Source organism: Zea mays, chromosome 7, assembly GCF_902167145.1.
Source record: "Zea mays cultivar B73 chromosome 7, Zm-B73-REFERENCE-NAM-5.0, whole genome shotgun sequence".
Taxonomy (NCBI): domain Eukaryota; kingdom Viridiplantae; phylum Streptophyta; class Magnoliopsida; order Poales; family Poaceae; genus Zea; species Zea mays.
In genome coordinates, this window is record NC_050102.1 from 7,783,043 (window position 1) to 7,854,186 (window position 71,144).

Genomic DNA, 71,144 nt, shown 5'->3' on the forward strand with positions numbered 1-71,144 from the left:
ACAAGGTGAGACAGGTTCAAGATAAGGTAAGTTGGAATGAATCAGAGTAAGATAAGTAGATAAGGGTTTTGTCCATTTCTATCTAGGTTTCGTCCTACAGTCAACATTTCCTCTGATACCACTTCTGTCACACCCGGATTTAAGGGACAAAGCCGGGTGCATCTCATACATGCGCCAAAGAAGACAACATATATAATAACAGAGTGTATAGAGATAAATGTCATAATATAATCAGAGTACTTTATTACATAGCAGAAGTCTTACAAAATAAGAGATAAATATCGCAGGATCTAAAATCTATCCTTGGCGCCAGAAAGCTGACTGGGAGACGCCACCTAGATCAAGTCGAAAGCCTCAGAGTTAGGCGGCTCCTCTTCGATCACCTGTTCTTCTCCTGTGGGGGGGTGAGACAACAAGAGTGAGCTCACATACGTTCATAGCTCAACAAGTCGTGGGGAATAATGTGCATGAACTCGCCAAAGGTGGGAGTTCATGAAGTGTAAGGCCGATCAATGAAATAGAGGCTGAAGCTGAGCATTGCTTTTATAAGTTGGTCAAAATTTTATTAGCAATTACTAAGTGTAAGTAAATACCAAACCTTAATAATAATAAAGAAAGTAATAGTAAAATAATCCCAAATGCGATGCAAATGTCAAATTAAATTTAAGTTCCATAAATTAATCATGTGAGGGTCCGAGCTGCTCATGACCGTGAGCACGGCTAGTATACCAGTTTTACACTCTGCAGAGGTTGCACATCTTTACCCACAAGTCATGTTACCCATCTGCCAAGAGATGGTCAATCCCATACACCTCTACCGAGGAGGCGAGGCAGGGTAACACTAAGAGGCCTTTACAAAGTTCCACTAGCTTCAGAAAACCCGCTACAGTTTATAGGAAGCTCCAATGCAGGGTTCTTGCCTGACCGCCATCGCAGCAAAATCAACCAAGGACCTCCCTACACTGACCACTCCCCTACTGCCCTTGCCCCTTTCGGGTAAGGAAGACCTCCACTAGCTTTCCTAGTTAATCAGCCAAGGGCGTCCCATTATACCCTTGTGGTAGCACTGTTTTCCCGGGTGGTCGCTCCATGTTCCCATTAACATAATGATCTTAACATGAACAGTAATAATAAAAGAGAATAAAAGAGTAATTATGAATAAAGTATCTTCATACCCAAATCCACATAAAACAATAGCAGGTACTACCCAAAGAAATATTTCAGTGGTAAACAAGGTATAAAGATATCCAAAACTAGGGTAACCTATTGGGTCCCATCAAAATTATCCTATGCAGATCATTATAATTAATAAGAACATGGCTGGGAAAAAGTAAGTGATCAAGGGCACAACTTGCCTTCAATGAGCTCCTGCTCAGCTACTTCTACTTGCTGAACCTCAGATTCCACAGTGGCTTGCTCGTCTACTCGCATCAACACAATACAAACATAGTATAGCATAAATTAACATCACATCAAACATGCAAATAAAATATACAGTAAAAATCTAAAGATTAAAATGAGATCATAGGAACTGGAATTAATAATTTTGGAGTTATAGATTTTAAATTATGAATTTCCTAAGGTTTAATGTGATTAAAATAGGATTAAATGAGAAATTAATTTTCTTACTGGTTTCATGTCAAAACAGAGACACTAATGTATAGACAATAATATTACAAAAATTTAGGAACTGGAATGGACCAATTTGGAGTTCATATGCATTTTCTATGATTTATACAAATTCTAGGGTTTATTTTCATATTAAAATCCAATTTCCAATTCATTTAATCAATTTAACTCTGTACTGGACTGGGCCTCAATTCCTGGAAAGTCCAGGGGTCTCGGGGTAACATTTCATATGACTCAGGCACTACAGAGGTGGACGGCGGGTTTATTATTAAATTGTCCAGGGACTCTTATGCAAAGTGCGCAAGCGAAGGGGTATAGTTAGATCTCGGCCGCTGGATTAGCAGCAGGCGGTACATATTAGATCGTATATCCGGTGAATCGGTACGCGATCCCGTCCCCAGGATCTGGAATCGACGGCACATATTTTATTTACCCCAAAGTCACTTGATCCGCCCGATCGGATCTGAACGGATCAGATTTCTTGACCTAAGCGTTACACCCCAGGGTTCCATCGTAGCCGATCAGAGGGCATCCAACGGTTCTAAACACCCTTCTCCCATCATCGCACCAGGGCCGTCTATTAAGGGATCTACGGTCCTGGCACGCCATCGTCCTCGAGCTCCCGCGTTACGGCCGCGCACCTAGAGCCACGACGGCGCTCACTACCGGCGGACATCAACCCCGCGCTCCCGCTCCCCCATTTCCCAATTTGTCGCCGCTACACAATGCGCGATGCACAACGAGGACAAGGATGGGCTTGTTACCGGTGATTGATGCCACGGCGACGCTGGCCGCGACGAAGAGCGGACCGCGGCGGAGAATCGAAGTTCGATGAGCAATTGCGCCTTGCTCGGCGACCGATCTCACCCGCGGACGACACGCCACCCGCCCAGAAGGCCCACGGACGCTCCTAGACTAATTCCTGGGGTCCCAACGCCGGTGACCACTTGATTTGGATGTGGCGGCAGGCTTAGTCCTCACGGCAGAGAGGAATTCTCGGCGGCGAGGAGGCACTAGTGGATTGGATGGCGGGGCATGGTCAAAGGGTCTCGAGTAGTCGGGTTATATACCCAGGGCGAGGTGGAGGAGGTCGTCGGCTTGAGCCCAGGTGTGCCGCCGCGCATTCCGTGCGGTTTGTTACAACGGTGGGCGTCGGGATGACAAGTGGGGCCCTAATGACAGCGAGAAGACTGGGTCGTTACGTGGGCGCGAGTAGCGGCGCTGAGCTGGTCCCACAAGTCGGTGTAAGATAAGGAGCAAGCAGGCGTGCGTGTGACCGACGAGCGGGGCCCACATGTCGGCGCAGAGGTCAGCTGGGCCGTGCGCGCGATGGCGAAATGGCGAGATGGGCCGAAATCCCCGCCGCCGGCCCACCAGCGACCCCTTCTCTTTTCCTTTTCTTTTTCTGATTTTCTTTCTCTCTCCTCTATTTAAATTTTGAATTCAAATTTAAATTCAAGCTTGTGCTACATTAATCCCTTTCACTTCTGTGAAATTAAAAATACCAGTTTTTTAAATATATAATTATATTATTTATATTTTTATATCCTTTCTCTTCTTCTCATTTTCAAAACCCTAATTTTAATTTTAGGTTTTAATTCAACTTCTAGTCATTATTATATTATTATCATTAACATTATTATTTTATTTAATGCACAAACATATAAACTCCAGCATGATGCATTTTTTTATCATTTGTTTGACTTAATCTCTAAATTGTGTGTGTGCTCTTTTCTTATGATGCAAATGAGGCACATAAAATGAGGAGATATAATATATCCTTTGTATATAAATTTGAGTATTACAAGAAGCAAAGGTTCCTCATGGCTAGAAGAAATTAACCGGCCCCACACAGACAGCATCTGCCTTTGTATCAATAAGCAAGATATACTTTGCCACCTTTCGGGCCATGCATGCACCATGTCTCTCCTCCCTATAAAGTGAGTTTAGTGACGGAGACGACGAAGACGAACAGACAGCTCACTCCACCAGGAATCCCATGTCCCTTGGCCATATATATGGGCATATGTGTGAAACGACGAATGAGGCTCTAGAGAGACTCTAGTGCTAGAAACGCGGTGCAAAAATCTAGTCACTATAGTAGCTAGAAACGGCAGAAATCTAGTCAGAAAGCCGCGGGCAAAAAAGTGGACCGGCGATTCCACCATCGCCGGCCGCCCGCCCCATGGATCAGGTGGTGGGCACTTGCTCCTCACGTACGTGCCCAGCACATGACTGGCCGGCGGTCGAACCAGTCTTTATAAGCTCCGATGACTTGCGCGGTGAACCACAACCACTGTCCATTGCTGGAGAGTCACTGCCTGCCAGGCTGTTTTTCTGCCTATTCCTTCCTTTCTGGACATGCATGAGGACGAAGACGAAGGACAGCTGAGAGTCGATCAGGATCCCCATGTCCTCCCTTCCCTTTGGCATGCATGTGTGTAACTGTCAATCAAAGTGAAACGATTACGAACGATAAGGGCATAAGGCTCTACTACGTATAGAACGCCGGCGGATGGCTGAGACTGAAGACTGGTTAGAAATGCCGCGTGCATGGCAGAAAGCGCCGCGAGAAAGAGCCGCAAAAGTTGGAGAGAGAGAGAGGACTTCCCGCCATCCTCCTGGCTCTCTCCTCCTCTTTCCGGCGGTGCAGCTGTGGGACCCAGCAGGATTCCATGGATAGAAAGAGGAAAAAAGAAAGCTTGCTCTTTTTTTATATATATACACACACGCAAAGGTGTGAAGATACATGTCATCAGGGTTCATGGGAGCACATGACATTTGATCGCCTCATGGCTAGCTAGTGCTCACCAAACAAAAAAATATTGCAACCGGCCTTATTACCGATAGCCATAGGCGACAAGCTACTGAACCAGGCAGACTAGCTCCATTAATTACGAGCTGCCATCGATCTTAGCAGATGACCATGCATAGTGCTACTATTGCACAACAGCACAAGTATGCCGCTATCTACCAAATTCTCACACCGACCAGTCAAGCAGATCGAGAGCATATAGAAGCACTAGGCTACAGCCCCAAAGTGAGATCATGTCCGATCGAAGCTAAAAATGTTGGGTACCTGGGTGCAGACGCACCACACAGTTTTTATGACCTCTGCTTGGAACAACCAAAGACATTTTGGCGCCAAAAAAAAAAAAAGAAGCATTGGCTCAAGTTAAACTGTTAAGCCAAAGCCGGGGGGTGGTGATCTCACATGGCCTGTACAATCTTCTGTTACAACTAAACGAGACCACTCACTGCGAAAGCAGCAGCAACAGCAGCAAAGGGTGTTTGTTTATTGTTCAGCTCAAGGAACCTATGGCGAACAGAACCAACTGTACACTCGAATGTACAACGAGCCAGTGTCAAATGGGAGGGTGAGCCTAAAGGGGGTTGTTGTGCCATCAGTCACTCTCCGCCAAGGCCGCCACCGCCGCCGCCGCCAGTGCTACTAGACCTGCGGCTTGACGATCCTCACGCTGCTGTAGAAGCGCCTGAAGTCCTTCATAGCCTGCTCCTCGATCTGGATGGAGCGGATGGAGGACGGGGCGTCGGTCTCCGGCCTGAACCACCGGTTGGGCACGTTGTCCTTCACGCCGCCACCGCCAGCGGCCTCTGGCGCTCCGCCGTGGGGCGGTATACAGAAGCCCGATGTCTGGGTTTTCGGGCTGTGGGAGACGCCGCCATGGTGCCTCTTCTCATGCAAAAATAAAAAGAAAAAGAAAAATGCTAGTTAGAATTTTCGTCAGAGGACAAAAATCTTAACCGGTCCTGGGTGGGGTGGAAGTGGAAGTGAGAACGATACCTGCTGCATCTGTTGTATGTCCCTGAGCGAAGGCTGCGACACGTTGGGCGAGGTGGCAGAGGACGACCACGGCGGCGTGCTCCTGTCACCTTCGGAAGAAGGCGCCGCCGCTGCGCGAGCAGGCGCCACGACGGCTACTGGGCTGGAACGCGCGTCGGGGATGAACGAGGAGAGCCTTGTCGCGCGGCCGGCGCTGTCCGGCGAGTTCTCGTGGCGGTCCTTCGCCTTGGCCGACGCGGGCTCGTTTGTTCTGCTCTGCTCGGTCTGGATGTCTCGAAGCGAAGCGGGTCCCTTGGTTATCTTCACGCCGCCCCAGGCGGGTCCTTCGGGCTTCGGTGTGGCAGGCACAGCGGGGGCAGGGAGGCTTGGTTTTGGGGTGTCGTCGAGAGCGCCGCTCAGGAACAGCGACAGGCCGCCTTTTCTGTTCTTCTTCTTTGATGGAGTTGGTTGGGAAGGTTTCTTCTCCGGTGGAGAAGCGGTGTCCTTTGTGTTGCTGAACGCGGCAGCCTCCATAGGTTTAATTGGATCAGCGGCATACGCCTCCTGCTTCAATGTAGACACAGTTTTATCAGCACTTGTGCTTTCTGAAGATAGCCAAATGAATGAATCCAAGTAGTAGCAGAACAGAAACTCAAAGCATCGTGGACGAATGCAAAATGTAGTGTAAGTAAAGCGAAAAGTGTACAAGATTCTGCTTAGGGAGAAAATACTTGGCCTTTCACGCAAGTAAAGCACAACAGGTGCTAAAAGAATATAGTATGGGACACCCTCTCAACTTTACGTCTTACTACTGGTACGACTACAAAACAGAATAGCCACAGGGAAAACAGGGATCCAAAACAATAGTAAATCAAGAGTACAAACTAATACTTTGAATTTGCTAGCTCCTACAACACAACCATCTGGGATGATAATAATAAGCATGTCTGCACAAAGAAAGAGGGGGGGGGGGACTACAAAAGGCAGAGACTATATAGAATCACTGGATGAGTGCAAACACGACATAATCTAACCTTTTCAGCAGAGACATTGACTTGTAGAACTTGAAGTTCCGTAATGGGGATTTGTTGCCCAGGCTCATTTTTCACTGACGGGGTCTGTGTTGACTGCTTGTTCTTTCTCTTCTGTTTCTTAGAAACCTCAGGTTTTCTGTTTGTCCTACCTTCTGCTGGACAAGCAGAGGAAGTTGAGTATATCTCTGAGGGAATGCCAAGTTCAGCAAGTTCACCTTCAAGGGCAGCCCTAGACTCGAGCTTCGCTACCTGCTGACTGTCAAGCTGATGACCTGCAAGTTGTTTAGCCTCGAGAATCTCAATCTGTTGCAGCTTCTTGCGAAGTGCTCTGATCTGCTTAGAGACGGCTTGTTCAGCGGTGCAGTCTTTCTGAAGGAAGCTGTCATCACTAGACATCGCAGATGGCCTTGATGCAGATTTCCCACATTTACGGGTCTTGGGGAATTCTCTTGCTTCATCTTCCTCTACATCACTGTCAATGACAGCAGGATAGGTAGCTGTCATTGTGGGAAGACGGTGCTGACTCCAAGGCTCTGAGGATTTCTCATCTAGCAATTTCTCTAAGTTCACAAGAATTTCAGAAGAAGCATTCATAATTGAAGAAGCTCCCACTGTGAAAATGTAATCGAGGTTGCGAATAGCTAAATCCTGCAGGATATTCAACGACTGAGTCTCAGCAACAACTATACCTATATGGAATTTCACAAGCAACGGTTGCATTGAAGAAAGATAAACACAAAACACATATTAACAGAAGGATTAGTGCTTGTAAGCTGCAGCGCACCAGTGCATTATAAATTTATGCCCATTACCTCACAATGCTTCTTGAGCTCCTTAGCTTCCAAGGAATCAGCAATTTCAAGAAGCTGTATTGAGTTTTTTGGCTCCAATAAATACTCAACTGCAACCTTCTCACAGAGGCTTTTCAAGCTAGGCACACCTTTGCTCATTTCACCACTGCTTCCTGATAAACCACTGTTGGGCTGAACATCATCAAACAGGATATCTTCACCCAGCTCTTCTGTTCCACCGTTCCATTCTAACATGGATTTTAAGCCTTGGCTTTTAGGCTTGGGTGGATACTCAGGATGGTATATACTTGAGAGCACAAGCATGTGCGTTTCACCAACACAAACAAATGTTGCTCGCTTAACACCATGCACCCGAGTGAAAATTGGCGTTTCGTCCTTACGTTTCTTTGCATCCCACATGAAAACATCACCAGTTGATGTAGCCACAGCGGTCCAGTACTTTCCAGCCGAGATGTTCACAATATTCCTTCCACACATTGAAAATATCTGTACAGAGATGATGTTATGCAAACATGAACAAATTACTGCTATACCAATTAAGACCTTAGCAGGTAAGAAACCAAACCTGCTGGCATTTTAGATCAGGATCTGATGAAACCCAGTAGAAAAGAGCACCATCAGCTGTTAAAGCAGTATTGTGCGTTGTTCCAGCAGCCACTGAAATCACTTGAAGTCGTTCCATACGATGAAACTTCAGATTTGTATTTCCACCCTTCTTAAGGCATCGAGCTACTACGACACGCCGTGGGGTGACAAGGCGATGGCCCCAAGTGAACACCTTAAAAAAAGGATTAAATCAATAGATGTGTTCAATTCTCATAATGCAAGAACAATGTGTAAAAATCAAGATTCAAAGAATACCTCTCCATCAGCTCCTAACACTATTGTATGATACTTTGCTGCAGAAACACCTCTAAGTACTTTTCCTTTCAAGTACTCCACCATTCTTGGGATACAGTTTGATGCTGAGTTTGAAGTGCCATATCCTAGTTGGCCCTCCTTATTGCAACCCCAGGTGAATACTTCGCCAGTATCAGCAACTGCAGCGGAGTGCTTGTTTGCAGCAGCTACTGAAATTATCCTTTGCTTGAGCGAACCAACACGCCTTGGTGTTGGTTGGGTATCAACAGAAGGGTACCCAAGCTGACCCTCTGCATCATTCAGAGGATTTTGTTATAGACCATAAAAGTGCAGACCCAGTGCCAGAGCTCCCACATGAGTGGGGTCTGGCCGTCTGGGGAAGGAATAAACCGAGGCAAGCATCCCCCCACAAATGTGAAGAGGCTGCTTCTAAGGAGAAAATAATATTAGTAAGGACAAAAAGGGCATGAAATGTGTGCCCAAGGTTCATGTTGCCTAAAAATACATTTAAAATGCATCACACGTACCTCTATTTGATCCCCAGGTAAACAATTCCCCCAGCTCTGTAGCAATCACAGTATGATGTTTGGCTGCAGCCACAGCATTAACTCGTTTACGGCCTAATCCTACTGTCACCTGGCGAGGGGTAATCACAGCAGTTGTCTGTCCACTGTAACAGAATGATAGGTTTCATAAACTTACTCAACAATGAAGAAAATTTTACAAGAAAATAGACATTACTGCTCAATTACTTTGGCTTACAATTAAGCCAATTTAGTTTTCATTAGTAGTCATCACATTTGATTTTGAACAGCTTCAAATATTTGATGCATTTGTTTGACCACTATTTTTTCTAGAGTATATTCTTTAAATTTATGAAAATTTGCAAGTATTTTTCGATGCAACTCTACACATACAACATGTTTTCAAAGTAAACAATTTAAAAGATATTACTGTTTGTAGTTTTTAGGGTTTGACCAAATCTTATCCTAAGCAACATGTTTCTGTGGCCGGAAGGGGTAGCTAATCCGTAGGTACTAACAAAAGCATTGAGGAAACAATTTTCTGATCTAGAAACAAACTCATTTTAACATCATGCAATCGCTAACCTGTGAATATCTGGATGACCAAGACGACCACCTCGACCAAATCCCCATGTGTATAGTTCACCATTAGAACTAACTGCTACACTGTGAAACTTTGATGCAGCAACTGTTTTGATATATGATCCATGCAAAGCTTCTACTTTGCATGGTAGTTTTTGTATGTGGGCGTTGCCAGTTCCCAGCTGATAATTTGTCCCACTTCCCCAACTGAAGACTTCCGTTGCAACTAAAATGAAAAAAAAAACTTCCATAAAGCAAGCCAAATTGCCAAGAGCGCAATATAAGAGAACCGTTTCCTGGGGCAGAAGAAAGCTACCTGCATCTGGAAAATCTCCATTGGCCTGTGATACTGGACAGGAGATAAGGTCAACAGGTGTACGGCCCTTAGTGTCCTCCAAAGCGAGGGAAGCACCAAACTGTAAAAGAACACCAGCAATACATAGGTGACCAAAATGAAGTGCTCTATGCAGGCTACTCCAGCCAGATTCTCCATCCTGCAACAGTGAAAATTTTAGTGAGAATTTACACACAACTGAAAGGTCAATAAGCAAAATCAAGCAGCACCAAACTAAAGAAAATTTTGATAATCAAAATGAGTTTATCTGCATGATATTCTGTACAAAACCACATTTTAGTTTTTTGTTGTTGTTGTTACTGTAGTGGTTCGATACAGCTGAGGCTGTTACTGCCTTACTGGGATTATAGCTAAAAGAAAATAATTTTCAAAGCAAAGATAACCAGAGGAAGCATCCTAAAAGAAATAGTGCATACCCTTGCATCTGGATCAGCGCCAGCATCTAGGAGTCGCCTCACAATGGGTAGATGATTTCTCCATGTTGCAAGGTGGAGGGCACTAAGACCAAATGCATTTCTACCATCAATGTTCCCACCACTTTTTTTCAACAAGGCCAAAGCAGATTCTACTTCAGCTATTGACCCTTGTTTGGAAACAAGGCACAGATCCTTAAGAGAGCTTCCAGGAGAAGGTTTGCGGACAGCTGACTGCTTTGATGTGCCTGGTGGAGATATGGAAGTCTCCATGAAGTTTCAGGAACACACACAGTATCTACACAATTATTGAGGCAAATAAGAACTCCATCAAGATAACATTAGAAATCATTCTTTTTCCTAGATGTGAAAGTACCTGAAATAGCAGGCCAACAGATGAACTTCTTCACACTATCTGAACTGTTTCTTACTACTAATGTTACAGCTGATGTTGTTCTTAATTGTAAGTACAGTTCTGGTGTAATTACAATTGTATATCTATCGGGAGAAATGTTTGAGTGAACATCATCTCCATTATCTAAGACAGTTTCAGTATCCTAAGGAACTGTCCAAACAACCTAAGATAGCATGACGCTATAGCTTCATTTTGAGTAAAATTATTCCTATTAGAGAGCCGCGAGCTACGAGGCCATTGCCATGCCAAGACTTGATGCTAAGTAGAGAACCACTATAGAGTATAAATCAACCTGCACGATGGATAAAATAAAATGGATGTAAATGAGTAAACTATATAATGCAAGAAATTACAATAGCATTAAAATAATGAATGCTCTGAATTATATGCCTGATAAACTGGAAAATGAACTAGTTTTTTTTAAATGCACAAACAAACAATCTGCAACATGGAAAAACTATTGGTGAATGACATTTCTGATAAGAGGTCTAACTTAAACAGAAAGTAAACACCTTCACATTCAAGTCTTCAGGTTATGCATCTTATGCAATTATATATTTTCAATCTAAAGTTGGCCTACCACAGCAAACTTATAAATATGCACCCAACTTGGATAGAGAAATAGAACTTGCCCTTGACACCGACATGTAATTGTTTCGGGGAAAAGGAATCATATATAGCACTGATGTAAATGATAAACTAACCCATCCATTATAGTGTCAAGGCCGTGGAACAGCACAGATGGGTAATCGAACGTCACTAGTAACATTCTTAGTCTAAATCATTGAGCATGGGAGTCAAGTCGGTAACAGTGGGGGGGAAAAACAAAAGAAGAAATCACAACAGAAACGAAATACATGCTTGTAAAATGGCCCCAGCCAAACGCTAATTACGTATACACATTTAGTTAACGTACATACATGGCATGGAATTAAAACAAGGAAGAATGTCTAGCAAATACTACTTAGAATTAATAACTTATCATCGTTATCAATTCAGAACTCAACCATCAGATTCCCCACATATATAGACAATAATATGGTACACGCTGCACGATCCTTCTCTGGACGAACTGAACAAATCCGAGCAGACCCCCGGGGGAAAAAATGGGAAACACGCTGCAAAACAAACTGGAAGGCTGGAAGCATCCAACCAGCCAGCCACCCCCCGGAAGAAAGGTTTGGTTTTGACGGAAGATCACCGCGAGACGTCAGGATCAATCAAGATGGGGCTTTCCTTACCAGCAAAAGAAACAAGCCGGATTGCTGGATCTGAAGAGCCTGCAGAGGTTGGGGGGAAAAGAAAAGGAATGGCGGCCTCTGGATTGGACCTCCCCTGCACAGGCTCCTCAAGAACGCATCTTTGCCCCCTTCGCCCCGGCCCTCTCTACCTCTCTCTGTCCCTCCCTCCCTCCCTGACGCTTGCGTCTGTTTATCAGGGGAGGGTCGGGTACGGGATCTCCGGGCGAGGAATATGCCCCGGGGCTCCGGCCGCAGGTCGCAGGAACTGCTTCCAAACTCCAACGCTCCTCTCTCTCTCTCTCTCTCTCTAGTCTCTCTCCTCTGTTGTTGTTTTTTTTCCCTCGTGGTGGTCGTGGGTGTGAGATCTCTGGGTTGTGAGTATTTTGAGGAGAGGGAGATATCCGACGATTATACGCGAACAGAAATTGAGGTTATACACGGCATGTCATCGAAAAAAAAGAGGTGGAGTGGGGGGGGCAGACGAGCTTGTTGGTTGGATTTTTGTGGATTTTTCACGTTATGGCCTCCGGTTTCTTGACAATTGCGGTGGGCCGAGGATATCCACCACAAGGCAAGAATTCCATGCACCGTTTTGATTAGGCTTCGTGTTCGTTAAGCTTGTTACAGTCACTCAGCTTGAGATGTGCATAGCCGTTGACGATCCACTGCGATGAAGCGGCAAACTATCAGCATACAGAGAGAACTGCTAGAGGGGTGCATGTCTTGCACGCAACGCAGCAGGCCAGGACACCAAGGACCAAGTTTTTTTTTTTGCAGGAAAGCGCTCTAGTATCCGCATTTTACGAACGAGGCCCCTGGAACTTTCCTTCCCTTCATAAAGAGACGAGAGTGAGTCCACGCACGCATGGCATGACGCACTGGTTTTCTTTTCTTTTTGGTATTCTTGGATGGAGAAAAAGAGAGAGGAGGAGCAGGACAGGAGGACGGGTCGGTTGGACATGCGCCTACACGCGCTCCACGCGCACCTTGCGTTCTCTTCTTCTTCCTCCTCCTCTGCTGCAGCCATTGCAAAAGCCTGAACGGACCAAACCGATTGTAACTAATGAAGATCAGCATCATGACTTGTGCAGTGACAGTCTTGGCTAAACTATGAATCAGTAGCTAAGCACGATAGTCGATAGATGGCTCTAACTCTTGTGTCTTTTTCTGTAGTTCTGAATCTGAATCTGTGAGATGGGCAAGCTGGCACACATGAGACGGTGAGATGGAGGGGAACAATGATCAGCAGACAGCAGTAGAAGCAACCAGTTCGTCAAAAGTGTGTTAATCACACTATGGTCTTAGTTTTAATGGCCTAAGATGCGTTTGGGCTTAGAGTAGGCATGTGCCTAGTCTCAAGTGGTGAGAACAGAACAGAACAGGTGAAGTAAGGCCAGAATCCAAAGTTTTTTCTCTTGCTTTTCAAGGCATGGCCAGCTAGCTGCTCGTTTAGACCAACTCCAGCAGCACTGGCTATCCCACTCCGTATCCATATTATACACGCTCTAAGTTACTATTTCGCTCTCCAGCAGCCTCCGCATCTGTCTCCGCAAAACACACGCCGTGTACCTGCACTCCCCTTTTCCACGGTTTCTCTCTCCTCTCCGCACAAGACTGCATGCGCCCGCGGCTGCTCGCGGGCCCCAGGTGTCATAGACTGCAAGCGGAGTGCAAATACGGAGTCTGCTGGAAACGGGGACGGATACGGAGTCTCGTTGTATACTGTTGGCCGTGCTAAATACGGATAGGGAGAGGGAGTCTGCTGGAGTTGGTCTTATGAGTATATATACTTCTTGTAGTGGGAGCATCGACCGAGCTTGTATAAAAAAAATACTGACATTTGTAATACAGAATAAATGCCATTAAATTAATCGTTTCTACGTTTTAAATTACGTGTTGTTTTAATTTTTTTCCTAAATATATTCTTTTTGTTATACTCTTCATTTGTGTGAGTACATATTAATGGTGTCAGTGGCCAGTGGGGGAAAACAAGCTCCTATGACGTTCTAGAAAACGTCCAATGAAACCTCTACTCTCTAACAGTAGCTATTTGCTTATATCACTTCCATCATATAAATCCTAGAAACGATGCAACTCTAGGTTTGATCAGATTCAAGCTAGTTTAAATTTGATTGAGTTTATGAGAAAAAAATAGCATAAACATTTCTTTTTCCTGAACTATTAGTAGATGCCAGCAAATTTATATAGAATCAGGCTCCTTTCTCTGCCATGAGAAAGCGTTTATTGGTTATGTTTGACACAGCTTGTGCTTGTTGGAAAAACAGCTTATTTGATGAAAACCAGCTTCTGTTTGTTGGCTGTTTTTAGTTCATTCTGATAAACAACTGAACTGATAAGCTGTTGTAGAAGTTACATATTTAACACAGTTTTTGTTTAAATCTATGAATATGCTGTGACAAACAGGGCGATTAAATATACCGCGTTGTTGATAAATCGACTTTGTTTTCTACAACGTGGAAGCCGCTCTCAAGAAAAAGCGCTTAGCCCTCGACAAAACCCGATCGTTGGATGGAGTGATCAAGTCGCTTTAATTTTGATGTCGCAGCTGCTGCCGTCCGCATATCCCAAAGAGCCAGGAGAACAAAACGCAATTCGTCCCAACAGCCCCAATAAAGCAGAACCACACACACACAACGAACAGCAGCAGTAAAATTCCACACAAAAAAGAAAGTTTAGATATATGCGCGATTCATCGAGAGCCATTAAAAAAGAAAGTTTAGATATATGACACGGCTTCTCATGTCATCATGGGTCCTTCGTCACCTGCCAGCGCACGCTTGGTATGACACGCTGTCCTGTCCTTCCAATGTACGGGTCACTATAGAGACCTCGATGCCCATTAGGTGTGATGTGCGTATATCCGGACGTGGCTTGATGGTGACACGTCTCATCGTAGCTGACGTGGATCAGTAGCGTTGGACTTAGATCTGTGCCTTGCCGGGTTGCTCGACGGAGAATTGGTCGACTAGAGCTGATTGGTAGAGAGTTGGTAGTCAGAGTTGGTCATCATCCAAGAGTTGGTCATCATCCGAGAGTTAGTCACATTCGGTCTATTTCACAGAGTAGGTCAGCGAAGTTGGTCATCAGAGAGTTCATCATCGAAGAGTTGATCATCATCGTAGAGTTAGTCATCATTCGAGAGTTGGTCATCTTGTCCGTCTCGCAGAATTAGTCGGTGGAGTAGCTCATCGGAGAGCTGGTCATCTGGTCTGTCTCGCACAGTTAATCGACGGAGTTGGCCGTTTTTGAAGGGCCTATTTCGGATACCTGGTTCCCGAGTACTCGACACATACTTTATTATTTAATGTACTAATATATTAGATTTTAAGGTTGATTTTATCTAGTGTTAAAAGATATTAAAAATCTATCATTTTTTTACTCTTTCATATTTGATAGAATTTTCTATACCTTTTTTAATATAGGATAAATTAGAACTTTAAATTTAATACATTTGTAGAACAAACGATAAAGTATATCTATATTTTTTTGAGTTTTTTTCATATTTTTTAGTAATTTGATTGCAAGAAATTTTAATTGAATAACAGCTTTTACTACCTATATATCCACGTGTCTTTCTCATGTTGCAATTTACCAACCTGATTTGAGTCTAAACCAAATTAACATGTTTATATACAATTTTCGTCGATGAAGCCTCTCTATGGCACACTAATTTTATCCGTTATCTTATTTATGTGACACTTCAATGCATTCTTACCCTTCCATTCGAAGGGCTTATTTACCATCTCAAATTTAATTTCTTGCCTTTCCATACCAACGCAGATGGTATAGAAGGATAAAATATTTACATGTCATAATGTATTCTATACCACTTCAATATTATTGAAGGGTAAGAAATTACGCAAGTGGCATAAAAAGGACGGAAAATAAGGTACTCACCTAGCTTCTATCAAACTAAAATATTTTACCTTTTAAGGCATATTTTACATTTTAAGACTTTGTTTAGGACTGCTTTAACTTTAAAATATTTGGTGAAATTGGTGAAATAGATCATTAAGATGATCTTCAGTAAATCGTAAAATTGAAGCTGTGAATTTTTAGAAGGCGTTTAAATAAGTTATTTTGTTTATTATTTTAGATTTAAAATAATTTTAAAACTATTTAAAATTATATTATAGACTATAACTTCACGTTGAAGATGAAATTTAGAGTAGTCCCAAACACCCTCCAAATAATATATACTTTTCACATTCCAATAATATTATTTAACTTTATATTATAGACTTCAACTCGTTGAACCTAAAATCTAGAGCAATCCAAAACACCCCTAAATAATATATACTTTCCACATTCAAATAATATTGTTTCTTGGTGAAATGATTATACCAATATATACAATCACACATGATATACTCATGAAACCTAGACTACACATATAGCACAAGTTATATATCTTAGAACATTTTAAAATTTAAAAGATGTTTAGTTGCTTTAGTCACCCTACTAAACTTTAGTCCCTATAAATCATATTTAAAGGAACGATTTTAGTCATCATGTTTGGTATTTTAGAAAAGAGACCAAAATTTAGTCATTAAAATTTAGGAGTGAAACTAGCTAGTGAAATAGCTGGCCATTAGAGACGCCCTTAGAATGAAGTGAGTATTTATTTACATTATTCAATATACCCACTAAGGGCTACACTCACAGGCAAAACCCAACTAAAGTTAGGCACCAGCAAGATATTACACAAGCCGTTTAAAGTTCTCAGCATTATCCAAATAGGCTGAAACCCACATGAGGGGCGGTCGAACCTCTCGACATTGATCGTTCAGTCATTTAAGTGGGGAACGTAGTAGGTTTAGCCGTTTAGCCAATGCAGTAATACAGCAGCCTCATATGTAGAGTTAAAACACAGGTTTTGAAATGTGAGCACTACAAATCGAAACAAAACTGGAAACATGAGCGAGAATGACAACTCAGTCCAAGGATCTTTTCATTGCCAAGTGTGTACAAATTCCTCAAGCAGACCAAAAAGCTGCTTATCCAGAGCAACATCATCAAACAAGCAGACCAAAAACCTAGGATCTGAGCCTGCTCTACATGCGCCATGGCCAACCAGCAACATCTAACATCTGAACCAAGAAACTGAACCGGTTGGTCATCAAACAGCCTGAAAAGGAATTGAAGGATGAAGGTTAAAACAAACACGACCTAAAAACATAAGCAACAGGGCTTTCGGTCTGGATGCAAGAAATGGAATTCTTAGGATAGACATCATTGATGTTTCAACATTGTCAATCTGTTAGAACATGCCATAGATACATCTGACGTGTATAATAACCAGAAAACCCACCTAAAAAGTCAAACCAAAAGGTCGGGTTGCAAGAAAAACAATATGCCATGTCAACAGTACACAGGTAGCAAGCGATAACAAAATTAACAAACCAATCTTAATAAAACAGCTGAGAGCTGAAGTGGTACCTCTGATTCGTCTGTTCTTTATCTACATTTTGATGCTAAAGTAGTCAGAATCAAAATGATGCAACCTTACATATCCATCTTCACCACCACTTGAAAAGCTAATAATAAGATAAAAGAATGAACATGGAGTTAGTAAAAAAACTTCTAAAATTTAAAAATAACTCCAGAACGCAAGAGAAAAGGTATCTACAAAGCATGTTGATAGGGTACAATGGTGCTCTCATGGATATTTTTTTTCAACAGCAGCAATCAGAATAGCGTATATATCAAGAATGACTGGTTGAAATCATTGAGCCATCAGATCCCAGATTACTGGTAAAGCTATTGTGGGCAGAATGCAGCTCTCAGTAAAAATGTTCATCAAACTGAGGTCAGCATAGCGTATATTGCCAATGTAATTGGCTACAATCACTGAGCTACATATAAATGTAGAATACCAAATGAGACATTCAGCCATTTACAAGGTAAAAATAAATAGCTTCAGAAATCAATAAAAACCAGATATGTCGTGGACACACTTAGAAGATACATGATGTTTACAGACAAAAAACTTGTCAATATAGAGATCTATAACACTTAAGCCGATTAAGTCAAAGAAAAGTGAGATAAAATGGCAAATCAAGATTGGTTGCTATGTTGCTCCACAAATGAGATAGAAAAACAATCAGAGGAGGTATATTTGCAAAAGATAAACCAATCAAAATCTAATGAAAATTACACATAGCAACGAAAAATCCTGCTCTCAGAAATGTTGTTGACATCCTTGTGTGGATCAGAATAGCGTATATTACCATGATTTACCATGGCTGAATCATTGAGCATATACAATAAAAACAGCATATATGGGCAATAACCTGGTCAACTGTTAATACTACCAACTATGACTGAAAGAGACAACCACTGTCAGATTAAAAAAATTACCTCCGCCCATCAGGATTAAATGCCAAAGCATTAATTGGCCCAAAATGCCCTTTAACACCACCAATTTCCTCTTGCAAAATCTAAAAGAGCAAGTTTTAATAATAATGGTTCAAATATTGTAAGCATGCAAAGTTAGCAAGATGTAACACAAAAAGAGTAAGGCATTTATATTCTGTGAACTGAAAAATCACCTTGTGGTAGAATTTAGCCTCAAATTTACCAGCACGGCGGTCAGTCATAGTCACATTCATTGCATCCTGACCACCTCCTAGAACCACCTAAAAACAGAAACAAAAATCTTAGGAAAATGGAACACAGATGATGGTACCACTGGGCTCAGCATCATATTTAGACCGTAAAGCGTAACGGTAACCACAAATGCATTTATCAGTGGCGCAAAAAAACAAACATGATAAATAGTGTTCTAGTGTAAATAGGAAAAAGAACATCTAACACAATGCATAAGCCATAGATTAAAAGCTTAAATGCGATAAAATACTTTTCTCCTATTGTACAAAAGATGCAACTGCTGACAGCACAGTTAAATATATATACAAAATCATGACCTATGTTTATATAAAAATGCACTAAATCAGACAAAGAGACACTTAACAATACCAGCTATATAAGCATCCACTATACAAACTATGAAACCCAAGTGTCAAACAAATTAGGTCAGTAGCCTGGGCATTAGGAAAAGAACATGTATAAATATAAACAAGATTGTGAAGAGGAACATACAGTATCATGAGTGGGAGAGATGTCAACAGCATTAACAGGTCTCTCTGTGACATATGTCTTGATCAGGGTCAGCGTTCTTGTATCCCATAGCTATGCATCGAAAATTGAATGTCAGGGAAACCATAAGTATCTTTACGACAGTCAACTTGAACAAATTCTAACCTTGGCAGATTTATCCAAGGAGCCAGTAATAAAATGTGACCAATCTAGGGATTTTGACAATGATGAAATGGTCTTCTGATGTCCGGATTCCTTGTCAGACTCTTTCAGAAGTTGTCCAGTCTGCACACAAATCAAAGAGCATCCCATGAGTGATGTGAAACAACTCTCCATTGTTATGGAAAAACAATTTAACTTTTTTAACAGCACAGGAAAAGACAGAAAGATCGGCATGGAACCATGGATATATAAAAGCACAGCAGGTTTTATTTTGAATCCCACGTCCCTTTTGATTTACGTATTCCCTCCTTGTGGGTAAAAATGTTGCATTAAATAAATTATCATGCCTTGTTGGATAGACTAGAGTAAAACTAGTAGTAGTCAGAAATGATGTGTTATAGTATGAACACAAAATGCATCACCACTGCCCATAGCCCCGTAACAACAAGCAACTGATGGGGCATTCTTAGGGCTAGATAACCAAATTATAGTGGACACCAGTCCTATCTGCAGCCAGCATCCTAACCTCTGAATCCCAAATGCGAACGGTGGCATCCTCTCCGGCAGTGATGATGGTCCTGTTGAGCGGCCCCCAAACGGCCCTGTTGATCCTTCCCTTGATGCCGGTGATGACGAGTGCAGACTCCTCCGTCTCTGCATGTACACAGGATCTCAAGGTCAAGGATGCTGGCTTGCCATTCAAACGAAACAGCGGAGGAGGCATGAACGAAAGCGTTGTTGAGAAGGAAAAAGCACTGACGGTCGTCGATGTCCTCGGCGATGCGCTTGACCTGGACGGTGGGGACGTGGTCCATGAAGTTGTCGGTGGTGACGACGGCGAGCGCGTCCCCGATGGCGAACTCGACGGACCTGGCGGGCGCGTCGAAGCGGAAGCTGAAGAGCTCCTTCCCCGTGCTGACATCCCAGAGCTTGGCGGTCTGGTCGGCGGATCCGGTGATGAGGCGCGCCGAGTCGCGGGAGACGTCGCAGGTCCAGACAGCGCCGTTGTGGCCGCGGTAGGTGCCGAGGCGGTCGCCGTTGTCGGCGTACCAGACCGTGGGGGTGTGGTCCTTGGCGCAGGAGAAGAGGAGGTCCCCGTCGCGGTTGTAGCGCAGGAACGTGAGCGGGCGCTCGTGGCCCTTCATCAAGATCGGCCTCATCGTGTCTCGCTGTTGCTGGTGGTGCTCGCCGCTGAGGAGGAGGAGAGGGTGGTGGCTTGATTTGGGTTTGGATGCGTCGGCGGCGGCGGTGATGGAAAACCCTAGCGCGTCGAGTTATAGATAGGCCTCTTCACTCCTCTACGAAAGAACACTGGCGTCCGTGTTCCTTCCTGGCCCAGCACATGGTGCTTTCCTGGCCCAGAAATCCGTACGGGCCGGGCCGTGCGGTTTGATCCTTCCTCGCTGCTCATGCTAGATTCGGCCATCTACGCTGCACAGATCACGCAACCGCACACTATGCCGGTTTAGTTTGAGTGACTAAAAATTAGTCCATATATTTTAGTCTCATTTAATCGACGATATATCCTATCCAATCATTTATTTGTTGTAAATCTGCAATCAAACTATCCAAAGCATCAAATTATATCCATTGGTTTCATATGGAAGTGATTAAATGTAAAGCAGGCACTAGGTTTCAAATGGAAGGGGATAATGCAAAATAACAATCATCATTAGATCTAGATTGGATGCATCAGATCGTTTAATTGCACACTTGCACCAGTATGAGTGATTGCATAGGATATTTTCCCCATTGAGTCCCTAAATTGCCAAACAGTGGGACTAAAATAAGGATTAAACTGTTGTAATCACTAATCAAAGGGACTAAATCATATTAATTCCATTTTTGTTCCTCCTTTATTTCAGTTGCACTAATAGTAGGAGAATGTTAAGGGATATTTTGGTCCTCTTATGATTCATTTAATGTGTTCTGAATACTTTAGTCTCTAGAAACAAACATGGTAGGGACTAAGGCCGCGTTTGGTTAGAGGGACTATTTTTTAATCTATGGTTTTTAGTCTCGTTTAGTTCCTATTTTGCCAAATGGAAGGACTAAAATAGGGACTAATTGAGTTTAGTCTGAGTCCCTCACATGGGTGCTAAAAGGGACTAAAGGACAACATTTATTTCAATTGCCCTTACCTAGAAAACCAGCCTGAAACAAGAAAAATGTTATTTCGGTCTTTATGTGTTACATTTAGTATATTTAGAATATGTTTAGTCCCTATAACCAAACAAGTTAGAGATTAAAGTTTAGTCTTTGTACTAAACTTCAGTCCAAAGACTAATGGAACCATACGGAACCTAAACTTTAGTTCTTTAACTAAACTTTAGTCTCTTAACTAAAGAAACCAAACATGCCCTGTGACTATTGACTACTCCCAATTTTCTTCAAGCAATCCGTGTGCTATTCCATTGTTGAGTCCCCACTACTACAGGGATCCTCTGTACAGGCGGTCCGGTTAGCCTCTACACAGGTGGTTCCAGGAACCGCTTGTGGTGCACCGCCTGTGATGTAAAACAACATCACAGGCGGTCAATCAAAAACCGCCTGTGATAGACACACATCACAGGCGGTCCGGTTTAAAAGAACCGCCTGTGATAGACACACATCACAGGCGGTCCGGTTTAAAAGAACCGTCTGTGATAGACACACATCACAGGCGGTTTTAATTATAAGCCGCCTGTATTCCAGAAACAGAATTAATAACAGAATTAATAACAGATTCAAACACAGATTCAAACACACATATTCATCATACAAAGATTCCATACACAGATTCAAACAAGTTCTATAGCAGGTTCCATACACAGATTCATCCACATATATATCAAGTTCCATCATACACAGATTTATACACATCAAGTTGCATAACAACTCAACATCTCAAAGTTCCATAGACAACTAAACATCTAAAGTTCCTAACTAAAGACCTAAACACTGTGTGATATTGTGTACAAACTTAGTTCTGGGAATTTTTGCAAATTTCCATTTACATTGTAGAATAGCCCTTGTTGATGAAGAACTTCACGGCGCATAAAGTAAAGCAAGTCTCTTACAACCTTAGCCACGCCGGTGGAAACCATATCTCTTTCTAACCATTCAGCATTGATCTTAGATTTAGGAACCTGCAATGAAAGCAAAAAGCAATCAGTGCTAAGAGTAATGTGATGAGCAACAATATAACATAAAAATTGCAACATAGAGAATGATAGCGAACTTACATCCTCACGATTGACCATGTAATGGAAGGTGACACGACACCATTCGCATACATAATAACCGCACAGGACAGTACCCGGAGGTTGTTTGTCACCATATGGAAATAATGATATTGACAAATTAGGCTTGTCCTCTGGATGTTCGCCGCCAAGATCTTTCCAATAAAAACGGTATGCACTGCATATAAGAATAGCATTGTGAGATTAAGAATACATTTGTTAAATTGTAATAAGTACAAGTGTGCAATAATAATCATACTTCTCTAAAATCTTCAAGAAGTCATTATACGTAGCCTTTTCCATTCTCAGTGAGTCGAAGACCACGACTTTACCATCCTTTGGCCAGATCATGATACAAATGTAGTGGTCACTATATAGACATAGACGAAAACACATGTTAATATCACGATTGCCATAATTTATAGTTCAAAATTAAACCATGTCGATAACTTACTTAAAGTGGTGCAGAGCTATTATTAAGTCCTTGCCATGTTGTACATGATTATACATGGCTCGTCCAATGTATGCCGCCATTACCTTCATTTTCTTTCTCTGATTCTGTTTGACGGCTTTCTCAAATTCAGCATCGTCCAAGTCTTTGTATTCTTCTCCTTGCCTCCGAGCAACTACTTTGTAGCGAGCTTGGGATATCATCAACGGGTCAAGAAACCATGTCTTAAGTTGTTTCTTCTTATCATCCATGTATTGCATCCTACGTGTAATAGTGTTAATCGATAGACTCTCGTTTATGTGTGCGTGTACAAAACTAACAAATATGAAAGTTTAGAGGTACTTACAAGCAAAAGAGGGTTAAGTAGTTGGTTTCCATCCTTTGTCGGTGGTACAATGACCAGAGATCGTCAAAGAATAAATGCCGCACAGGATTTATATGATCATTGCTCCAAAATGCATCTTCTGGCACAACAAATGTGAATTCCTCGAGTTTGTATTTGTTGCTAGCCACCATGTACCACTCATGCATTCTAATCTCCGGAGTCGACAACTTAGAAAGTTGCACCGTCGTTAAGAACGGCCTCCCATTCACAAATTTAGGAGGAACATCCTCCTTCTTGTATACCGAGATATTGGTTTTAAGACGTAATTATTCTCGAGTATGAATCATTCCATCTTCTTCCCATACTTCGAAATTGTCTATTTGGGCCGACCGTGTGCCTACTCCATGAGATGCTGATACTGCTTTTGATTGATTAGTCATAACTCTCTGCAATTTATGCAGGTAGCGTGCCACTGATTCTGACGGTTTCTTGACATCGTCTGTGGCGATTCGCTTATGAATTTTCTTTGAAATAGTTGGCCCTTCAACATTGGTGCCAACCTTTGGTTCCTTTTTGATGTTGACGTCGACATTCTGAGGAACAATTTTGTCTACGTCCCCCTCGTCGAGTTCCTTCGCAAGAGGCGATATGATTGTTTCAACGATTTTTTTGGAGGTCGGTGTCATATCTTCCTGCACCATGGGGTGTGGAATGATCGAACTAGCTTTTTGTTGCATTGGTGTTGAATTCGGCTCATCACCAAACTTGATGTCGCGTCGATGCCAAAGGACCAACTCGTTCATTGCCTCCTGCAAAGTTATGATCCCCTCAACTGGAAAATCTATCTCCCAATCTTCACAACCACTGTCTGTGATTTCTAGAACTTGGACCACATCATAGTGTGGCAGGACAGGATTGTCCTTGTAGTTAACAAGTCCTGGTTTTACCAAACCAGTAGCAGCTTGCTTTGTTTTTGTCCCAGGTCGATTGATTGGAATATGAAGAAAGCAAGGCTTGTCCTCAACAATATCGTCTACAGGGTACTTGGTCAAGTCTTGCACAGATCCAACGCTGCTAGGGACTATAGGTGGACTCATGTGGCTTGGCTTGAGTTCAAATGATATGCATTCTGTTTTCTTCATTTTGTTCATCACGTCATTAATAGCCTTTTGTACCCTTTCATCAATAGTCTCTTCAAGGGTCCTTTTCGACTTCTCGTGTTTCCTATATGACGACGCATACTCTGGAAACGCCTCTCTCCAGGAAATCTTAGAAGAGATTCCCCGAGCCCGTCCAGTGTGTTCAGGATTGCCTAGTGCTGCAGTTAGTATGTCATTCTCCCTCCTAGGCTTAAATTCTCCTTTTTTTCTCTTATCTGCATATTCTTGAATTTTGGTCGAAACTTCACCTACCAATTCTGGATGCAAAAGTTTGTCGTCCTCACTCAAACCTGCCCGACCTAAGATCCAACGAATAGCTCTCTCATCGATATCTTTTAATATTGGGTCCAAAGTGCTGTTAGTTATAGCTTCCTTGATAATCCTTGTTGTCTGCCATTCAAGTTTGGTCGCGTCTTCATCAACTTTGTTAGACGCACCGGTGCAGACCACATCCATACTAGGCTGCTCGTTGTCTGCCATTCAAGCTGGTTCCATCGATAAAGGGATATACTGTTAGTCTGATATACTGGTTCCATCAATAAGGGAACTTGGAGAAAAGGTGATTCAAAAGAAATCGAGCCCAAACCCCCCTACGGGGCAGGATCGGGTCGGGAAGCAAGCTTGCAGATAGAAGGGCACTTTCCAATGCAGTTAGACAGAGAAGGCATGGCTGTGATGTTATAATGCTGAAGGACCCCAAGAAGAGATTATGCCCTATAGTCTACCACCTCTCGTTATTTGTGGGCTTCATCGAGGGCGGAAAACATTTGGTGACATCAAACGACCTTCGGGCTGGGGACGTCTGCGAGCTTGTTAAGGGGCCAGACGATGGTGAGCCGGTGTACTCTGTCCGGATGTGTGGTCACAAAATTTAAAGCCGCCCCGGCTTCATCTGTGCGCTTCTCTTCTCTTATGTCGGCTACTAAGATCACTTAGCACCCCACCTAAGAGAAGAGAAGCACACACATGCAGCCGGGGCAGCTTTTAATTTTGTGACCACACATCCGGACATAGTACACCGGCTCAACATCGTCTGGCCTCTTAACAAGCTCGCAGACGTCTTCAGCCCGAAGGTCGTTTGCTATCACCAAATGTTTCCACCATCGGTGAAGCCCACAAATAACGGGAGGTGGTAGACTACAGGGCTTAATCTCTTCTTGGGGTCCTTCAGCATTATAACATCACAGCCATGCTGAAGGACCCCAAGAAGAGATTAAGCCCTGTAGGACCCCAAGAAGAGATTATGCCCTGTAGTCTACCACCTCCCGTTATTTGTGGGCTTCACCGAGGGCGGGAAACATTTGGTGACATCAAACGACCTTCGGGCTGGGGACGTCTGCGAGCTTGTTAAGGGGCCAGACGATGGTGAGCCGGTGTACTCTGTCCGGATGTGTGGTCATAAAATTTAAAGCCGCCCCGGCTTCATCTGTGCGCTTCTCTTCTCTTATGTCGGCTACTAAGATCACTTAGCACCCCACCTAAGAGAAGAGAAGCACACACATGCAGCCGGGGCAGCTTTAAATTTTGTGACCACACTTTCGGACATAGTACACCGGCTCACCATCGTCTGGCCCCTTAACAAGCTCGCAGACGTCTTCAACCCGAAGGTCGTTTGCTATCACCAAATGTTTCCAGCCATCGGTGAAGCCCACAAATAACGGGAGGTGGTAGACTACAGGACTTAATCTCTTCTTGGGGTCCGCCGATTCAGGCATTCCGCCGATGCCATTCTCCATATAAGTCCCAAACAGAGAATAGGGATGAGGTAGTCAAGATTGTAGGCGCTAGTGCTCAACTACTAGCATCTATAGATATGGACACAAGTCCAAATTTGGTGCTACTCGGCACCATCGATATCACTAGAAAAAAAATACATCAAAGAGATCCACTTCCCAATAGTACTCGAAGATAGTTCATTGACTTGACACTCTCTAAGAGGTTCATACAAAATACATTCTCTCTAAGAGTGAAACCTACGATACTCATATCGTGTTGTTTAGGACTAAACATCAACAACCCCTTGACTGGTCGCTATCATACTCAATTCCAAAATATTTTTCCAATATGTCGGCTTGAGTAAGGAGATCTGGGCTTGGGAGTTCCTCCATCTTCAGCATATTGCAGGGCTTCATCTTGAATAATTTTAGCCCTCTTGGAGTCAGCATACTTTTTGATGGACAGAGCACACTTCTCAAGCATGTCGCATACATCTCCAATTTGAAACAAAGTGGTCTTAAGTGTGTACACTGATTCCGGTTCACTAGTATCCACAACCCCATCAGTCACTAGACTGCGAATGATGTCAACATGTGTCTCGATGACTCGAACTGAGCTCTCAACCATGTCAAGTGGCTCTTTTTCCATCTCTAAAACTGAAAATGGCCAAGTCTCACAATCAAAATTGAGATCGCAACAAAGGCAGGGATCAGAGGGAAAACAAGGATGTGGCTTATAGGGCAAAAAGAGGGGTCCAAATAACATTGTCATGGCTATGAACAAGTCAAAGATGGGAGATAAGAACAAGTCTTATAACATAGGGTTGGGAAGCAAAGATAGGTAGTCAAAAAACTAAGAAGGGAGATAAGAACAAGTCTTATAACATAGGGAGATAATAACATTGCCATGGCTATGTACTTACATGATGTATGTGGCCATAAGCACTAAAAATAGACTTGTTGCCCCAATCACTATGGAGATTTTCTACCAAGAAGGGGTCCTAGTAGTTGCATCAACTATCCATGACAAAATTCTTCATAAGCATAATGACCAACATTTAATCACAAGGGATACAAGCTACTAAAGCAAAAATGGTGACCTTAACAAAATATGTAAGTGAAAACACCAACAATATAAGCATAATGACCAACATTAACAATATAAGATTAACAATAATTAATCTAAGCACTGATAATTAATCTAATGTACACTATCTGCAATGTAGTGCACCATGATCAAGGAGTGCACTGAGGAATCAAGGCATGACTAGCAGAAACAAGTAATCAAGGCATGAATTTGTAACAAGTAATCAAGGCATGATCAAGGAGTGCACCGAGGAATCAAGGCATGACTAGCAAAAACAAGTAATCAAGGCATGAATTTGTAACAAGTAATTAAGGCATGATCAAGGAGTGCACCGAGGGCTCGGAGATGGGCACGGCGGCGCACTCGGCGCTCGGGCTCGGCGGCGCTCGGGCTCGGGGACGGGGACGACGACGCTTGGCCTCGGGGACGGGGACAGAGGCGCTCGGGCTCGGAGATGGAGACGGCGACGCTCGGGCTCGGAGATGGAGACGGCGACGCTCGGGCTCGGAGATGGGGACGGGGACGGCGGAGTTGGGCTCGGGGACGACGGAGTTGGGCTCGGGGACGGCGCGGCCTGGCGGGCGCTCAGCTCGGAGACGGTGGCGCTTGGGCTCGGGCTCGGCGACGGCGTGGCGGGCGCTCACAGCTCGGAGACGGGGACGGGAACGGCGGCGCAGCAGCCTAGCGGCGTAGTATCAGCTCCGGGCGAAACCTAAACCCTAAGCCACCGTACCGAGGCTTTTATATAGTAAACACATCACAGGCGGATTTTTAGAAAACCCGCTTGTGATGTATAACATCACAAGCGCTTTTCTATTTCGACCGCCTGTGATATGTAAACTTCACAGGCGGTCCAAATAGAAAACCGCTTGTGATGTTATACATCACAAGCGGTTTTTCTAAAAATCCGCCTGTGATGTGTATGTAGTATAAAAGGCTCGGTGGTTCCAGCGCAGGAACCCTAACTTCCGGAGCCCGACACGCCGCTAGGCTGCGCACTACTGTAGCGGCGGCGGATTTTTTTGATCTACGGGGAGAAGGTTTTGTTTTTGATTTTCGGGCTTGATTTCAAGAGTTTATGCATATATATGATCTCTGTTTGTTTTCTTTCTCATTTTGATACGATTTTTTGCCTCAATTTTGTAATATAGACCGGAATTGAAGAAAAACTCAGGAATTCCAAGATTTGGACTTGTAGTTGATCTAATTTAAAGATTTTTTTGAAGAGTTGTCTCACCTCAAGGTACCTATATTGCTGCAATCTTGTTTAATTTTCATGCACATTAATTCGTTCATGATTTAGGGATTAAATTCAATTAATTAGGGATATTTTAAAAAATTTTTGTCTCATGTGCTAGGTACATCTCGATATGATCTTGTTTCACTTTCATGAACATTTATTTTTTCATGTTACATCTCGATATTGACGTTAATCAATATAGGGATAGGTAATGGACCGAGGTTGGATGTACAATGTGCCAAGACCACATCCATCGTACATTCGAAATTTGAGAAGCTTTATTGAAGCGACCAACAAGCACGCGAATTTGCGAAAGAGCAAGGAGATATTATGTCCGTGCATCGATTGTGATAATAAGATAGCTTGGAGAGATATAGGAGTAATCCAATCACATCTGCTAAAAAGAGGGTTTAAAAACAATTACACGATATGGTCAGAACATGATGAGTTGGATCCGTGTGAAGTGCCTGGTAATGACGAGAGAGTTGTCGGAATTTTAGATCTTAAAGTTGATGGTAAAGTGGATAATGTGGATGCTAATCAAGATTTTGAAGAATTTGATTGTGAAGAGATGTTGCGCCATATGGAACCAGAAATGTTAAGTTCTGTGGGATCGCAGAAAGGGCTATCTAAAATGGAGGGACTGGAAAGTGCCTCAAAAGAACCTTTATATGATGAATCAAAGGGTTGTGACAAAGAGTTTACTACACTGCGTACAGTTCTAGAACTTCTGAAGTTGAAGGCTAGCGCCGGATGGTCTGATACTAGCTTCACAGATCTTTTGAATTTTCTGTCTCAATTACTACCAAAACCCAACAAACTACCAACAAGCACTTATAAAGCGAAGAAGCTTATATCTCCCATAGCTCTGGGTGTGCAAAAAATTCATGCATGTCCGAACCATTGTATTCTGTATCGTGTTCCTCCCAATTGCGGTAAGAGCCCTCGAAACAGAGCATGTCAAAGTTGTCATCACACGCTTGTGTTACTTTTTCAATGCGGTTTCACAAAAAGTAATAGCTTTAGAAGACTTGGACTATCTAAAGGCATACATCATCGAGACTATGTGCAAGCTTGAAATGTGTTTTCCTCCATCATTTTTTGATATGCAAGTACACCTAATCATACATCTCGTGGATCAGATAAAAATATTAGGGCCACTATATTTACATCATATGTTTCAGTTGGAGCGATACCTGGGAGTATTAAAAGGTTATGTGCGAAATCGCGCTCACCCAGAGGGTTCAATCATGGAGGGATACACTACAGAAGAAGTGATTGAGAGTTGTATAGATTACATCAGTGACGGAACAATGATAGGTGTGCCTGTACCTAAACATGAGGGTAAACTATGTGGGAGAGGGAGAATGGGCAAGAAAACTTTTCGCGTTGAGGATTACAAGCTAGTACATTGTGCTCATGGTAGTGTACTACAACATCTCACGATAGCTGAGCCTTACATAGAGGAACACCTGAATGAGCTTCGTAAAGAAAATCAGAACCACACAGAGGACTGGATCATGAGGGAGCACAAACATCGTTTCAGCGAATGGTTAATGGACAAAAACATCCCATTCAGAGACTCTTCGGATGAGAAAACAATGAAGAATTTGGCTTCTGGGCCATCGTGTTTTGTGACATCATGACAAGCATATGACATCAATGGGTACACATTCTACACTAAATCAAAAGACATGAAAAGTGTTGCACAAAATAGCGGTGTTCGTATCGATGCTTTTGACCTACATGGACAGAAGACCACATATTTTGGATTCATAGAGGAAATATGGGAACTTGATTATGGCCCAAGCATGAAAATACCCTTATTTAAGTGCCAGTGGGTACAACATCCCGTGGGGGTGATAGTGGATAACTACGGACTCACACTGGTAGACTTAAAGAAAGTAGGATATAAAGATGACCCGTGGGTTCTCGCCGAATGTGTTGCACAAGTGTTCTATGTACTCGATCCAGCAGATGAGAAGATGCATGTAGTTATTTCTGGAAAGCAAAAAATTGTTGGAGTTGAGAATGTGGGAGACCAAGATGAGGAATACAATAAGTATGAAGAGATGTTCGTCTTTAACGGTCCAGAGAGAATCAAGCGTGTGGAAAAGAAAATTGATAAGAACTTAAAGCCATACATGCGGAAAAATGATAGTTCATGAAAAATTGTATGAATCAAATTGTATTTGTTATCATGTATGATCGACTATGAATTGTGGTTGCCAATTAATTTAAAATCTCTCTAATTATCTATGTGTGCTATTATAATTCATTTAAATTGTATTTGCATATTATTGTTAAAAATTAAATATTAATTCATTTAAATTGTATTTGCATATTTCTGTTAAAAATTAAAATTATTTTCATATTTAAATTGTATTTTTCATATTTTTACAATCACAGGCGGTTTTGTCTTAGGGTCCGCTTGTGAAAATGATAGAGCACCACAGGCGGTCCTAAAAAAAACCGCTTGTGATACTATTACATCACAGGCGTACTGAACCGCCTGGGACATCACAGGCGGTTTTCTAACCGAACCGCCTGTGATGTAAAAATCCTACCGCTTGTATAGAGCCAAATTGTACTAGTGCCCATTCTCATTTCTCACATTGACTTTTTATGCTTCTCACCCTTCTTGCAGATTGAAATTGGTTAGTTCCTTAGCATAACTAAGTCTGGTCTATCGTCTGAATTCACTTTGATTATTTTATTTTTAAACGTAATGGCAGGAGCTCTGCCTCTCAATTAAAAAGAAAGGAATTGATCCAGTTTTAAGGTAAACCGGACCCAAAACCTACACAGGGCATATAAACAACCCAGACAACAGCAACCCCCCACACAATACACATCCTGAGTCATCGTTGCCGAGCTCAACATAAGTGACGAGCAGCTCCGACTCTCCAAGATAGGCAGCACAAGGCTAAATGAAAAACGACGACAACTACAAACATCGACCCAAGAGGAGGAAGAATGCGGCGCGCCGTCGTTGCCAAGCACGAGACACCCCGCTCGAGACAGCTCCGATTCTTCACCAGCGAGACTTCCAAAACTTTGAACCTCTGTCCTGCTCCCGCCAGCAGTAGCGACGCCTTCAGGAAGAGAGTGACGTCGAGGACGCCACCGTCGCCGGTCCAAAATGGACGGGGCTTTCGCCCATGTAAGACAGTGCTGGGAAGCACGACACCCTCAACAGGGGAAGCGACGCCTAGGGGCGCCGCTGTCGCCAAGGCTTTCACCCAAGAAAACCCTAGCACAATGCCAAGCGAGGCCCCAGAACAAAAGCAAGCTACCTCCGCCGCTCTGACGCACAAACCCCGTAGTCGCCGCTGGGGCCACTGCTGCCCACTTGTTGTTGCCACACACCACCACCGGGGAGCCAGATCTGACGACCGTAGCTCCAAACAAGGCCTCGCCGAACCCACGAGGAGGCCATGGTGGCGGAGTCGCCGCCTGTGTCGCCCGCGGAGAGAGCGACACGTAAGGACGTGAGGGGAGAGGTGGCAAAGAAGAGAGCGCCACCCCACAACACCTGCACAAGCCCCAACCAACTGCCGCCACCGCAACCGCCACCGCAACCGCCACCGCAACCGCACCAACTGCCAGCTGTTGAGGCAGATCCGGTCGACAGGGTCTAGATCTGGCCCCCGAGCACCGGAGTCGACCGCCTGGGCCACGGGCCAGCGACCCCAGCCGCCGTCCCCTGCACCTGCGCGGGCACCAGCTGGCGCCGCCACAGCCGCAGTAGCCATCCAAACAACTCTACGCAGCCGCGCGAGGGATGGCTTGCCGGCCTGCTGCGGAGCGCGCCACCAACGCGAAGAAGAGAGCCTCGCCGCCACCCTCTCTGCCGGCCGGACGGCCATGCCGGCGTCCAGCTCCGGCGGCGGCGTGGCAGAAGAGAGGAAGAGAGGGAAAGCGGCGGCGGGCTTGGGAGCCGTCGTGTCGCCCCGCGCGGGAGCGACGCGAGCGTGGGAGCGACTCTCAATTCACTTTGATTATCGTTAGGCTATAAAAATAGAATAGTGGGCTATGTAAATTGATGGTGTTGTAGTTAGGGCTCGAAAAATAGCTCGTGTGCTGGCTCAGACTTGGTACAAATTATAGTAGCTCGCAAGCTCAGATCGACAGAGCCGAACCCATTTTCTAAACTTATTGTATGGCCGAGGCGAGCCAACTTGATGTGACTCGTGAGCAGATCTCACACTAGCCCAATACAGACAAAAAGGACAAAAGCTCAATAAGCAATCTAAACTATGAATCCTAGGTTTATTTGTGAAGTTTTTTGGTCTAAATTGACCCAACATGATCTAAGATTTTCCTAAAATAAAATCAGGATGCAAAGCCATTTGGCTTGCGAGAGTCGAGTCTCTACCTTGAGCTTGTAGGAAGGCCGAGCAGCTCGGCTCACTCATATACTGGCAACGGAGGTATGACCTTATCGAGACGCCGACAAGCCGACTACACTTTTGAGCTGCAGCAAAACGAACAAATAAAATGGTCTTTCCACTTAGCGTGCAGAGAAAACTACACATCGATGTGTTGGAGCTGTTCATTTTTTATGGATATAAATTTAAAAATAAACTTTGTTATACATATATTTTTTAATATTTCTTGTTTCTCTAACTCATCAGCAGTGCTGCTGAAATTATACAAGAATATACAATTGGTTTACTTTCTTTATATATATAAGCTGGAGCCATTCAAATAAAACATCAACGATCGGAACTTAAGTTTTGATTGTTGTTTCTTAAACTCTAGTTGGAATTTCTTAACTATCGAGCTGCGAGCTTTTGGTCTAGTCCTAAACTACGTTAACCGTTGTAGAAAGAATTGTCACAGTTATTTATTTGTATTGAATTGTGGATAAAGAATAATAACTTAACCTCCAAGAAGCCGGCCACTGTAACAACCGTGTTAACTGTTTTATATGAAGTAGTAATATAGAAACAAATTGGCAGGAAAGCGTCAGCAACCCAACTGCACTGCAAACCTGCAGCTGGGGGCGCGAGACGAATCTTCAGGGGCCGGCCGGAAGAAACAGCTAGCAATATAATGCGGCATAATGCATTGTTGCCGCCTTCCACGATGCCTCCCTCCCTGCAAGTGCAGGCTGGAGTGATAGATGATCCCGATGCACACTTCACCTCGCTTTTATCAGCTGCATGGAGCAACAGTCCATTTGTGTGGCGATACCGATGCTAGCTCTTTGCTGTTGCTGTGCAGACGAAGCTGACTTCACATCGTCGCAACGGTGTGTTCGATCTCTAGTAGTCAAGCCTAACTATAGCTAGCGCTTTGATCTGCCGCGCGCCGTGCCTCTCTGCTATGGCTGTATAAATAGACAAGAGTGTCACTCCTGCTTGCCAAAGCTACAGCCGCCGCCACAGCAGCAGCAAGAGTCACTCCTGGGACGACGACGACGAAGCGCAGCGCGCGGCAACTAATGGCGTCCGCCAACTCCAAGCAAGTGCTGCTTCTCCTGGCCGCCGTCGCGTGCCTCGCGTCGCTGGCCTCCGCCACGCAGTGGACGGTCGGAGACGTAGGCGGCTGGAGGGCCAAGTTCAACGAGACCGGCTGGACCGACGGCAAGACGTTCACGGTCGGCGACACCCTGCGTACGTACGCTCGTCACGCGAGAGACGGCAACACACCATGAGATGAAGAATTATTTGACGACTCTAACATCTCTCTATCTCTCTCTCGCAGTGTTCGTGTACCCCAAGGAGAACCACACGGTGGTGAAGGTCGGCAAGGACGCCTTCGCGGCGTGCGACCTGAGCGCCAACCTGCAACTGGGGAACTGGACCAGCGGCAGCGACGTCGTGCCGCTGGACCAGCCCGGCATGGTGTGGTTCATCTGCAACAAGCCCAACCACTGCCTCAACGGCATGAATCTCGCCATCAACGTGGTCGATGCCGCCACCCCAGGTGCCCCGATGGCCCCGATGACCCCAGGTGCCCCGATGGCCCCGATGACCCCGGCCCCGTCCCCAGCAGCATCGTCGCCGCCGTCTGCAGCCGTGAGGTGCCCGGTCGGCGGCGCGGTGGCCGCCGCGGCAGCCGTCGTGGTCGCGGCCGCGCTCGCGTTCTAGCTCTCTCCCCCTGCCTGCCTGCTGTGACCGCCGTGCACGCACATGCACGCGTTACAGCATTGGCATGGCTTCGTTTCCAGTGTGTGTGGTGGAGCATTGCTGCTGTTCGTGCTTGGACTTGGTAGCATCAGCATGAGTTGAGAGCTACATACGGGGGCTGCCTATACCCATGTGTTTTTGTTTCTTTCGAATATGTGTCTAAGGCGATCTGATTTTGCCAGTCTGCTATATCCGGAATTAATAAACTCTAATAAATTAAGTGTAACTATTTGTCGTTACCTCAAGATTGGACCACCCACTACTATTGTATCAGGGGCTATTATAAAGAAACCAGGGACCTATGCGCTAAAACAGAGGATGGCGGGTTGATTTCCTAAAACCAAGGGGTTCTTAAGCAAAATAACCACACGAAGGGGTACGGGGTAATCTCAGCCATCGGATCAGAAACCGACGACCCAAATTAGATCGCGCGGGTGCGGGCGCGCGGACGCGACTGACAAGCGGGGCCAGGGCATCAGCGAGCCAGGGCGGGCTGACCAGCCGGGCCTAGGGGCAGAGGCGCGGGTGAGGGGGAGAGAGGAGAGACGGTTGGATCTGGATCGGACGGCTACGTTTAGATCCGCTTGGGTTGGCTCTACACTGTCCGATCTCGGGCGAATGACCGAGATCTAATGGAGGCGGGGGGCGGTTATGGGCGCGGTGGCGCCGCTCGGTCCCGTGACGGAAACTCGACGGAGACGAGCAGACCGGCCACGACGGGGCACCAGAGGCTTGGGGGTTGGCCTAGGCACGCACAGGGGAATCTGGCGGACTCAGCCGAGGGCACCACGCCGGCGCGGGAGCACCAGAGGGTGCTGCACACGACGCAGCGGGCTAACTGAAAGTCGCCTAGAGAGGGGTGAATAGGCAAATCTGAAATTTATAAACTTAAGCACACACTGCAAGCCGAGGTTAGCGTTAGAAATAAAAGCGAGTCCGAAAGAGAGGGCGAAAACAAATCACAAGAAAATAAGACGGATGACACGGTGATTTGTTTTACCGAGGTTCGGTTCTTGCAAACCTACTCCCCGTTGAGGTGGTCACAAAGACCGGGTCTTTTTCAACCATTTCCCTCTCTCAAATGGTCACCTAGACCGAGTGAGCCTTTCTCTTCAATCAAATGGGACACTAAGTCCACTACAAGGACCACCACAACTTGGTGTCTCTTGTTTTGATTACAAGTGAGTTGAACACAAGAAAAGAGGAAGAAGAAAAGCAATCCAAGCGCAATAGCTCAAATGTACACAAATGTCTCTCTCTCTAGTCACTAATTTGGTTGGAGTGATTCTGGACTTGGGAGAGGATTTGATCTCTTTGTTTGTGTCTTGTATTGAATGCTATAGCTCTTGTATGAGGTGTGAAGGCTGAAAACTTGGATACAATGAATGGTGGGTGGTTGCGGGTATTTATAGCCCCAACCACCAAAGGAGCCGTTGGTGGAGGCTGCTGTCGCATGGCGCACCGGACAGTCCGGTGCGCCACCGTACACTATCCGGTGCGCCAGCCACGTCACCCGGCCGTTGGGTTCTGACCGTTGGAGCTTCTGACATCTAGGCCACCGGACAGTCCGGTGGTGCACCGGACAGTCGCTGTTCACTGTCCGGTGCGCCTTCTGGCTCTGCTCTGACTTCTGCGCGCACTGTAGCGCATTAACTACTCGTTGCAGACGACCGTTGGCGCTGTGTAGCCGTTACTCCGCTGGCGCACCGGACAGTCCGGTGCTACACCGGACAGTCCGATGAATTATAGCAGAGCGGCTCCCAGAATTCCCGAAGGTGGCAAGTTCGGAGTTGGGTTCCCTGGTGCACCGGACCCAGTCCGGTGGTGCACCGGACCCAGTCCGGTGGTGCACCGGACATTGTCCGGTGGCACACCGGACAGTCCGGTGCGCCAGACCAGGCACACTTCGGTATTCTTTTGCTCTTTTTATTTGAACCCTTTCTTGGTCTTTTTATTGGTTTGTTGTGAACCTTTGGCACCTGTAAAACTTATAATCTAGAGCAAACTAGTTAGTCCAATTATTTGTGTTGGGCAATTCAACCACCAAAATCAATTAGGAAAAGGTGTAAGCCTATTTCCCTTTCAATCTCCCCCTTTTTGGTGATTGATGCCAACACAAACCAAAGCAAATATAAAAGTGCAGAATTGGACTAGTTTGTATAATGGAAGTGCAAAGGTTGCTTGGAATGAAACCAATAATCATTTCTACTAGATATGCATGGATGGCTTTCTTCTTATTTAAAATTTTGGACCACGCTTGCACCACTTGTATTGTTTTGCAATGTTTTGGAAATTCTTTTTCAAAAATCTTTTGCAAATAGCCAAAGGTATATGAATAAGATTTTGAGAAGCATTTTCAAGATTTGAAATTTTCTCCCCCTATTTCAAATGTTTTTCCTTTGACTAGACAAAACCCCCCCTTAATGAAATCCCCCTCTTAGTGTTCAAGAGGGTTTTAGATATTAATTTTGAAGAGGGTATACCAATTTGAAATTATATCAAAAATAAGATACCAATTGAAAATCTTTTCTTAACACAAATTTGAAAGACTACATTTTTGAAATTGGTGGTGGTGCGGTCCTTTTGCTTTGGGCTAATACTTTCTCCCCCTTTGGCATGAATCACCAAAAACGGATACTTGAGTGAAATATAAGCCCTTGTATTTCTCTCCCGTTGGCAAATAATATGTGAGTGAAGATTATACCAAATTGGAGAGCGTTGCGGAGCGACGACAAAGGAAGAATAATTCGATGGAGTGGAGTGGAAGCCTTTGTCTTCGCCGAAGACGTCATTTCCCTTTCAATCTATGACTTAGCATAATATGCACTTGAAAACACATTAGTCATAGCACATGAAAGAGACATGATCAAAGGTATATAAATGAGCCATGTGTGCAAAATATCAATCAAAATTCCTAGAATCAAGAATATTTAGCTCATGCCTAAGTTTGGTAAATGTTTGCTCATCTAATCGCTTGGTAAAGATATCGGCTAATTGTTCTTTGGTGTTAATATATGCAATCTCGATATCGCCCTTTTGTTGGTGATCCCTTAAAAAATGATACCGAATGGCTATGTGTTTAGTGCGGCTATGCTCAACGGGATTATCCGCCATGCGGATTGCACTTTCATTATCACATAGAAGAAGAACTTTGGTTAATTTGTAACCATAGTCCCTGAGGGTTTGCCTCATCCAAAGCAATTGCGCGCAACAATGGCCTGCGACAATATACTCGGCTTCGGCGGTAGAAAGAGCCACAGAATTTTGCTTCTTTGAAGCCCAAGACACCAGATATCTTCCCAAGAACTGGCAAGTCCCTGATGTGCTCTTTCTATTAATTTTACACCCTGCCCAATCAGCATCGAAATACCCAATTAAATCAAAAGTGGATCCCCTGGGGTACCAAAGGCTAAACTTAGGAGTATAAACTAAATATCTCAAGATTTGTTTTACGGCCCTAAGGTGAACTTCCTTAGGATCGGCTTGGAATCTTGCACACATGCATACGGAAAGCATAATATCCGGTCGAGATGCACATAAGTAGAGTAAAGAACCTATCATCGACCGGTATACATTTTGATCAGGTCAAGATGTCCATTAGTTCACATGGGTGTCTTGATGGGCTTGGCATCCTTCATCCCAAACTTTGTGAGTATGCCTTGAATGTACTTCGTTTGGCTAATAAAGGTGCCCTCTTGGAGTTGCTTCACTTGAAATCCTAAGAAATACTTCAACTCCCCCATCATAGACATCTCGAATTTTTGAGTCATGATCCTACTAAACTCTTCACATGTAGATTCATTAGTAGACCCAAATATGATATCATCAACATAAATTTGGCATACAAACAAATCATTTGCAAGTGTTTTAGTAAAGAGAGTAGGATTGGCTTTTCCGACTTTGAAGCCATTAGCGATAAGAAAATCTCTTAGGCATTCATACCATGCTCTTGGGGCTTGCTTGAGCCCATAAAGCGCCTTAGAGAGTTTATAGACATGGTTAGGGTACTCACTATCTTCAAAGTCAGGAGGTTACTCAACATAGACCTCCTCTTTGATTGGTCCATTGAGGAAGGCACTTTTCACGTCCATTTGATAAAGCTTAAAGCCATGGTAAGTAGCATAGGCAAGTAAAATGCGAATTGACTCAAGCCTAGCTACGGGTGCATAGGTTTCACCGAAATTCAAACCTTTGACTTGTGAATATCCCTTGGCCACAAGTCGGGCTTTGTTCCATGTCACCACATGTAAGTCGCCTAGAGGGGGGGGGGGAATAGGCGGAACCTGAAAATTAAAACTTTATCCCCCAACTAGATCCCTTGATTAGTGGTTAGAACAAGATATACAAATATCGGAGAATAGAAACTAAGTTCTTGCTTGAAAAGGGTATTGCTAAATAATGCGGGAGTGATAAATTAATTCAACTAGTAAGTTATAGAATAACAAAGCAAGAAGCCTTAGATGAGAAGAGCACTAGGACAAGTTCTTTCTTGCAATGTGTTGCTTCATTAAATGGGAATTTAACTTGAAGCAACACCAAATGATATTAGTAAATAAAGGTGCAAGAAAACTTAGAGCAAGGGAAAACAAACAAATCACAAGCAATAAACACAATGGACACGGGTGATTTGTTTTACTGAGGTTCGGCCCTCGAAGGCCTAGTCCCCGTTGAGGAGTCCACTTAAGGACGGGTCTTTTTCAACCCTTTCCCTCTCTCCCCCGATCACACAAGGATCGGTGAGCTCTTCTTCTTCTCAAGGATCACTCTCGATCCCACAAGGACCACCACAATCTTTGGTGTCTCTTGCTAGCTTTTACAAGCCTCCAAAACTTTGGAGGAAGTTCAATGGGAGTCAAAACTCCACGCGCAAATGAACACAAAGAAGAAGCACACACACTATCTCTCGATGAATCTCACAAGGCACTAGTGCTAAACTCAAATGAGTAGCTCTCTTTTGCTTGCTCTCTCTTTTGTGGCACTTGTGTTGGTTGTAGTGGTCTAAATCTTGTGTATAGGATGGATCAATGAATATATGTGGTGGGGAGGGCTTGAGTATGTCAACTAGATGACTTGGAATGTTGCTTGGGCTCCCACACTTTGAAGTGGCCGGTTGGGGTGGTATTTATAGCCACCATCCAATTTTGTAGCCGTTGGAGAAGTTGCTGGCGATGGGCGCACCGGACAGTCCGGTGCACACCGGACATGTCTGGTGCGCCACCCACGTCATCCTATCCGTTGAGATTCGAGCTGGTCGACCGTTGGAGGCTTTGTCCTCATGTGGCACCGGACAGTCCGGTGCAGCACCGGACAGTCCGGTGCCCCTCTGATCCTCTGCTCTGACTCCTGCTGCGTGTACTGTACACTGTCAGAGTCGACCGTTGGCGCGAAGTAGCCGTTGCTCTGCTGGCGCACCGGACAGTCCGGTGTACACCGGACAGTCCGGTGAATTTTAGCGGAGCGGCCTTCCATTATCCCGAAGCTGGCCAGTTCAGAGCCGCTTCACTCTGGAGCACCGGACACTGTCCGGTGGTGCACCGGACAGTCCGGTGAATTATAGTGGGCTGCGCCTGAGAAACCCGAAGGTGAAGAGTTTGAAGGCAATCCTCCCTGGTGCACCGGACATTGTCCGGTGGTGCACCGGACACTGTCCGGTGGCACACCGGACAGTCCGGTGCGCCATACCAGGGAGCACTTCGGTTTCTCTTTGCTCCTTTCTTTTGAACCTTGTCTTGTTCTTTTTATTGGTTTTGAGTTGAATCTTTGGCACCTGTAGAACATGTAATCTAGAGCAAACTAATTAGTCCAATTGTTTGTGTTGGACATTCAACCACCAAAATCATTTAGGAAAAGGTTTAAAGCCTATTTCCCTTTCAATCTCCCCCTTTTTGGTGATTGATGCCAACACAAACCAAAGCAAATATATAAGAGAATAATTGAACTAGTTTGCATAGGATAGGTGCAAAGATTGCTTGGAATTAAACCAATATTCATTTCATAAAATATGCATGGATGCTTTTCTTTGTTTTTAACATTTTGGACCACGCTTGCACCATGAGTTTTGTTTTTGCAATTCTTTTGGAAATTCTTTTCAAAGACATTTTGTAGATAGTCAAAGGCAGATGAATAAGATTTTTGAGAAGCTTTTACAGGATTTTGAAATTTTCTCCCCCTGTTTCAAATGCTTTTCCTTTGACTAAACAAAATTCCCCCTCAATGAAATCCTCCTCTTAGTGTTCAAGAGAGTTTTAAGATATCAATTTTGAAAATACTACTTTCTCCCCCTTTTGAACACAATAAGATACCAATTTGAAATTTACCAATTGAAACTCATTAGTTTTGAAATTAGGAGGGTGGTGCGGTCCTTTTGCTTTGGGCTAATACTTTCTCCCCCTTTGGCATGAATCGCCAAAAACGGATACGGAGTATGAGATATAAGCCCTTGTTACTTTCACTTCCCCTTTGGCAAATAATATATGAGTGAAGATTGTACCATAGAGGAGAACTATGCGGAATACCGACAAAGAGTGGATAATACCGAAGGAGTTGAGTGGAAGCGTCGTCTTTGCCGAATACTCCATTTCCCTTTCAATCCTATGACTAAGCATGAGAATATACTTGAAAACACATTAGTCATAGACATAAAAGAGATATGATCAAAAGGATATGTCAAATTAAGCATGATCATAATTCTATATAACATAGATTGCTCCCCCTAAATATGCGCGAGAGGAAAACATATTTTTGGCCTCAAATGCCAATTGCACATAATTGGGTTAATGAGAACAAGTCTATATCATAGAGAAAGTGAAGTGCATTGTGTCATAGTATATGTGTGATGCTCAAGACAGTTTATGCACTTATGAAAGCATGTTGCAAACATTTTAAGCATTTTCCTTTCAAGATTTCAAAGAGACTTAAGGACCATCCACCTTTGGAACAAAGGTAGCTTATCCTCGTTACAAGGTTAAGCTTTAAGCTCTTTGACAATAGAACCACTTCATCTAGTTTTAGCAAAGATGCAATAATGCATGAGTGAAATTTTTTAAGAGGTTAAACTAGGTATGAAGCAGGGATAAATGCAAAGGACATGCTTTCTCTTCCTTTTATACAAGATATGCAAAGAGTGTATATAAGAGGAAGATTTAGGTATATATGTAAATGATAGGAATTAGTTTTACCCTTTTTGTACCTTTACTTGTAGACGCTCTCTCCATTGTGCTTATGTCCTTGGTCTTGTTTGCTTAAGACCTATGCTTAATGACAGTGTGTGAAAATATTTTGCACAAGAGAGAGTTCTTACAACTAGTGATCCTTTTTCTAAGACATGGTTAACATATATCAAGTGGATCACAAATTGCATAAATGAATCATGAATTCCCCTTTTAACCTAGTGCATATCAAGAGAGATATCGATTTGAGAGAGTATGAGGCACTAAGTGTCATTTGATGTTATTCTATGATCAAATAAACAATGGATGTGATCAAGAGAGTAACATATTGGAATATGAATTAAGCTTAAAATGGGAGAATCCAATAAGCATGCTACTTTAGCAAAGAAAGCAACAATCCTTGATAAAGGTGACATTATTTTAACAAGTTGGATTGATGTGGAGTAGCATACTATATGAGAAACTTATTCTCATGAAAGAGACTATATGAAATTACTAAGATAAAGTAATAGTCTCAACATGATCAAGATATAGAAAGAGGCCCCCTCTAAAGATATGCATCAAGAATTTGAATGAATTAAATTTGATGCATTCACCTTTAAAGACACAAAGGGAGACCCATTACACACCTTGATCGAGGCTTATAAAATTTGCAATAATCAACTTAAGCCTGGTAATTCCATAATGAAAAGGATTTGGAATGCTTACAACCACACCATTGATTCTTGTGAAGATCTTATTGTCCAAGTAGGTGTCATTGTCCTTGATGTTCTTCCTTTTTCATTTGAGTGTCCTCCCTTAGTAGTTGTCTCTTTTTCCTTCCAAGCTTATTGAAAATACTCAAGAGAGATGTTAATAGCGCAAGGGAGTATATGGTGAAAGATGATTACTTTAGATAATTAACATACATGATTCATCATCCACAAATCACACAGACATGAAGTAAAATCCTTAACATTTGTGCTTATTACTAAAAAGGAATATGCACTATTTAACTATTTGATCAAACATAGGATTTTGCTTCTTCATATTGAATTTTATTAATTATTACTTAAAAGCAAGTCAATATGAGAACATTTATAGCAAAGGTATGAAATAGATTCTAATGGATAAGTGCATTTATGAGAATGTGATTGAATGCACATCAAGACAAATTTAGTTCTCCAAAGAATCTACTCTTCAAGAATGATAATTTAGAGAGAATAACCATTGAAGGGAACTATATTAAAGAGATGAGTTCCCATACCTTTGCTTTTACCTTTCTTCTCTTTGAGGCTTGTGGCTTTAACCTTGCACTTACTCTCTTGTAGATTTTCATAAGTAGACTCAAGAGAAATGTTAGTAGCAACACAAGCACTAGTTTCCATTTTTGTAATCATTTTGATAAGGAATGAGAAGCTAGATTACCAAAACATGGAAACTCCATAACATGAACTAGATTATCCATAGATGATGTTATGCTCAATTTTAACTCATAAAACAAGCATAAATAATCCTTTGAGATTATAGGAATAAATCTAATTCATGATTTGGAAAGCGATAAATGTGAAAGAATCATATCCAATTTGAGCAAGTAGAAATACATCATAAGACATTGGATTGATTTTTTTCTTTTCATGTTAGATTACATGCTTCCAAAGAGAAACTTATTCTCTACAAGTGAGACTACTTGGGTTACTTAGATAGAAATCATTAGTCTCACTATTCTAGTTAGAGAGAGTTTTCCTTTTATAAGTGTGCTAAGGATTTGAATTCCTTACATGACACCTTAGTCTTTTAAGAATATGAAATATCTCTCTATATCTAGAACATGGCAATAATAGAATAATTAATGTAAAAACATGCCATGAGAACTTGCAACAATTTAAAACATGTAGATTGTCATAATATAGAATTGATAAATACACAATCTACCATATGAGAGGAATTTCTTCAAGGAATGATAACATAATTTTAACATATGCTTAAGTGCTTTCTATTTCTATGTGACTACACAAGACACATGACAATTTAAGATAATTGCACTTAAGAATATAAATGTTACCATCCTTTGACTTTCCTCCATGTTGTAGGCTTTGATATTTCCGCACATGATAATTTTTCAATTCCTACAACATATAATATCTTCCTCGAGATGATATGAGTCTAAGACATAGCAATTTGAAAAATAACCTTGGGTCAATCACGGATACAGATTATTGATGATTGATAGCTTGAATGAACTCTCTCAAGCACTCCAAGGCTTCATATCATCTCCTTCTCCTATAAATCTTGTCAAGCATATTTTGGTACCCATCGCTTGATGGGTCCATCATGATTAGTCAACAAAGATTTAGGAACCCAAAAGTCCTTTGTGTTAGCACTAGGTAAACTCATTACCTTTCTAGCACAAGTTGCAATTTTGGGTTGCCTAGTTACATGAGAATCAATTGACAAGTTAGGAGTGAAATTGTTATCAATGGGACAATCCTTGCATTGATGTCCCTTCTTACGGCATGTGTAGCAAAGGCGCTTTCCAAGATTTGGCGTTTTCTTCTTTCCTTGTTTGTTGCCTGCTACATGGTTAGTAAAAACTTTCTTTTCTAACCCTATGCCTTTTTGTTTTAAATGAGGACAAGATCTAAGCAAGTGTCCTTTCTTGAAGCATTTAAAACAAAATCTATCATCCTTGTTAATAATCAAGCCATTTTTAATGTAGGGACATGACCTAATCAAGTGCCCTTCTTCAAAGCAATCACTACACCTCTTAATGTGAAGTGTGGCTTGATCATTACCTTGGACGTTACCTTTTGTGGAGGCGTGGTTGAGGCTTTTGGAGGAGGTGTCGAATTTCATCTTTTGTTTCTTCCTCTTGGCAATCCTCAAATCCTTGACATTTTCTTCAAGGGATGTATTGCATGCCACGGTTGTTCCCGTCTCAAGCTTCTTCACCATGTGATCACGGTTATCTTGAGAAGGTTGGACAATGCATTTCCCTTTAAGTTGTGTCAAGCTCATCTTTAGCCTCTTATTTTCTTCTTTGAGCTTTTGATATGTATTATCATTTGTTCCTGCAAATTCTAGCTTAAAAGAAGATTTGCTTGTTGACGGACAACAAGCATTAGCACATGGTAATATAGTATCAATATGAACACATGTGCAAGAGTGAGGTTGTTGGAATTTTAAGTTTTCTATCACAACCTCATGAGCAATGTTTAACATGATATGATCATTCATAAGATTTTCATGAGAGCATAGGAGCATATCATGTTTTTCTTGAAAAGCTAGATTTTCAACTTTTAGCTTTTCTACTTGGTCCTTAAGCAAGGTATTCTTATTTACTAATTGAGCAATACAATGTAAAGCGTTATCTTGCTCAATTGAAATAGTTTCATACCTTTGGACCAAATCAACATGAGAGCACTTTAGCTCCTCATGTTCTTTAGTCAACTCGTCAAAGTGTAGCATTTTCATGGAGAGAACATCTTCTATTCTTTGACGAGCTTCGCTTTGCTCTTTTGCTCTTTCTAGAAGTTTGAGCATGACCGCCTTATCCTCTTGGCTTAGGCGAGCGTAGAGTTGCATGAAGCTTCTTTCTTCCTCCTCATCCTTGTTTGTGCTTCCGCTATCATTTTCATTAGCCACACAACACATGTGGGAATTGAAATGGGAAGACAAACCTTTTGGAGAGGTGGATTCATCGTTTGGTCTCCATCGATCATTTTCTTCTTCTTCCTTGCAATGATTAGTATCACAAATACCAAAGGAAGTAGAAGCACAAAATGAACTATCATGTTTGGACTTATCAAATTTAGTTTTAATTCTAGTCCAAATATCATGCACATCACAAATAGGTTTATCATATTTTATTATGAAAGCATGATAGTCTTCTTTGCTAAGGGATTTACTTAAGATGTCATAAGCTATATAGTTTAAGTTAATACATCTTAAATCTTCTTCGGAGGCATTTTCCCTAGCATAGTTAGGAGGAATAAGACTCTTGTCTAAAATTTGTTCTAATTGTGGATCTATGATTCTAAAGGCATTTATTACTCTAGTGGACCATGAATCATAATTAGAACAATCGGAAAGTAATATCTCAAGAGTTACCTCCTTGTTCTCCTTCGGAGTTGTCTTCTTGTTCTTTTGGGATCTTCTACGAGCCATCACTTCGAGTTGTTAGACTCAAGATGAAGTGCCTAGCTCTGATACCAATTGTAAGTCGCCTAGAGGGGGGGGGGGGGGAATAGGCGGAACCTGAAAATTAAAACTTTATCCCCCAACTAGATCCCTTGATTAGTGGTTAGAACAAGATATACAAATATCGGAGAATAGAAACTAAGTTCTTGCTTGAAAAGGGTATTGCTAAATAATGCGGGAGTGATAAATTAATTCAACTAGTAAGTTATAGAATAACAAAGCAAGAAGCCTTAGATGAGAAGAGCACTAGGACAAGTTCTTTCTTGCAATGTGTTGCTTCACTAAATGGGAATTTAACTTGAAGCAACACCAAATGATATTAGTAAATAAAGGTGCAAGAAAACTTAGAGCAAGGGAAAACAAACAAATCACAAGCAATAAACACAATGGACACGGGTGATTTGTTTTACCGAGGTTCGGCCCTCGAAGGCCTAGTCCCCGTTGAGGAGTCCACTTAAGGACGGGTCTTTTTCAACCCTTTCCCTCTCTCCCCCGATCACACAAGGATCGGTGAGCTCTTCTTCTTCTCAAGGATCACTCTCGATCCCACAAGGACCACCACAATCTTTGGTGTCTCTTGCTAGCTTTTACAAGCCTCCAAAACTTTGGAGGAAGTTCAATGGGAGTCAAAACTCCACGCGCAAATGAACACAAAGAAGAAGCACACACACTATCTCTCGATGAATCTCACAAGGCACTAGTGCTAAACTCAAATGAGTAGCTCTCTTTTGCTTGCTCTCTCTTTTGTGGCACTTGTGTTGGTTGTAGTGGTCTAAATCTTGTGTATAGGATGGATCAATGAATATATGTGGTGGGGAGGGCTTGAGTATGTCAACTAGATGACTTGGAATGTTGCTTGGGCTCCCACACTTTGAAGTGGCCGGTTGGGGTGGTATTTATAGCCACCATCCAATTTTGTAGTCGTTGGAGAAGTTGCTGGCGATGGGCGCACCGGACAGTCCGGTGCACACCGGACATGTCCGGTGCGCCACCCACGTCATCCTATCCGTTGAGATTCGAGCTGGTCGACCGTTGGAGGCTTTGTCCTCATGTGGCACCGGACAGTCCGGTGCAGCACCGGACAGTCCGGTGCCCCTCTGATCCTCTGCTCTGACTCCTGCTGCGTGTACTGTACACTGTCAGAGTCGACCGTTGGCGCGAAGTAGCCGTTGCTCTGCTGGCGCACCGGACAGTCCGGTGTACACCGGACAGTCCGGTGAATTTTAGCGGAGCGGCCTTCCATTATCCCGAAGCTGGCCAGTTCAGAGCCGCTTCACTCTGGAGCACCGGACACTGTCCGGTGGTGCACCGGACAGTCCGGTGAATTATAGTGGGCTGCGCCTGAGAAACCCGAAGGTGAAGAGTTTGAAGGCAATCCTCCCTGGTGCACCGGACATTGTCCGGTGGTGCACCGGACACTGTCCGGTGGCACACCGGACAGTCCGGTGCGCCATACCAGGGAGCACTTCGGTTTCTCTTTGCTCCTTTCTTTTGAACCTTGTCTTGTTCTTTTTATTGGTTTTGAGTTGAATCTTTGGCACCTGTAGAACATGTAATCTAGAGCAAACTAATTAGTCCAATTGTTTGTGTTGGACATTCAACCACCAAAATCATTTAGGAAAAGGTTTAAAGCCTATTTCCCTTTCACCACACCATGCTCATCTTGCTTGTTACAGAAGACCCACTTGGTTCCTACAACATTTTGGTTAGGACGTGCAACTAAATGCCATACCTCATTCCTCGTGAAGTTGTTGAGTTCCTCTTGCATCGCCAGCACCCAATCCGAATCTTGAAGTGCTTCCTCTACCCTGTGTGGCTCAATAGAGGAAACAAAAGAGTAATGTTCACAAAAATGAGCAACACGAGATCGAGTGGTTACCCCCTTATGTATATCGCCGAGGATGGTGTTCACGGGGTGATCTCGTTGGATTGCTTGGTGGACTCTTGGGTGTGGCGGCCTTGGACCATCATCATCTTCCTTGTCTTGATCATGTGCATCTCCCCCTTGATCATTGCCCTCCTCTTGAGGTGGCTCATCTTCTTGATCATCATTTTCATCCTCTTGAGCTTGATCCTCATCTTGGGTTGGTGGAGATGCTTGCATTGAGGAAGATGGTTGATCTTGTGCATGTGGAGGCTCTTTGGATTCCTTAGGACACACATCCCCAATGGACATGTTCCTTAGCACGACGCAGGGAGCCTCTTCATCATCTAGCTCATCAAGATCAACTTGCTCTACTTGAGAGCCGTTAGTCTCATCAAACACAATGTCACAAGAAACTTCAACTAGTCCGACGGACTTGTTAAAGACTCTATATGCCCTTGTGTTTGAATCATAACCAAGTAAAAAGCCTTATACAACCTTAGGAGCATATTTAGATTTTCTACCTTTTTTGACAAGAATAAAGCATTTGCTACCAAAGACTCTAAATTATGAAACATTGGGCTTTTTACCGGTGAGGAGTTCATACGATGTCTTCTTGAGGATTCGATGAAGATATAACCGGTTGATGGCGTAGCAAGCGGTGTTGACCGCCTCGGCCCAAAATCGGTTCGATGTCTTGTACTCATCAAGCATGGTCCTCGCCATGTCAAGTAGAGTTCTATTCTTCCTCTCCACTACACCATTTTGTTGTGGCATGTAGGGAGAAGAGAACTCATGCTTGATGCCCTCCTCCTCAAGGAAGCCTTCTATCTGTGAGTTCTTGAACTCCGTCTCGTTGTCGCTTCTAATCTTTTTGATCCTTAAGCTGAACTCGTTTTGAGCTCGTCTCAAGAATCCCTTTAATGTCTCTTGGGTTTGAGATTTTTCCTACAAAAAGAACACCCAAGTGAAGCAAGAATAATCATCCACAATTACAAGACAATACTTACTCCCGTCGATGCTTATGTAAGTTATCGGGCCAAATAGGTCCATGTGGAGTAGCTCAAGCGGCATGTCGGTCGTCATGATGTTCTTGTGTGGATGATGAACACCAACTTGCTTCCCTGCTTGATATGCGCTACAAACCCTGTCTTTCTCAAAATTAACATTGGTTAGTCTCAAAATGTGCTCCCCCTTTAGAAGCTTATGAAGATTCTTCATCCCAACGTGGGCTAGTCGGCGATGCCAGAGCCAACCCATGTTAGTATTAGCAATTAAGCAAGTGTCGAGTTCAGCTCTATTAAAATCAACTAAGTATAGCTGACCCTCTAATACTCCCTTAAATGCTACTGAATCATCACTTCTTCTAAAGACAGTAACACCTATATCTGTAAAAAGACAGTTGTAACCCATTTTACATAATTGAGAAACAGAAAGCAAGTTGTAATCTAAAGAATCTACAAGAAAAACATTGGAAATAGAGTGGTCAGGTGATATAGCAATTTTACCCAATACTTTGACCAAACCTTGATTTCCATCCCCGAATGTGATAGCTCTTTGGGGATCATGATTTTTCTTGTAGGAGGAGAACATTCTCTTCTCCCCAGTCATGTGGTTTGTGCACCCGCTATCGATGATCCAACTTGAGCCCCCGGATGCATAAACCTACAAAACAAATTTAGTTCTTGATTTTAGGTACCCAAACAGTTTTGGGTCCTTTGAAATTAGATACAAGAACTTTGGGTACCCAAACACAAGTCTTTGACCCCTTGTGTTTGTCCCGAACATATTTGGCAACTACTTTGCCAGATTTGTTAGTCAAAACATAAGATGCATCAAAAGCCTTAAATGAAATACTAGGTTCATTTGATGCAATAGGAGTTTTCTTCTTAGGCAATTTAGCATGTGTTGATTTCCTAGAATTAGATGCCTCACCCTTATACATAAAAGCATGATGAGATCCAGAGTGAGACTTCCTAGAGTGAATTCTCCTAATTTTATGCTTGGGATAACCGGCAGGGTATAAAATGTAACCCTCGTTATCCTGAGGCATGGGAGCCTTGCCCTTAACAAAGTTAGATTATCTTTTAGGAGGGGCATTAAGCTTGACATTGTCTCCCTGTTGGAAGCCAATGCCATCCTTAATGCCAGGGCGTCTCCCACTATAGAGCATGCTTCTAGCAAATTTAAAATTTTTATTTTCTAAGTCATGCTCATTGATTTTGGCACTAAGTTGAGCTATGTGATCATTTTGTTGTTTAATTAAAGCTAGGTGATCATGAATAGCATCAACATTTATATCTCTACATCTAGTGCAAATAGTAACATGCTCAACGGTAGATGTAGAGGGTTTGCAAGTATTTAGTTCAACAATCTTAGCATGTAAAATCACATTCTCATCTCTAAGATTGGAAATAGAAGCATTGCAAACATTTAGATCTTTAGCCTTAGCAATTAATTTTTCATTCTCAATTTTAAGGCTAGAGAGGGATACATTCAATTTGTCAATCTTAGCAATCAAATTAGCATTATCATTTCTAAGATTAACAATTGAATCATCACAAACATTTGATTTCTCAACCTTAGCAATTAATTTGGCATTTTCATTTCTAAGGCTAGAAATAGTGTCATGGCAAGTTCTTAGCTCACTAGTTAATTTTTCACATTTTTCTACCTCTAGAGCATAAGCATTTTTAGTCTTAACATGCCTTTTGTTTTCTTTAATAAGGAAGTCCTCTTGGCTATCCAAGAGTTCATCCTTCTCATGAATAGCACTAATTAATTCATTTAATTTCTCCTTTTGTTGCATGTTAAGATTGGCAAAAAGAGTGAGCAAGCTATCCTCCTCATCACTAGAATTATCCTCATCACTAGAGGTTGCATACTTAGTGGAGGATCTTAATTTTACCTTCTTCTTTTTGCCGTCCTTTGCCATGAGGCACTTGTGGACGACGTTGGGGAAGAGAAGGCCTTTGGTGACGGCGATGTTTGCGGCGTCCTCATCGGAGGAGGAGTCGGTGGACCTCTCGTCGGAGTCCCACTCCCGGCAAACATGGGCATCGCCGCCCTTCTTCTTGTAGTACCTATTCTTTTCTCTTCTCTTTCCCTTATTGTCGTCGCCCCTGTCACTATCACTAGACAAAGGACATTTAGCGATAAAATGACCGGGTTACCACACTTGTAGCAAACTTTCTTGGAGCGGGGCTTGTAGTCCTTCCCCCTCCTTTGCTTGAGGATTTGGCGGAAGCTCTTGATGATGAGCGCCATCTCCTCATTGTCGAGCTTGGAGGCGTCAATGGGGACCCTACTCGGTGTAGAATCTTCTTTCCTCTCCTCCGTTGCCTTGAACGCAACGGGTTGTGCCTCGGGTACGGAGGAGGAGGTGCCTTGCTCGATGATCTTTTTGGAGCCTTTGATCATCAATTCAAAGCTCACAAATTTTCCTATTACTTCCTCGGGAGACATTAGTTTATATCTTGGATCACCACGAATTAATTGAACTTGAGTGGGATTAAGAAATACGAGTGATCTAAGAATAACCTTGACCATCTCATGGTCATCCCATTTGGTGCTCCTGAGGTTGCGCACTTGGTTCACCAAGGTCTTGAGCCGGTTGTACATCGCTTGTGGCTCCTCTCCTTGGTGAAGCATGAAGCGGCCGAGCTCCCCCTCGATCGTTTCCCGCTTGGTGATCTTGGTCACCTCGTCTCCTTCGTGCGCGGTCTTGAGCATGTCCCAAATCTCCTTTGCACTCTTCAACCCTTGCACCTTATTATACTCCTATCGACTTAGAGAGGCGAGGAGTATAGTAGTGGCTTGGGAATTGATGTGTTGGATTTGTTCAACCTCCTCCGAATCATAATCCTTGTCCCCTTTGTTTGGTACCTGCGCTCCATATTCAACAATATCCCATATGCTTTTGTGGAGTGAGGTTAGGTGATGCCTCATTTTATCACTCCACATAGAATAATCTTCACCTTCAAACATATGTGGTTTGCCTAATGGAACGAAAAGTAATGGAGTGCATTTTGAAATACGAGGATAGCAAAGGGGCATCTTACTATACTTCTTGCGCTCATGGCGCTTAGAAGTGGCGGATGCCGATTTCGAGCCGGAGGTGGAGGGTGACGAAGAGTCGGTCTCGTAGTAGACCACCTTTTTCATCTTCTTCTTCTTATCACTCTTCTGTTGGGACTTGATAAAGGAAGAGGATTCCTCCTTGTGCTTGTGGGCAGACTCCCTTGAGTGCGTTCTCCCCGAGCTTGCGGACTTGTTGCTGGTCCCGATCTCCCTCATGGCGGATGCTCCCGACATCACTTCGAGCGGTTAGGCTCCAATGAAGCATTGGGTTCTGATACCAATTGAAAGTCGCCTAGAGGGGGGGTGAATAGGCAAATCTGAAATTTATAAACTTAAGCACACACTGCAAGCCAGGGTTAGCGTTAGAAATAAAAGCGAGTCTGAAAGAGAGGGCGAAAACAAATCACAAGCAAATAAGACGGATGACACGGTGATTTGTTTTACCGAGGTTCGGTTCTTGCAAACCTACTCCCCGCTGAGGTGGTCACAAAGTCCGGGTCTCTTTCAACCCTTTCCCTCTCTCAAACGGTCACCTAGACCGAGTGAGCCTTTCTCTTCAATCAAATGGGACACTAAGTCCACTACAAGGACCACCACAACTTGGTGTCTCTTGTTTTGATTACAAGTGAGTTGAACACAAGAAAAGAGGAAGAAGAAAAGCAATCCAAGCGCAAGAGCTCAAATGTACACAAATGTCTCTCTCTCTAGTCACTAATTTGGTTGGAGTGATTCCGGACTTGGGAGAGGATTTGATCTCTTTGTTTGTGTCTTGTATTGAATGCTATAGCTCTTGTATGAGGTGTGAAGGCTGAAAACTTGGATGCAATGAATGGTGGGTGGTTGGGGTATTTATAGCCCCAACCACCAAAAGAGTCGTTGGTGGAGGCTGCTATCGCATGGCGCACCGGACAGTCCGGTGCGCCACCGGACACTGTCCGGTGCGCCAGCCACGTCAGTCGGCCGTTGGGTTCTGACCGTTGGAGCTTCTGACATCTGGGCCACCGGACAGTCTGGTGGTGCACCAGACAGTCACTGTTCACTGTCCGGTGCGCCTTCTGGCTCTGCTCTGACTTCTGCGCGCACTGTAGCGCATTAAATGCTCGTTGCAGACGACCGTTGGCGCTGTGTAGCCGTTACTCCGCTGGCGCACTGGACAGTCCGGTGCTACTGATAGTCGCCTAAAGGGGGGGGTGAATAGGGCGAAACTGAAATTTACAAATATAAACACAACTACAAGCCGGGTTAGCGTTAGAAATAAAAACGAGTCCGCGAGAGGGTGCAAAACAAATCGCAAGCAAATGAAGAGTGTGACACGCGGATTTGTTTTACCGAGGTTCGGTTCTCGCAAACCTACTCCCCGTTGAGGAGGCCACAAAGGTCGGGTCTCTTTCAACCCTTCCCTCTCTCAAACGGTCCCTCGGACCGAGTGAGCTTCTCTTCTCAAATTACTTGGGAATCAAACTTCCCGCAAGGACCACCACACAATTGGTGTCTCTTGCCTCAATTACAAGTGAGTGTTTGATCACAAGAAAGAATGCCAAAGAAAAGAAGCGATCCAAGCGCAAGAGCTCAAATGAACACTACAAATAACTCTCTCTAGTCACTAATGCTTTGTGTGGAGTTGGGTCTCTTTTGGTGTGCTTTTGCAATGAATGCTAGCTCTTGTATAGTGGTTGGAAGCTGGAAAACTTGGATGCAATGAATGGTGGGGTGGTTGGGGTATTTATAGCCCCAACCACCAAACATGACCGTTGGTGGAGGCTGTCTGTCGTATGGTGCACCGGACAGTCCGGTGCACACCGGACATGTCCCGTGCGTCAGCCACGTCACCAATGCCGTTGGATTCCGACCGTTAGAGCTTCTGTCTTCTGGGCCCGCCTGGATGTCCGGTGCACACCGGACATGTACTGTTCAATGTCCGGTGTGCCAGCGCGCGCGTGCCTGACTTCTGCGCGCTTCTGGCGCGCATTAAATGCGCCTGCAGGTGACCGTTGGCGCGAAGTAGCCGTTGCTCTGCTGGTTCACCGGACAGTCCGGTGTACACCAGACATGTCCGGTGAATTATAGCGGAGCAGCCGCTGCGTTTTCCCGAGGCTGGTGAGTTCCTGAGGCGGCTCGTCCTTGGAGCACCGAACACTGTCCGGTGTACACCGGACAGTCCGGTGAATTATAGCGGAGCGCCTCTGGAAATTCCCGAAGGTGGCAAGTTTGAGTTGGAGTCCTCTGGTGCACCGGACATTGTCCGGTGGTGCACCGGACACTGTCCGGTGTACACCGGACAGTCCGGTGCCCCAGACCAGAGGTGCCTTCGGTTGTCCCTTTGCTCCTTTGTTGAATTCAATACTTGATCTTTTTATTGGCTAAATGTGAACCTTTTACACCTGTATAATCTATACACTAGGGCAAACTAGTTAGTCCAATTATTTGTGTTGGGCAATTCAACCACCAAAATCAATTAGAAAAATAGGTGTAAGCCTAATTCCCTTTCAATCTCCCTCTTTTTGGTGATTGATGCCAACACAAACCAAAGCAAGTAAAGAAATGCATAATTGAACTAGTTTGCATAATGTAAGTGCAAAGGTTGCTTGGAGTTGAGCCAATATAAATACTTACAGGATATGCATGGACCGTTTCTTTATTTTTAACATTTTGGACCACGCTTGCACCACATGTTTTGTTTTTGCAAACTCTTTTGTAAATCCTTTTCAAAGTTCTTGTGGCAGAACCTCCCAAGTTATCGGGCCCACATGCACCTGTCCTTGTCTCAAAGACCTCAGACAGCTATGCATGTGCACCAGATAACTTAACAGGATCCGTCCGATTGCCCAAGGACATCGGATAAACCACTTACAACCAGAACCGCGGGATTAAGTAACACAAATCACACACACAACATTTTTGCAGCGGAAATCTTATTACCAAATTTTACAGGTTATAAAAAAAAATTTACATTATTTTATCGGAGTGATTACAAAAGTATAAGTTTGAAATATATGCTAGCTCAAGTGACCATCCTCAATAAGAAGTATAGAAGGGTTACTTAGACTTATAAGAAGGCCGAGCCCACCGGCACTTAACACCATCAACAACAGCACAAAGTTAAAACCTGAAAAACAACAGGGAATAAAACCCTGAGTATGGAATTACTCAGCAAGTCTTACCCGACTAAGGAAAAGACTCTCAAGGGTATGCTGGATAAATAGGAGTCAAGGAGAGGCTTTAGCAAAAATCAACTTATACTTTTGCAGAAGTAGCTTACTAAAGTGAGTCCTTACTTTCAATCTTTTAACGCCATATTAAGTATTAATAGACTCTATTTGCATCTAGTCTATTTTCAATCATCTCATCAATACAACATCATTTTTATCCATAATGTTCACATCCTGACTTTAGGTTGCAGGGCAGTGACCAAGTCTTCATAACCGCGAAGGTACGGTGATCCGAATCGATTATACTCAGCTGAGGATCTCCAATCACACGACATATGTAGCACTTAACCCTTGCATATGTCAACCCGCCACCGGGGTTCTTAAGACCGGATCAGGTTCACGCAAACCGAGAGCACAGATACACCACCGTCCAGCCTCTTGCCACGGAGGGTACACGCTACTCTCGCCACCGCTCCATGTCCATTTCGTGTTATCTTATTCCGGCCTTAGTCTGCCCGAGGCAAGGCTTACCCATGACGAGGCATGTGACCAGTTAAAGGGTCCTCGATCATCAAGCCTACATACGCGTTAATCCTTAATCAACTTGGGTAGAACATCACCTGTTCCTAACCCAAGTCTCGATTTACATACTTCCATCCTTAGGATTGTTTCTGTTCCCAAGGATGAAAAGAGCATCACAGGGAGCTTTGCAGTAAGATCCCACCATTGCTCCAAATGAAAATATTCTTGCAGGTAGAAGCCATCCTTTCTCGAGTTAAATTAAGGACAACCTCTATCTACAAGATCTAAGCAAGGCTAAGCATTTTTGTAAATCATATTTTGATACTTCACCGAAGTATCTATAAAGGTATGGATATCAAGGAAAGCAATGCATCAAAGGGTTCCAAGCAACTCCTATGAACTTAATGCACATTTCACTAGACTTAAGTGTGCGAAAAGTATTTTAAAACACAAGGAAAGGGTTGCATGCACCGGGGCTTGCCTGAGTAACACTAGGTTAGTGTTGTTAGGTGACGCCCGCTTGACGAGTATTCTTCGACCAAGCACTTGCTTGATTTAACCATCTTCAGGTTGATTCATCAGCTTCAGCTGGCATATTAGCCCGCGCTTGGGGTCGACTTGGTTCTTCTTCCGCATCGCTCGATTAATTAACGTACCTGAATGAAATGCATTATGCACATGAATGCATAGCACTGACTTCACTGTACAACTAAAATTCCTCACATGAAATGCCGATAGCGCCTACAGGCAAAACACTAAAATTACTAAGCATATAACTCTAGCTTACCAGCATCAAATGTGACTCAATACTCGTAAGAATGCTGATAAGTCTTGGCTCGGGCTTGTCGTCGAACATTAGACGAGAGTTGTGCGGCTTCGCTTTCTTCTTCATCTAACTCCATCTTTCCATATCGAGCGCTTGCAACCATCACACAATATTAACAACTAGTAATTTAACTCAAAATTTACAAAAACACTGGCGCTCACCAGTTCACTTTATTTTATCGAGCAGGTGGCGTACGAACTTGACCCTAGGCTTAGACGCAAGCTGGAGCAGAGTAGGACGAGGCTAGAGGTCCGAAGTGGCGCCGCGTGGTGGAGACTGATAGCCGGGTGTTGACGAGTGCGCGGAGTCTTACAGAACCATGATGCTGAAGATGGTGTGGTGACGAGCAAACACGTTGCCGAGTGACGACAAGGTGTCGAAATGCTGTGAGGCAACTGTATGGTCGACCGTCGGCCGCACGGTCAAATTTGGAGATGAGTACGCATAAGATGACTAGGAGACGCGGCCGAGTACAGCAACGCAGAGTCTCACGGTGGTGATGAGCTCGGCAAGAGACAAGGACCGGGTGATGACATCCGTGACTGTGTACGGGAAAGCCGGTGAACTCCACGAATCAGGGGCAACCCGGCGTGACGATGGTTCAGCAGATAACCGTGACTAGAACTGGACACGACAAAAGGAGCCCAGGGAGGCGCGAGAGCGTGGCAATCAGAGCCATGGCGCACGCGAGTCCTAGCAGCATGCCGGTGAGCTGAAGATAGCAACCACGACCAACACGGCCGGAGGTCACAGGCAGAGAACGACGGCGGTCGGCGCTATCGGGAAGCAGGGACGCGCACCAAAATCCCGGGCGCGATGGCGGCATAGGCCAGAACTGCCCGCGGCCAGGAAGTCTGCGCGGCCAACATGGCCGGCCGAGGCGAGCACAGCACGGGGTCGGACCAGGGAACTCTGGCCAACAGAGGGATGCGCGGTTGGGGAAAATGGAGCGCGCATCCATGGGCGAGCTGGAGGAACGCCACGCGCAGGAAAACACGACGACGGCCGCCATGGCGCGCAAGAAGCTGGGCGCGCGGCGAGCCAGACACCGAACGTTGGCCAGCACGTGCACGACGAGCAGCGAAGGAGTACCCAGACGAGTGGAGAGGGACACCGAGCAGGGAGCGTGCGCGGCAACAGAGCTAGAGCCAGGGACGCGGTAGCAGGCCAGCAGGCGACCAGGGAAGGGCTCAGTGCAGCCTGGGCGCGACTCGCCGGGAGAACAGAGCGCGGGGCAACGGGTGCTCGAGGCGGTGCTCCAGGTTGACGGCAGCCACCAGCAGAGCGGTATACAATAGCCAGGAGGTAAGGCCGAGCTGAGGCCAAGCGCCATGAGCCGAGTGGAGGACGAACTCGGCAAGGTTCTGGATTTGGGCGACGACAGCCATGGAGAAGCACCACGGCCATGGAGATAGGAGCGGAGGATGGGCGAGCAGAGCGCAGGGCGCTCCGGCCAGGCGAGCCGAGGGAGCGCTGGAGCTGAAGGACGCGAGCAGGGGCAGGCGTGGCCATGGGCGAGCGCCAGAGAGCAGCTCGGCAAGCGCAGGGGCGCGGCCGAGCAGAGAGAACGCCACGGCTGGGAGCTTCTGTGGACTGGAGGGAGCAGAGAAGTGCGGCGTGCTGGGGGAAAGAAGAAGCTCAGCTGGGGATAACGACGGCTGGAGCGGCGCGATTTTTCTTCCTCAGCAGAGCGGCGAGCGGCAGATAAGAAGAACGACGCGCGCGGAAGGGAGAGGAAAGATCAGGGAAGAGAGCGGCAAGATTTTTCAAAGAACGGTGGTGGCAAAAATCTGAGAACGGTGAGCGGTGGAAGGGATCAGGGCGAGAGGATATTTTCCCTTTTTTTAAATTTCCTTTTCTCTCTTTTTTTAACGACAAATCGCAGATATTTTTGAATCGGGATTTCTAGCGATAGCAAAAGAGTCGATGGTAATTACGACAGTTAATTCGATTCAAAAATCTGATAAATTTACCTGCGGTCTGAACATCTGGTTCCACGACCACGGATGATTTACCAGTGAATCGAGGCTCAATTACAGATCCACGTGCGTGATTTTACGGTAGACGAGTGGGAACAGAGTTATTTAATAATTGTTTATATCCGAGGATCTGGATCCGGGCGAGAACAACAGACCGAAATTAACTGATTTCGGCACTGATAATTTGCTCTGTGGGATTCGACTAAAATTAGGCGAAACCAACTCCACTAATGTATACGCGATTTCGTCGTCAAAACAACGTGCCGACGAATAAATTGAATCATATTCGCGCGCACGATTTCACTCAGACGACGCGCGATCCCAATTATTTTGCCTCGAACACTTTAGTCGTGGAATTCTGATTAATTTGTTCGGGATAAAATCATCTAGTGGGTCGAGCTTCCGAATTCGTGTTCGCGCGAGCGATGTATTTTAAATAATCATCGGACGCACCGATTTTCGGAACAACGATGTTTCGAACATCACGAAAATTTCGGAAGAGCCCGAATAGATAAAAATAAAAACGATGTCGCGTTCGCGACAGACGACACCGATGCGATATTAAAATCGCGATGAACGAAGATGTTTAAAATTTAACATCTGTTTCATTCACTGATATTACGTGCTTAAATCCGTACTCGTTGTCGAGCGGAATATAAACACCTGGGGTGTTACAGTTCTTTTGCAAATAGTCAAAGGTAAATGAATAAGATTTTGCAAAGCATTTTCAAGATTTGAAATTTTCTCCCTCTGTTTCAAATGCTTTTCCTTTGACTAAACAAAACTCCCCCTAAATGAGATCCTCCTCTTAGTGTTCAAGAGGGTTTTGATATATCATTTTGAAATACTACTTTCTCCCCCTTTTGAACACAAAAAGATACCAATTTGAAAATACTCTTGAAAAACTAAAATTTTGAAATTGGTGGTGGTGTGGTCCTTTTGCTTTGGGCTCATACTTTCTCCCCCTTTGGCATGAATCGCCAAAAACGGAATCATTAGAGCCCTTTTAATACTCTACCCCTCTTTGGTCATAAATAAATGAGTGAAAATTATACCAAAGATGGAGTCCTTTTGCTCTCTCCCCCAAAGATGGAGAGTTGCACGGAGCGACGGCGAATGATGAGTTACGGAGTGGAAGCCTTTGTCTTCGCTGAAGACTCCAATTCCCTTTCAATATACCTATGACTTGGTTTGAAATATGCTTGAAAACACATTAGTCATAGCATATTATAAAGAGATATGATCAAATGTATACTTATGAGCTATATGTGCAAATTAGCAAAAGAAGTTTCTAGAATCAAGAATATTGAGCTCATGCCTAAGTTTGGTAAAGGTTTGTTCATCAAGAGGCTTGGTAAAGATATCGGCTAATTGATCTTTAGTATTAATGTAAGAAATCTCGATATCTCCCTTTTGTTGGTGATCCCTAAGAAAATGATACCGAATGGCTATGTGTTTAGTGCGGCTATGTTCGACGGGATTATCCGCCATCTTGATTGCACTCTCATTATCACATAGCAAAGGGACTTGGGTTAATTTGTAACCGTAGTCCCGCAGGGTTTGCCTCATCCAAAGCAATTGCGCGCAACAATGGCCTGCGGCAATGTACTCGGCTTCGGCGGTGGAAAGAGCGACCGAATTTTGCTTCTTTGAAGCCCAAGACACCAAGGATCTTCCCAAGAACTGGCAAGTCCCCGATGTGCTCTTCCTATTAATCTTACACCCCGCCAAATCGGCATCCGAATAACCAATCAAATCAAATGTGGATCCCCGAGGGTACCAAAGCCCAAACTTAGGAGTATAAGCCAAATATCTCAAGATTCGTTTTACGGCCGTAAGGTGTGATTCCTTAGGGTCGGCTTGGAATCTTGCACACATGCAAACGGAAAGCATAATGTCCGGTCGAGATGCACATAAATAAAGCAATGAACCAATCATCGACCGGTAAACCTTTTGATCCACGGACTTACCTCCCGTGTCGAGGTCGAGATGCCCATTAGTTCCCATGGGTGTCTTGATGGGTTTGGCATCCTTCATTCCAAACTTGCTTAGAATACCTTGAGTGTACTTCGTTTGGCTTAACAAGGTGCCTTCTTGGAGTTGCTTTACTTGAAATCCTAAGAAATATTTCAACTCCCCCATCATAGACATCTCGAATTTTTGTGTCATGATCCTACTAAATTCTTCACAAGTAGATTCGTTAGTAGACCCAAATATAATATCATCAACATAAATTTGGCATACAAACAAATCATTGTCAAGAGTTTTAGTGAATAAAGTAGGATCGGCCTTGCCGATTTTGAAGCCATTAGTAATAAGGAAATCTCTAAGGCATTCATACCACGCTCTTGGGGCTTGCTTGAGCCCATAAAGCGCCTTAGAGAGCTTATAGACATGGTTAGGGTACTCACTATCTTCAAAGCCGGGAGGTTGCTCAACATAGACCTCTTCCTTGATTGGTCCATTGAGGAAGGCACTTTTTACGTCCATTTGATAAAGCTTAAAGCCATGGTAAGTAGCATAGGCCAATAATATACGATTTGACTCAAGCCTAGCTACGGGTGCATAGGTTTCACCGAAATCCAAACCTTCGACTTGGGAGTATCCTTTGGCCACAAGTCGAGCCTTGTTCCTTGTCACCACACCATGCTCATCTTGTTTGTTGTGGAAGACCCATTTGGTTCCTACAACATTTTGGTTAGGATGTGGGACTAAATGCCATACCTCATTCCTCGTGAAGTTGTTGAGCTCCTCTTGCATCGCCACCACCCAGTCCGAATCTTGGAGTGCTTCCTCTACCCTGTGTGGCTCAATAGAGGAAACAAAAGAGTAATGCTCACAAAAATGTGCAACACGAGATCTAGTAGTTACCCCCTTATGAATGTCGCCGAGGATGGTGTCGACGGGGTGATCTCGTTGGATTGCTTGGTGGACTCTTGGGTGTGGCGGCCTTTGTTCTTCATCCTCCTTGTCTTGATCATTTGTATCTCCCCCTTGATCATTGTCGTCATCTTGAGGTGGCTCATTTGCTTGATCTTCTATTTCATCAACTTGAGCTTCATCCTCATTTTGAGTTGGTGAAGATGCTTGCGTGGAGGAGGACGGTTGATCTTGTACATTTGGAGGCTCTTCGGATTCCTTGGGACACACATCCCCAATGGACATGTTCCTTAGCGCGATGCATGGAGCCTCTTCATTACTTATCTCATCAAGATCAACTTGCTCCACTTCAGAGCCGTTAGTCTCATCAAACACAACGTCACAAGAAACTTCAACTTGTCCAGTGGACTTGTTAAAGACTCTATATGCCCTTGTGTTTGAATCATATCGTAGTAAAAAGCCTTCTACAGTTTTAGGAGCAAATTTAGATTTTCTACCTCTCTTTACAAGAATAAAGCATTTGCTACCAAAAACTCTAAAATATGAAATATTGGGCTTTTTACCGGTAAGGAGTTCATAGGATGTCTTCTTGAGGATTCGGTGTAGATATAACCGGTTGATGGCGTAGCAAGCGGTGTTGACCGCCTCGGCCCAAAACCGATCTGAAGTCTTGTACTCATCAAGCATGGTCCTTGTCATGTCCAATAGAGTTCGATTCTTCCTCTCCACTACACCATTTTGTTGTGGCGTGTAGGGAGAAGAGAACTCATGCTTGATGCCCTCCTCCTCAAGGAAACCTTCGATTTGAGAGTTCTTGAACTCCGTCCCGTTGTCGCTTCTAATTTTCTTGATCCTTAATCCGAACTCGTTTTGAGCTCGTCTCAAGAATCCCTTTAAGGTTTCTTGGGTTTGAGATTTTTCCTGCAAAAAGAACACCCAAGTGAAGCGAGAATAATCATCTACTATTACAAGACAATACTTACTCCCGCCGATGCTTATGTAAGCAATCGGGCCGAATAAATCCATGTGGAGTAGCTCAAGCGGCCTGTCGGTCGTCATGATGTTCTTGTGTGGATGATTGGCACCAACTTGCTTTCCTGCTTGGCATGCGCTACAAATCCTGTCTTTCTCAAAATGAACATTTGTTAGTCCTAAAATGTGTTCTCCCTTTAGAAGCTTATGAAGATTCTTTATCCCAACATGGGCTAGTCAGCGGTGCCAGAGCCAACCCATGTTAGTCTTAGCAATTAAACATGTGTCGAGTTCAGCTCTATCAAAATCTACTAAGTATAGCTGACCCTCTAACACACCCTTAAATGCTATTGAATCATCACTTCTTCTAAAGACAGTGACACCTACATCAGTAAAGAGACAATTGTAGCCCATTTTGCATAATTGAGATACAGAAAGCAAATTGTAATCTAATGAATCTACAAGAAAAACATTGGAAATAGAATGGTCAGGAGATATAGCAATTTTACCCAAACCCTTGACCAAACCTTGGTTTCCATCCCCGAATGTGATAGCTTGTTGGGGATCTTGGTTTTTCTCGTAGGAGGAGAACATCCTTTTCTCCCCTGTCATATGGTTTGTGCACCCGCTGTCGAGTATCCAACTTGAGCCCCCGGATAAATAAACCTACAAAACAATTTTAGTTCTTGACTTTAGGTACCCAAACGGTTTTGGGTCCTTTGGCATTAGAAACAAGAACTTTGGGAACCCAAACACAAGTTTTGGAGCTCTTGTGTTTGCCCCCAACATACTTGGCAACGACCTTGCCGGATTTGTTAGTCAAAACATATGATGCATCAAAGGTTTTAAAAGAAAAGCTATGTTCATTTGATGCACTAGGAGTTTTCTTCTTAGGCAACTTTGCACGGGTTGGTTGCCTAGAGCTAGATGTCTCACCCTTATACATGAAAAGCATGATTAGGGCCAGAGTGAGACTTCCTAGAATGAATTCTCCTAATTTTGTCCTCGGGATAACCGGCAGGGTATAAAATGTAACCCTCGTTATCCTGAGGCATGGGAGCCTTGCCCTTTACAAAATTAGACAATCTTTTAGGAGGGGCATTAAGTTTGACATTGTCTCCCCTTTGGAAGCCAATGCCATCCTTGATGCCAGGGCGTCTCCCACTATAGAGCATACTTCTAGCAAATTTAAATTTTTCATTTTCTAAGTTATGCTCGGCAATTTTAGCATCTAGTTTGGCTATATGATCATTTTGTTGTTTAATTAAAGTCATGTGATCATGAATAGCATCAACATCAATATCTCTACATCTAGTGCAAATAGAAGTGTGCTCAACGGTAGATGTAGAGGGTTTGCAAGATTTTAATTCTACAACCTTATCATGCAGGATATCATTCTTAGTTCTAAGGTCGGAAATAGTAGTATTGCAAACAAAATCTTTAGCCTTAGCAAGCAATTTTTCATTTTCATTTCTAAGGCTAGCAAGTGAAATATTCAAATCTTTAATCCTAGCAAGTAAATCATCATTATTATCTCTAGGATTGGAACTTGAAACATTACAAATATGAGAATCAACCTTAGCTAACAAATTAGCATTCTCATTTTTAAGGTTGTCTATAGTCTCATGGCAAGTGCTTAGCTCACTAGACAATTTTTCGCATTTTTCTACTTCTAGAGCATAAGCATTTTTAACCTTAACATGCTTCTTATTTTCTTTAATAAGGAAGTCCTCTTGGGTGTCCAAGAGATCATCCTTTTCATGAATGGCACTAATCAATTCATTAAGTTTCTCTTTTTGTTGCATGTTGAGGTTGGCAAAAAGAGATCGCAAGTTATCTTCCTCATCACTAACATTTTCATCACTAGAGGATTCATATCTAGTGGAGGATTTAGATTTAACCTTCTTCTTTTTGTCGTCCTTTGCCATGAGGCACTTGTGGCCGACGTTGGGGAAGAGAAGTCCCTTGGTGACGGCGATGTTGGCGGCGTCCTCGTCGTCGGAGGAGTCGCTAGAGCTTTCGTCGGAGTCCCATTCCCGACAAACATGGGCATCGCCGCCCTTCTTCTTGTAGTACATCTTCTTCTCCTTTCTTCTCCCCTTCTTGTCGTCGCCCCTGTCACTATCACTTGATAATGGACATTTAGCTATAAAGTGACCGGGCTTACCACACTTGTAGCAAACCTTCTTGGAGCGGGACTTGTAGTCTTTCCCCCTCCTTTGTTTGAGGATTTGGCGAAAGCTCTTGATGACGAGCGCCATTTCCTCATTGTCGAGCTTGGAGGCGTCGATTGGTTGTCGACTTGGTGTAGACTCCTCCTTCTTTTCCTCCGTCGCCTTGAATGCGACGGGTTGAGCTTCGGATGTGGAGGGATCATCAAGCTCGTTGATCTTCCTCGAGCCTTCGATCATGCACTCAAAACTTACAAAATTCCCGATTACTTCCTCGGGGGTCATTAGTGTATATCTTAGGTTGCCACGAATTAATTGTACTTGAGTGGGGTTAAGAAAAATAAGAGATCTTAGAATAACCTTAACCATTTCGTGGTCATCCCATTTCTTGCTCCCGAGGTTGCACACTTGATTCACCAAGGTCTTGAGCCGGTTGTACATGTTTTGTGGCTCTTCCCCTTTGCGAAGCCAGAACCGACCGAGCTCCCCCTCGATTGTTTCCCGCTTGGTGATCTTTGTGAGCTCATCTCCTTCGTGTGCGGTTTTGAGCACATCCCAAACCTCCTTGGCGCTCTTCAACCCTTGTACTTTGTTATACTCCTCTCTACTTAGAGAGGCGAGGAGTATTGTTGTTGCTTGAGAGTTGAAGTGCTCGATTTGGGCCACCTCATCCTCATCATAGTCTTCATCCCCTACGGATGGTACCTGTGCACCAAACTCAACAACATCCCATATACTTTTGTGGAGTGAGGTTAGATGAAATCGCATTAAATCACTCCACCTAGCGTAATCTTCACCATCAAATGTTGGTGGTTTGCCTAATGGGACGGAAAGTAAAGGTGTATGTTTAGAAATGCGAGGGTAGAGTAGGGGGATCTTACTATACTTCTTGCGCTCTTGGCGCTTAGAAGTGACGGATGCCGCGTCGGAGCCGGAGGTGGATGTTGATGAAGAGTCGGTCTCGTAGTAGACTACTTTCCTCATCTTCTTTTTCTTGTCCCCACTCCGACGAGGCTTGTGGGAGGAAGACTTCTCCTTCTTCTCTTTGTGTGAAGAAGATTTCTTCTCCTTCCGTTTGGAGGAGTCCTTCTTCTTCTCCTTCCCTTTGGAGGAGTCTTTCTTCTCCTTCCTCTTGATGCGGGACTCTTTCGATGAAGTGCTCCCGTGGCTTGTAGTGGGCTTTTCGCCGGTCTCCATCTCCTTCTTGGCGTGATCTCCCGACATCACTTCGAGCGGTTAGGCTCTAATGAAGCACCGGGCTCTGATACCAATTGATAGTCGCCTAGAGGGGGGGTGAATAGGGCGAAACTGAAATTTACAAATATAAACACAACTACAAGCCGGGTTAGCGTTAGAAATAAAAACGAGTCCGCGAGAGGGTGCAAAACAAATCGCAAGCAAATGAAGAGTGTGACACGCGGATTTGTTTTACCGAGGTTCGATTCTCGCAAACCTACTCCCCGTTGAGGAGGCCACAAAGGCCGGGTCTCTTTCAACCCTTCCCTCTCTCAAACGGTCCCTCGGACCAAGTGAGCTTCTCTTCTCAAATTACTTGGGAATCAAACTTCCCGCAAGGACCACCACACAATTGGTGTCTCTTGCCTCAATTACAAGTGACTGTTTGATCACAAGAAAGAATGCCAAAGAAAATAAGCGATCCAAGTGCAAGAGCTCAAATGAACACTACAAATCACTCTCTCTAGTCACTAATGCTTTGTGTGGAGTTGGGAGAGGATTTGATCTCTTTTGGTGTGCTTTTGCAATGAATGCTAGCTCTTGTATAGTGGTTGGAAGCTGGAAAACTTGGATGCAATGAATGGTGGGGTGGTTGGGGTATTTATAGCCCCAACCACCAAACATGACCGTTGGTGGAGGCTGTCTATCGTATGGTGCACCGGACAGTCCGGTGCACACCGGACATGTCCGGTGCGTCAGCCACGTCACCAATGCCGTTGGATTCCGACCGTTAGAGCTTCTGTCTTCTGGGCCCGCCTGGATGTCCGGTGCACACTGGACATGTACTGTTCAATGTCCGGTGTGCCAGCGCGCGCGTGCCTGACTTCTGCGCGCTTCTGGCGCGCATTAAATGCGCCTGCAGGTGACCGTTGGCGCGAAGTAGCCGTTGCTCTGCTGGTTCACCGGACAGTCCGGTGTACATCGGACATGTCCAGTGAATTATAGCGGAGCAGCCGCTGCGTTTTCCCGAGGCTGGCGAGTTCCTGAGGCGGCTCGTCCTTGGAGCACCGGACACTGTCCGGTGTACACCGGACAGTCCGGTGAATTATAGCGGAGCGCCTCTGGAAATTCCCGAAGGCGGCAAGTTTGAGTTGGAGTCCTCTGGTGCACCGGACATTGTCCGGTGGTGCACCGGACACTGTCCGGTGTACACCGGACAGTCCGGTGCCCCAGACCAGAGGTGCCTTCGGTTGTCCCTTTGCTCCTTTGTTGAATCCAATACTTGATCTTTTTATTGGCTAATGTGAACCTTTTACACCTGTATAATCTATACACTAGGGCAAACTAGTTAGTCCAATTATTTGTGTTGGGCAATTCAACCACCAAAATCAATTAGAAAAATAGGTGTAAGCCTAATTCCCTTTCAGCTACACCGGACAGTTCAGTGAATTATAGCGGAGCGGCTTCCAGAATTCCCGAAGGTGGCAAGTTCGGAGTTGGGTTCCCTGGTGCACCGGACACTGTCCGGTGCGCCAGACCAGGGCACACTTCGGTATTCTTTTGCTCTTTTTATTTGAACCCTTTCTTGGTCTTTTTTATTGGTTTGTTGTGAACCTTTGGCACCTGTAAAACTTATAATCTAGAGCAAACTAGTTAGTCCAATTATTTGTGTTGGGCAATTCAACCACCAAAATCAATTAGGAAAATGTGTAAGTCTATTTCCCTTTCACTAACGGCGGCGCGGGTGTCACACCCGGTTTTAGAAGGCAAACCGAATGCGAACCATGTATGTGCCAGGATCAGTTATTCACGTACACAGCAGTTACATAACATGGACATCATCACACAGTGCTCAAAATAGTATTAAAAGGGAATAATAGTAGATTACATCATACGTCTGAGACGTCCATATAGTTCTTACAATAAATCAAAGTGCGGAAAAGAAACGTAGATAACTGCGGCCTTCACAGGCAGCCGACTGGGGGTTGCCGCTAACCCACACCTAGAACTCGTCGTAGTCTTGGAACTCCTGGAAGTCTCCTTCCACAGCTTCATCTTCGCCTGAGCAGTGGTTGCAATGCTGACAACCTGGGGATGGGGCGGTTTGGTGTGTAGAGCAAGGGTGAGTACACATCAACATACTCAGCAAGCATCCTGTTTGGCTGTAGTGGACTAGCTTTATGTGGGGATAAGTCAAGCAGTTTGCTTTTAGTTGGTCAGATTATTATTTACTAATAGAAAGCCAAGTTTTAGCATTAACCCAAGTTATTAGCCCGATGTACCCTTTCCAAACGGAAAGAATACCACTTACCAGCACCATAGTCATAACCAAAACCATCGATCTCATAGCCACCTGTACCACAATGTCTCTGATCAAGTACCACTAATCACTGGAGCTCCCTTGGCCGCTCATAACCGCGAGCACGGCTGATATATCAGTTTCATAACACTCTGCAGAGGTTGTGCACTTTACCCATAAGCCGTGATTCCCTCTTGCCTCGGGCCGATCAAACCCTTAAACACTACCAAGGTGAATAGGCAGGGTCTCACTACGTAGCCTTTACAAAGATTCCTCGGGGCTGTAGCCGCCCGTTAGGTTTCCTAAATGTACCGCACTCCTCCCCAAGGGACGAATCAACCTTGGCAGAGCGAGCCGCATACACCGAGCCCCATTGACGGCACGACGGCGAAGCGAACTACACCCCGAATCCTCTAATTATTCAGCTAAGGGCACCCCATTCCACCCTCATGGTTGCACTGTTTTCCCGGGCGGTCATCCATAGAACAGATCCTTACGGAGAGGCACTCGAGAAACCGCTCGAGCCCCCTTGAAGACCACAAGTACAACATCATAATAAGAGAAGGGAAAACAGCGTATCATAGATAATCTCATCATGTTCATTGATTAGAGTTGAGCAATAGCATAAAGCTAAACAATAATAATCCAACCCAAATAGGTAAACAAGGACATGGATAACAAAAAGCTAGTCAATCCTTAGGCATAAGTGTGTAAAGCGGGAGGTGAATTAAAGAATGAATAGGACAGAGATAGGTCAAGGGACACTTGCCTCCACCAACCGACTGCTGCTCAGGGGCTTCTCCTGCGAGTTCCTCGGGCTCTTCGACCGGATCGTTCTCTATGCGATTGCAAGCATACATACATTCATCCATTCAAATTGGGAAACAAACAGTACATCATACAAGGGAACAAATAAAGTGAATATGCATCAAGTATGACATTCGATATCGCATTCATTATGGTTAGAAGGAAACGGGAAAGGTCTCGCGAGGGGGGGGTTAAAGCTTATGCACTAATGATTAGTTACAATTGGTTCTAACAAAAGAATTCAGTTATATGCACTAATGGAAACCTAGTCATTTTTAGTTGATCAACATTGAACTGGATAAACAATTGATTATATGAATTAACTAGCGAAACGGAATTCTAAATTAAGTTTCCTATTTCAATAACATGAACAATGATTAACTTGCCTAAAATAAAATAAATAACAATAATAAAAGAACATAAAATAAAATAAATAAAAAAAGGGGGGGGGGGGGGGCGGCGGCTAGGGCAGGGCGCGGGCGCGGGGCGGCCGAACCGGGGCGGCTGGGCGCGCAGGGGCGGCCGAACCGGCGCGGGGCAGGGGGCGGCCGAGGCGGCCGAGCCGGCCAGGGGCGGGGCAGGGGGCGGCCGAGGCGGCCGAGCCGGCCAGGGGCGGGGCAGGGCGCGCCGGGGCAGCGGCGGCCGAGCCGGCCATGGGCGGCCGAGCTGGGCGGCGGTTGGGCCGGGGAGGGGGAGAGGAGGGGAGAGGGAAGGGAGGAGAGGGGGAGGGCTCACCGGGGACGGGGACGGGGCGGCCGAGCTGCAGGGGGCGGCCGAACCGGCGACGAGCAGGGGCGGCGGCTAGAGAGAAAATGGGAGGAAGGGGAGGGAGAGAGAGGGGTTTTGGGAAAAAAAAGGGGCGGCATGGGCCAGCTGGGCCCAAAGGGGCACGCGGGGGGGGGGGGGGGGGGGGGGGGGGGCGGCCCACGGCGCGGGAGAGAGAAAGAGGAGGAGAGAGAGAAAGAAAAAGAAAAAGAAAGAAAAGGTTTTCTTCTCCTTTTCGAAATCCGATCTTCCTAAATGAATGCACTTACATTTTTAAGCAATCGAAAGAATGCATGGTTCGGCATGGTGCATCAAACAACATAAAGTAATTTAGGGTTTTTCTTTACACGGGAATTCCAAGCCGAACTCCGTTATAACTTTAGAAAAGATCAAGGTTTAGCGAGGGAATGAGAAAAAGAAAAGGGTAACGCCTGAATTTGGTGAAAGAAAAGAAGAAAAAAATTCTACCCCCAAATTCAGGGCGTTACAGCGGGGCAACTCCGGCGAGCAATTGCACCCTAAGCCAGTGCGATACACAGGGAAATAGGGGCGCGGAGAGGTTGCCGGAGAACGCGCGGACGTGGGCGCATCCACGGCGGGGAGATCGTGGGCGAGAGTTTAGGGACGCGCTGACAAGTGGGGTCGGCGGGGCAGAGAGAGGGAGAGTGGGCGTGCGAGAGAGCAACGACGCCGACAGACCGGTCCCACGGAGCAACGAGAGAGCGAGGGAGAGAGGACGCTTGGGTTTGCGCCGACAGGCGGGGTCGGCCTGTCAGGCACAGGGACACGCGGGCGCGCGCGGGGGCTGGGCTTAATGGGCTGCCTTGGGCCGAATTGACTTTTCCTATTTTCCTAGAATTTCTATTGCCTTTTCTATTTATTTTCTCTAGGGTTTTCAATTCAAATTCAAATCAAGTTTCAAATTCAAACCAAACCAAATATGTGCAACATTTCAAAGAATAATTAGGCTCAATATGATGTAACATTCCATGACTCATATGTTTTGGGCAAAATAAAATAAATAATCCCTCACTAATACAACTAACTCTAATTAAAAGAGAGTGAGAGAGAAAACTAGAGAGAGAGGGAAACTAGAGTGAGATAGAGAAGAGTAACACATGAATTTGGGTGATCATAAGAAATAAATTTTATACCCCCAAATTTTGGGTGTTACAACCAGGTAGGGGGCGGTGCACTTAACCTAGCCCTTGTTGATGACATCCCACTCATCTGCCGACAAGCTCGGCCACAGGCGATTTGTCATTTGGTGAAAGAGGAAAAAGCGATGCCTCAAGATGCTCGTCGTCGATCTCCGGCGGTGGCTCAACAGGCGTGCCAATGCCATCAGGCAAAAGGCGGGGGAAACCTCAAGCATGATGCTTGACGTTACCGTCGTCGGCCCTCCTCTCGGCTCCATGGGTCGTAGGCGTCGACCCCCGGCAGAGCACAATGGTATTCGAGGTGGTCACTGCCATTCGACAGCCAGACACAAGTGAGGCTGCCACCGATGATCGATCGCTATGCTCCATAGTAGATGGAGTTGTCTCCCCCGCCCGTGGGGATGACTTTTTCTACCTACCAATGGGTTTCAGCAAGCCATAATAACAAAGGATATGCATTTGTTAACATGACCTCCATGGAATCCATTGGTAGGTCCCCATGGGCTAGGAGCAAGGCTAGCGTAGTCCGCTGCGCTGGCCTATGTCCTGGTCCTATGGCGCATGCGGTGACCGTCGTCGGCCACCGCACAAGCTCATGGCATGCTCAGTCTCCACTATTGCTAGGAGGGAGTTAAGTCCCAACTCCTTCGGTGTGCTGGTGGAGCCTAGTAAGCAAGCCAATAATGGGTTGCGCCTTCAACATCCTCATCATGCATAAGGTGACTAGCCGGTCGTGGAGGGCCCATGGGAGCTCCCCACTTGCACCGGCGAGCAATTGCGCGCTAAGCCAGTGCGGTACATAGGGAAATAAGGGCGTGGGGAGGTTGCTCACCTTGCGGCGGAACGCTGGAGGCATGGGGCAACGGCGGAGGCACAGGG

At 44.5% G+C, this 71,144-nt stretch overlaps 4 protein-coding genes and 3 non-coding genes across 13 annotated transcripts; 1 reads left to right on the forward strand and 6 right to left on the reverse strand.

The window, feature by feature from the left end:
* Positions 1 to 4,643: 4,643 nt before the first annotated feature.
* On the reverse strand, positions 4,644 to 12,178 carry LOC103631979 (uncharacterized). 7 transcript variants are annotated; one of them, XM_020540933.1, is made up of 12 exons: positions 11,651 to 12,178; positions 10,371 to 10,701; positions 9,998 to 10,292; positions 9,543 to 9,720; positions 9,230 to 9,452; positions 8,648 to 8,790; positions 8,121 to 8,410; positions 7,825 to 8,037; positions 7,260 to 7,745; positions 6,448 to 7,095; positions 5,435 to 5,977; positions 4,644 to 5,323 (listed from the first exon to the last, which is right to left on the reverse strand). In XM_020540933.1, the coding sequence occupies exons 3-12, from the start codon at positions 10,265 to 10,267 to the stop codon at positions 5,081 to 5,083; spliced, it is 3,237 nt and encodes a 1,078-aa protein (XP_020396522.1). In that variant the 5' UTR covers positions 10,268 to 10,292; positions 10,371 to 10,701; positions 11,651 to 12,178; the 3' UTR covers positions 4,644 to 5,080. The 7 variants fall into 7 exon arrangements, with proteins under 7 accessions (XP_020396522.1, XP_020396521.1, XP_020396520.1 ...); XM_020540932.3 differs by having other exon boundaries at positions 5,435 to 5,980; positions 11,651 to 12,119; XM_020540931.3 differs by having other exon boundaries at positions 9,230 to 9,720; positions 11,651 to 12,116.
* Positions 12,179 to 16,449: 4,271 nt separating this feature from the next.
* On the reverse strand, positions 16,450 to 20,181 carry LOC100281110 (eukaryotic translation initiation factor 3 subunit 2). Its single transcript, NM_001154029.2, has 8 exons — positions 19,692 to 20,181; positions 19,458 to 19,585; positions 18,935 to 19,054; positions 18,773 to 18,862; positions 18,223 to 18,309; positions 18,032 to 18,111; positions 17,111 to 17,208; positions 16,450 to 16,799 (listed from the first exon to the last, which is right to left on the reverse strand). Exons 1-7 carry the CDS (start codon positions 20,089 to 20,091, stop codon positions 17,133 to 17,135), a joined length of 981 nt encoding a protein of 326 aa, NP_001147501.1. The 5' UTR covers positions 20,092 to 20,181; the 3' UTR covers positions 16,450 to 16,799; positions 17,111 to 17,132.
* On the reverse strand, positions 17,326 to 17,406 carry LOC111589816 (small nucleolar RNA U54). Its single transcript, XR_004851653.1, has one exon. It is a non-coding gene; the product is annotated as a small nucleolar RNA U54 (small nucleolar RNA).
* On the reverse strand, positions 17,450 to 17,528 carry LOC111589815 (small nucleolar RNA U54). The gene has a single exon (XR_004851652.1). It is a non-coding gene; the product is annotated as a small nucleolar RNA U54 (small nucleolar RNA).
* Positions 17,848 to 17,931, reverse strand: LOC111589818 (small nucleolar RNA U54). Its single transcript, XR_004851655.1, has one exon. It is a non-coding gene; the product is annotated as a small nucleolar RNA U54 (small nucleolar RNA).
* A 13,248-nt stretch (positions 20,182 to 33,429) lies between the features above and the next one.
* On the forward strand, positions 33,430 to 34,228 carry LOC103633697 (basic blue protein). Its single transcript, XM_008655404.2, has 2 exons — positions 33,430 to 33,751; positions 33,843 to 34,228. Exons 1-2 carry the CDS (start codon positions 33,580 to 33,582, stop codon positions 34,226 to 34,228), a joined length of 558 nt encoding a protein of 185 aa, XP_008653626.1. The 5' UTR covers positions 33,430 to 33,579.
* Positions 34,229 to 56,170: 21,942 nt separating this feature from the next.
* LOC100279367 (uncharacterized) lies at positions 56,171 to 57,703 on the reverse strand. The gene is given in 1 exon segment (NM_001152384.1): positions 56,171 to 57,703. A coding segment is annotated over 1 exon segment (765 nt). The 5' UTR covers positions 57,569 to 57,703; the 3' UTR covers positions 56,171 to 56,803.
* Positions 57,704 to 71,144: the final 13,441 nt, after the last annotated feature.

Bases quoted from the DNA above. Each gene is read 5' to 3' on its own strand.
- LOC103631979 (XM_008653838.4), bottom strand. From the start codon at position 10,267: ATGGAGACTTCCATATCTCCACCAGGCACATCAAAGCAGTCAGCTGTC. The intron at 7,746-7,824 runs GTTTGGTTTCTT...ATCTCTGTACAG, and splicing joins CTGATCTAAAATGCCAGCAG to ATATTTTCAATGTGTGGAAG. The intron at 5,981-6,447 runs GTTAGATTATGT...TCTACATTGAAG, and splicing joins TCAATGTCTCTGCTGAAAAG to CAGGAGGCGTATGCCGCTGA.
- LOC100281110 (NM_001154029.2), bottom strand. From the start codon at position 20,091: ATGAGGCCGATCTTGATGAAGGGCCACGAGCGCCCGCTCACGTTCCTG. The intron at 19,586-19,691 runs GTCAGTGCTTTT...GTGTACATGCAG, and splicing joins CGCCGAGGACATCGACGACC to AGACGGAGGAGTCTGCACTC. The intron at 18,310-18,772 runs GTATGTTCCTCT...TTCTGTTTTTAG, and splicing joins TCTCTCCCACTCATGATACT to GTGGTTCTAGGAGGTGGTCA.
- LOC103633697 (XM_008655404.2), top strand. From the start codon at position 33,580: ATGGCGTCCGCCAACTCCAAGCAAGTGCTGCTTCTCCTGGCCGCCGTC. The intron at 33,752-33,842 runs GTACGTACGCTC...TCTCTCTCGCAG, and splicing joins CACGGTCGGCGACACCCTGC to TGTTCGTGTACCCCAAGGAG.